Below are 53,568 nucleotides of genomic sequence, written 5' to 3' on the forward strand. Positions count from 1 at the left end.
AGACAGCAGAGGACTAGGACAGCCTCTGGGCCATCCAGCGTCCCCCCCTCCACCCCAAGTCACACGCGCCATGTCATCTACCTGCTTGCCATCCAAAGCAGAATTCCAGCAGCAGTTCTGGGCTGCAGTTCCTCACCATGACGCTGTCCATTAAAAGAGATGCTCTCCCTCCCCTCCTCTCCTCTCCCCCCACACCAGGGGGCCACAGAGCCTCTAACACTTCTAACACTACAGACACTCGAGAAGTGGGTGTTCATGGAGGAGTAACCGTGATGCTAGTGCCAGATTCTCTGCAAGCATATTCTCTTTTATTTATTTTTATTTTTTATTTTAAAAATTTTATTTATTTAGGACACCTGGGTGGCTCAGTGGTTAAGCCTCCGCCTTTGGCTCAGGGTATGATCCTGGGGTCCGGGGATTGAGTCCTGCATCGAGCTCCCCTACAGGGAACCTGCTTCTCTCTCTGCCTGTGTCTCTGCCTCTGTGTGTGTGTCTCTTGTGAATAAATACATAAATAAAATCTTAAGAAAAAAATATTTTATTTATTTATTCATGAAATGCATAAGGAGAGAGAGAGGCAGAGGCAGAGACACAGGCAGAGGGAGAAGCAGGCCCCTCCAGGAGCCTGATGCGGAATTCGATCAGGATCACGCCCCGAGTCAAAGGAAGAGGCTCAACTGTTGAGCCTCCCAGGCGTCCCACATATTCTCTTTGAACTCTTACAGCAACCCTAAAAAGCAGGAGCAGGTCCCACCCTGCAGATGAGGAAATTAAGGTTTTAGGGGCACTTAGCTGACTTGTCCACACTCACAAAGCTATTTCCCAGGGGAGCTAGGATTTGAATGGAATTGATCTGCCTCCATAGCAGTTCCTGTGGTATAAACCATTCTGTGGAGGGTGGGGGTGGGGGGGGATGAGTACATGGAGGTGGTTTGGAGGAGGCATGTTCAAGTAGCCTGTACCAGTCCTGAGGGCGTCCAGATCAGAGCGGGCAGCCTCGGATCTGTGCGGGGGTGGACCTGGGGAGGCAACTTCCCCTGGCAGGGAAGGGTTTGCAGAAGTTGCGAGGAGGAGTGAAAGAAAGGAAACAGGTCAGGGCGATAGGTGGGGCGACGGGCTGAGTGACGGGGGTATGCAGGGTGACAAGCTCAGCTGAGCCCCTGGGGTTTGGGCGATGAGGGCGGGGCCACATGCAGAGGTCAAGGCTGGGCCCAGCTCGGCCTGAGCAGTTGTTGCTGTGGTTGTTCTTAGCTGGACCAGCCAGACTTGCCCTAGCAGCTTCCTGGCTTCCGAAGGCCTTCCCTGCCTCATTCCTAACTCACTGGGCTAAGAAAATAAACCATGTCCACCTGGCCAGCTTCGCCGCTGGAGCCTCAAGAAATCCTAGCACACACACAAGTGAAAGAGGAGAAAGGAATAATCTGTTCATTAAGTCATCCAATCCTTATTGAGCACCTACTATATGCTAGGTGCCACCATCGGTACTTGAGATCCAGCAGCAAGCCAGAGAGACAGACACCTCTGCCCTTAGGGCGCTGCTCGTGGGGACTGGGGTGGCAGTACATAGTCACCATAAGAAATAAGTAACTTAGATCTTAAAGACTGTGAGATAAAGACAGAGCGATGCAGAAAAAGGGGGGCCAGTCGTGTATGTGTGACTGAGGCTATAATCTTACCATGCTGGTCGAGGGGAGGTGAAGGGGTGACCCGTGCAGCTTCAGAGGAAGGGCATTCCAGGCAGGGGAACAGCCAGGTCAAAGTGCTGAGGCAGGACGGCCCCGGCTTGTGTGTTGGAGCAGGAGCTGGAGGGGACAGGCCAGTGGCGGGAGTAGAAAGAGATGAGGATGGGCAGATGTGGGGCAGAGGATGGAGGCGAGCTCTGAGCAGAGACGGGCCATGGTCTGCCGTCTTTGTGTCAAGGACCCTCCATCAACGGGGCGGGAAGAAGGGAGAAAGAGAGACGGGCTGGAGCCTGGTGGGATCTCAAGGCAAGAGGTGGGGTGAGGGCGGCTTGGAGCAGGGGGGATGCAGTGGAGGTGGGGGAAGAGGTTGATTCTGGATATAAGTGGGGGAAGAACCAGGGGGTGGGGGCGTCCTCCGGCAGATTGGATTTGGGGAGGGAGAGAAAAAGAGGAAGCAAAGAAGGCCTGGGGGTATTTGATGGGAGCAGGGAGCAGTGGGTTCTGTGGGCTGAAGCAGGGGAGGATAGGGAGGAGCAGGCTCCAGAGAGGGCAGGGAAGTGCTGGAGGGCGGCCCCAGACCTACTACCATTGGGATGACGGTCACTCCGGCTGGACATCTCAGGTGGGCAGGGGGGCATGTGGATCAGAGGCAAGAGAAAGGTCTGGACTGGAACTATGTTTGAAGTGGTTAGACAGTGGCCATGAGCCCGAATGAGGTCACGAAGAGTGTGGGTGCAGACCGAGGCTGGGCCTTGGGGACTCCGGGGTTGAGAAGCCCAGGAGAAGAGAAGGAGCAAGCGGGAGGGTAGGAGGAGAGCCCAGAAGGGTGGTGTCCTTGGGGCCAAGTGAAGGGCTTCCAGGAGGAGAGGACACCAGCCATGTGGGGCGGCGCCGAATCCCTGCTTGGGGCCTTTGCTGGGCCCTGAGCTCCCGTTCTCCTCCCCTATAAAATAGGAGCTACGATATCCACTTTTGAGGGGTGCGGTGAGGAGGATTAAGTGAAATAATGTGCCGAAGGAAAGGGCATTTTGAAAGCTCTTACCCAATGGGAGTTTCTTTCTGGAGGAGAGTTTCACACACATAATAATGATAAGAAAAATAAGATTATGATGACCATAATGATGATGTTTCTGATGCATGTCTCAGGAAAAAAAGTGTCTAAGGAATGCCCTTGTCATTAGTAGTAGTTGGGGAGGACCCCGTGGAACGGCGGGCAGCCACCAGCACCTGCTGGGCACAGGCTGGAACATAGGGGCCCAAGGGCCAAGGAAGGGCTTCCCACAGTCGGGGACCTCACAGCGGGTGGCCACCCGGGCTGGGGCCATAAGGATGCGAAGGTTTGGGTGGGTGGGAGGGGAAAGACATCCACGGGAAGGAAAGGGTGTCTCGGAGGTACAGAGGAGGGACTAATGGGGACCTGCTTGATTAGAAGAGCTTGGATTGGGGTTTGTATGTGGGTGAGTGTGTGTGTGTGCGTGTGTGTGTGTGTTGGGGGAACAGGGACAGTGGGCAAGATATTGGCAAAGAAGTAGGGTGGCATCAGATTACACACACGGGTCATATTTTGTAAACCAACAACTAGGCCGTTGCCTAGGTTAGTGCCCAGCCCCCCAGCACCCCGACCTCTCCCCAGCACAGCCTCCGTCTTTCCGGGCTGCAATCGCCTGCTTAGTTCTCTGTCCCCCGGGGACTGCCAGCTCCGAGGAGGCGAGATGAGGCCCCATTGGAGGAAGGCACAGGTGAGGCACCTGGAGGCTGAGAGGAGGGTCCCCTCGGGCCATCTCATCAGTGAGACCCCAGCTCAACACCGCACCCAGCTCCCTCGGGTGCATGGTAACTGAGAATGGGGTATGTGACCCCAGTCCCGACTATTCTAAGACCTGCCTCAGTGGCTTCGGTGCCTGTCACCGGCTCTTGCAAGCCCCCAGTGGTGATGCCAGATGCCCGGAGACCCCACTGCGCTGACAGCCAGGATCCCAGCTCAGGAAGGCCAGGGAGTCCCTGAGGAGGGCCACCCAGGCCCGGACACCATCACAGGTGGCAGGTGCTTCATCCTCTTCACTGGGCGGGCACGTTGGAACCCTGCCAGCTCCTGCCCTGCTCTGGCCTCCCTTGGGCTCAGATAAGGAGCTATTTTTGCTCTGTACCCCTCCCCCATGTGGACCTCCTGTCCCCTAGGCCTGAGCGGGGCCCTTGGAAGGGGATTCCTGAAGGCCCTGCACTTCATGGGACAGGGAGGGGCCACCAGCTGTCAGGGCCAGGAGAGGCTAGTGCTGGTGACTCAGAGGAGCCATCGAGAGGGAGAGAGAGACAGGAAGGAGCAGGTGCAGGGAGTGGTGGGAGCGGGGGTGGGGAAGCAGAACGGGGCCTCCCATTGCTCAGAGTGGGGACCTGGGCAGAGCTGAGGAGAAAACAGGGGTGGGGGGGACTGAGGTGAGACCAGGAGGGAGGCGGGTGCAGGCCCCCAGCAGCACCCAGGCTGAGCCCGGAACTGAGAAATCTCTGCCGGAGCAGGTGGCTCAGGCTGGGACCCACAGGCGGCCCAGATGCCCGGAGCAGAGGGAGCCCTCAGCCCTGCCCCTGAGAGCGAGGCCCTCTGCTGCCCTCCCTCGGGGCCCCGGGCCCACAGGGGCAGCGAAGCCCCCAGAGGTGGCAGGGGGCGCAAGGAGCCTTTCTGTCCCTCCCCAGCAGAGCTGAGGGTGGGGCCTCCCTGGCTCTGAATCTTTGTGGGTGTTGCTGAGGTGCAGCAAGCAAGATGTTCTAGGGGAGGAGGGAGGAGAAAAGATGAAGGGGGCTAGAAGAAGGGGACGTACAGGGATTCTGAAGAAATGCAAATTTTTGAAAAAAAGTGAAAATAGAGACTTTTTAGACTTCAGTGTCTGCGACTAACTGGGGCTCCTGAGCACTTCGTACAGACTGTGCTTTGTGGGTTGGTCACATCGAAGCTGAACCGGGAGCTGCTGCCAGTGGAGGCAATCGGGAGGGCTGAGGGTGGGAGTGTGTAGGGGGGTGTGTATGTGAGTGTGAGTGTGTGATTGCGTGAGGGTGTGCGTGTGTGTGCACGTGACTCCTCACGCTGGCCGCAGCGGGGTCCCTTGCGGACCTCAGACAGGACTCGGCGTGCCTGGCTGGAGGGCTGCTGGCAGAAGCTGTGCTCCAAGTGCCTGCGGCCGCTGCGAGAAGGACTCCAAGAAGGAGGGGGGTGACCGAACTCCCCACGTTAGGGGGAGAAGTGACCTGCGGCCCATCAGGGGAGGGGACAGCCCAGCCTGACACTTTCTGAGCACCCTCAAAGATGCTGGCCCTCCCTGCCTTGAGCCCCCCGACACCCCAGCTCCGGGCAGTGGGCAGCAGTGGCTGAGTGGGTGGCACCCAGTGGGGGCGCAGTGGGGAGACAGAAACCCTGGTGGGGGCCTCTGGGGGTGGGCGCAGGCGATGGGGGTTGTGAAGGGCTGGCAGAGGCTTGAGGCCTTGTAAAAAGGAGGCCCAACAGAAATAGAAGCGGTGACACTGGCCTGTGGTCCGTGTGCACAGTGCGGGCAGAGACCGGGGGAGGCAGGTCCACACAACAGGAGCAACGAAAGACCCTGGAACCCTAAAATGACTACACGCCGGCCTGCCCGGGCCTTCAGAAATCCCACCGATGAGGAAGATGAACACTAAATGCCGTCCTGTGTCACTCTCCGGCAGCGACAGAGGTGATAAAAGCAGCAGCACCGTGAGTACCCGCACGTCCCGCACGGCCCAGGGCACGTCCCAGGCCCCGTGGGAAGCATTCTGCACGTACTCCGAGTTGGGGCTGCGCTGCGGATGAGGCCCGGGAGGCCTCAGAGAAGAGCCCTTCCTGCGGCCTGGGGCCCAAGGGCAGAAGTTCAGCGTCCTCACTCTTCACCTCAATCCTGAGAAGCTCCTGCAGAGGAGAGAATGGTATTTTCCGCAGGGTTCTAGAATAGGTCAAGGAGGGCACCTGAACTCCCAGCAGCGGTCACCCCCACCGCCACCTGGACCGGCTGCCCTCCCAGCCAGCATCTCTGACCTTCCGCGTTGGGGGCTTGGCTGGGTCAGACTTGTCTGGACCAGAACACCCACTACCCGATCTCTCCGACCCATCTCTTCCAGGGACACCCCCAGGGCCTCCTGGGGAAAGCAGACCTTGGGAGGCCTGGGGAGGTCACAGGCCGAGAGGGGTTGAGGGTGGGGACGGAGGGGGGGGCAATGTCCAAGGCTGGGAGGCTGGAGGCTCCCCTGGGGGAGAGAGGACAGGCTGGCTGGCTCCCCCTTGCCCCACTCAGAGCCGTCCTTTCGGGGAATGCAGGGCTGGCAGCTCAGACGTGGGCGGGGACAACAGAGATAAGTGGAGGCCCTGGTATTTACAGGGCTCAGTGTAGGAGAACAAATGTATTCCCAGACGGTGGCCCACCCACATTTTCTTCCCATTTCTGGTTCCATCCTGTATCATGGGGCGGGGTGGGGAGGGACACCCATGTCATCCCTGCCCATGTAGACACCCGCTCCAACATGTGGACACATCCCCCAAACAGCATCCCCTAGTCGCTCCTTGGGCCCAGGGAAGGGTTATAAGGTTTGGGACATACTTATCCTAAAACATTATTCCTTGTGTATCTGAAATTCAAATGCAACTAGGCTCCCCGTATTTTATCGGGTAGTCCTAATCAGGGGTGTCCCCCCACCAACCATAAGACCGGCCCTTGGTAGGCCCACGGTAGAAACCCTCCCAGGCCCTGCAAGCTGGCTTAGGGCCCGTTGGGCAGACACTGTCAAGGTCTCAGTACTAGAGCGTGGCTGGAGGACCTAGGCTCTAAGTGGGCACATCTTGGCCCCATAGACTTTCTGGCCATTGAAGAGTCGGATCTGGACACCCTAGAGTTCAAGAGCTAGAACAGGGCCCCCTTTGCCTCCTTACTGACTGTATGGGATGAGCCCCAGCCCACCTTTGAGTGAGAGCCCATCTCAAGCAAGTAGGGTGCCGGGACCTTTCCTGGCCTCCTTGGTACCTTTACCTCTGGTTTCTCCAGTGTCTGTGGGAGGCAGTTACCGCCGAGGTTGGGAGACATGTGGTGGAGTGGCTGAGAGCCAGGGCTGCCAGACAAAATACAGGGTGCCCAGTTACCTTTGAATTTCACATGAGCAATGGAATTAATAATAATTATTATTATTATTTTACTATAAATATGTCCCATGCAATATTTGGGATAGACTTATACTAAAAAACGATTTGTCAATTATTTGAAATTCAAATTTAATCCAGCATTCTGGTTCTGATTGGTCTTTGATTTTGGTGCACCTGACAGCCTTATTGACAGCGGGGCCGTGGGAGTCCCCCAGCTAGGTGCTGGCCCTGGCTTCTCCGCCTGTCGCCCTGTGAGGTTTCCGAGGTTCACTCTCCTTGTCTGCAACCCCCACCCCCACCAGGGCTGGTGGAAGAATGAAATGATCAAGTGCCTGGCATAAGGGATGGCTGTTATTGCTGTCCCTGGCTGAAGTCCCACAGCTAGAGGGCCGCGGGGCTGGGATTCACCCTTCAAACTCTAGCTCAGGCCTTCTGTCTTCTCCAGGACGCTCGCAGCCCACTGCACCCTCCTCGGCCTCCAGACCACCCAGCCTGCAAGCGTCCCGGCCAAGGGCGCCGAGGCCAGAGGCTTTGGGGTTGAGAAGGAAGCACGCTCTGGTCTGGATGTCTCGAATTCCCTGATGCCTGGAGAGGAGCCCTGAGAGATACAAGGGGGAAGGGAGGAGCTAACATTTATTCTGGGCCTAGTGTATGCCTGGCATTTTGTTTTCTAATTTAATCCTCACAGGCCTCTTGTTTCCCTTTTGCGACTGAAGATGCCTTCATGGCAACATAGGAGAAGACCCCTGATGCTACTCTGTATGGACCGCATCCGGCCCACTGTCAGGCTCACTCTCACCTCCTGAGGCCTGGGCTCCCCTTCCCCTTCCCAGTGAGCCGGTCGCTGACCACCCAGCTTACAATGGGAATCCTCCCCCATGGCTCAGAACATCCGGATTCCCCCTTTCTGCTGCCTTACCCCCACCCCCAAAGTGCCTTCATCAAATATATTAAAAGGCAGGCTTAGGGGCCCCTGGGTGGCTCAGTCGGTGAAGCGTCTGCCTTCAGCTGGGATCATGATCTCACGGTCTTGGGATCCAGCCCTACATCAGTCTCTCTGCTCAGTGGGGAGCCTGCTTCTCCCTCTACCTGCAGCTCCCCTTCTTGTGCTCTCTCTCTCTCTCTCTGTCAAATAAATAAATAAATAAATAAATAAATAAATAAATAAATAAATAAATAAATAAAGCACTGAACTCAGGAGCACTGGGTGTTACACTATATGCCGGCAAATTGAATTTAAATAAAATTTTTTAAAATCTTTAAAAAAATGATATAAAAAGCACGCTTATTTGGTTTGTCATCCTTCTCCCCTTCCAGAATGTAAGTTCCAAGAGAGCAGGTTTTTCCAGTCTGTTTTCTTTAACTGCAGGGTCCCTGTGTCTGAAACAGAGCCTCGTCCACACTGGTTGAATGAATTAAAGGTAATAAGGACAGTAACAGCTAACACTGAATTTGTACCTCCTTTGCCCCAGAAGGAAGTACTTTACATATGTTCATTTACGTATCCTCATCCTCCTAACACCTCTGAGAGACACAGAGCAGGCACAGAGACGCCAAGGAACTGGCCCAAGGTCACACAGCTGGTGGGCAGAGCTGCACTCTGGTTGGCCCGAGTTCCCGGTTGACAGTCTTTTACGCACCGCACAGGTGTCCCTGACCCTGGCCTCTGCTCTTGTGTGCATGGTGGCCCATCGGTGGCGCCCCTCCTGCTCCCCTGGCGTGCCCGATTATGAATGCCTGGGCCTGTTTACTGCTGACTTCGGCCCTTTGAGGGCAGGGACCTGTCTCCCGCGGCGTGCTGTGTGGTGGCCAGCCCCTTCCAGGCCTCCTCTCCACGTTCCTGGCTGGCTTGCACTACAGCCTTGGGAGGGGGAAGCAGGGGCATGATCACTCCACCACCCCCACTTTACTAGCAAAGAAACGGGCTCAGAGAAATGATTTGTTGCAGCAGGAAAGAACAGAGGGTGACCAGACCCTGGACCGTCGGAGTCAGCGCCTTCCGGGCCACAGCCCGCTGGTGGCGGGGGAGCCACACTATGTAGCCCCATGGGTTCTGGCTGCTGTCCACGCCTTTGTGGGCACCTGGGTGACCACGTGTCAGAACTGGGGTGGGCTGGGGGTGGGGTGGGCCAGGGGATCCAGCCAGGCTCTTTCACCAGGGGCCTGCAGGGGCTGCTTCTGGGAGCTGGAGCCGCTGACCGGGTGAGGGACGATTCCAGGTCTGTGGTGCGTGCTTGCCAGGTGTGCTTTCAAGCAAACAGGATGCAAAGCAGGGTATATTTAGCCGTGGCTGCTGCCCCGTCCCCGCTGCTGGGGAAAACCCTCGGGAAGCTTTCCTTCTGTTCTTCCGCATTGGGGGCCGGGGGCGTGTGTATGGTGGGCCAGGGGGTTGTGAGGTACAGAAACCTAAAGACTCGCGGCTCACCCCACAAAAGGCAACAAGCTCCCAGGGAGAAATATGCCTCACCTGGGGGTGTTCACTGGACAGATTCACGCTGAGACTAGGGAATGGTGGGGAGAGGCTATATTGATTCACTCACTCATTCATTCATTCATTCATTCACTCATTCATTCGTTGGACAAGGGTTTCTTGCACTTCTATTATGCACCAAGCACTGAGCTAAGGGCTGCGAATACACGAGGGAAAATAATGTACCTGTTCCCATCGAGCTTTCAATTTCAAAGGAAACGAACATTAAAGGAGTCTTGCTGGTACTTAGTCATGCTTAGCTGTCACTGCTCTGAGGGAGAATTTCTGGATGCCTTGAGAGGGTAAAAGAATGAATTTCAGTCTAGGAGTCAAAGAAGGCTTCCTGGAGGAAGAGATGTTTCAGCTGAACCCTGGAGGGGACCCAAGGGCTCATTTGGCCACTTGCTGAGGGTTGAGGGGTAGAGACGGGCAGAGTAGTGAGGATTCCAGGCCCTAGCAGTGAGTGGCACGTGCCCCTGGACTGGAGCTTGGCTTCTGCAGGCCACACCACAGTGGCTGGTGTCGGGATCCTCACCTGACCGGGAGACACAGCCCCTGCCCACAAGCGTCCCCTTGTCTGATGGGAAAACAAGGGAGTTCAACCGTGAGAACAGCTTTCCACTGGCAGCAGAGACGTGGAGGTCTGGAGCGGGGGTACTTGCCACGGAGGAACGAGTCAGTTTGGGATGCCTTGCTCAAGACGGCACGTCTCTGGTTTTGAAGGTGGGAAGTATCCGGGTTTGGCAGAGGGTGTAGGAGTTTGAAGAGCTGTGTGCAAGGCTGAGGAGTGGGAACAAGTAGACTTTAGGTTGGAGTAGGAGGCAGATGAACTATCCAATTTGGACGTGAATGTTCTTTCTCCCCAATTAATTTTAATAGCTATGGCGAATTTCCCAATCACCGTGTGCCACAAAAGCACTGATGGATCTCATTTCATCCATACAAATAGCCCTGGGAGGCAGATATGACGATCCTATTTACAGACGAGAAAAAAGAGGCTCAGAGGATTCAGCGATCTGCCCACAGTGACCCAGAGAGGAGGCGGTAGGACCAGGGATCAGATGAAACGTGTCTGCTCGGGGGCTCACGAACCTTTCATTGCTCTTGCCTCCCTAACGACCTGACATCTTAGAGACTGTCCCTGACTGCTCTGGGGAGTCGTTGGTACCTCAAATATTGGCTGAAACCATGGTTAGCCATTTGCAAGCTGTTGATTGGTGACATGACTGTGATACTCTGACCTGCTGGCACAGATCCCATCCCCTTTCCAGCCCACAGAGGAGCCGCTGGGGGTTCTTTGTTGGAAAAGGCAAACACCGGAGGAGGTAAGGCCTGCCCCAGATCCCAGAGCAAGCTGGAAAGAATCCGAAAATGATCTTTTCCTTCATCCTATTAATCCAGAAGTCTTGATCGGTGTCACAGAACTGAGACTTTTGTCTATTTTATTGCTATCTCCGCAGGCCCCAGAATAGAGGATGGCACATAGTAGGCACACAATAAATTTTGTCGAACTCAATCTCTGTGGGTGGTACAGTGTGAAGGGGAATGTGACACATACGATCCCTGCCCCCTGGGGATTCATCATCCTACTGAATATAATACAACCCACACACGTGTGCGCGCACACACACTCATCCGTGCACACACATGCACACACGCTCACAGGAAGCCATCTCGGACTTACTCTCTACCTGGCCAGGTGAATTAATATTCATTTATAACGAGGTGGACTTAAGTGAGACTTGTGCCAGCCAGAGGATTTTTCTCAGCGGTGAAATTAGTCAGAAACAAAGAACAAAACCAACCAATACAATGTCATCTAGTATTTTGGTTGCCTTCTTTTTGGAGGGTTTTTTTTTTTTTTTTTTTTTTTTTTTGAGGAGGGTAGGTGGTGGATGTAACTTATATACTAAAGTTTACAAGTCTTGAGTGTACAGCCAGATGAATTTTTACATATGTAATATACATATACACTTGTAAAACCTCAACTTGGATAAACATAGCATTTCCAGCACCCCGGAGCTTTCTCATGCACTCTCCCAGAAAACACTCTTCCCCCGGGGAAGAGGTTGCTGCTATATTTTACCTTGCCTGTTCTTGACCTTCACAGAAATGGAATCATGTGGTAAGTACTCTTTTGTGTCTGGCTTCTTTTGCTCAACAGAATGTCTGTGAGGTTCATGCTTGATGCTAAATGTAGCAGTTTACTCTTTTTAATTGCTGTACAGCATATGCAATGCCATATAGCAAATGTTTTTTATATATATATACACACACATATGTATATGTCATATATGTAACATAATATAAATAATATAAAACAAATATATAAAATTATATATATTAATTGTATATATACATAATCAGCTCACTTATCCATTTTCCTATTGATGCACATTTGGGTTATTTCCCGCTTGGATCTATTATGAATAGAACGACAATGAACATTTTCGTGCCTGCCCTGTGGTGAGCAGAAGCACTGATTTCTATTATTTATATACAAGAAGTGGCATTGCTAAGTAGACTTATGTTTACCTTTAGTAGATTTCTCAAAAAGTTTTACAGGTTGTACCAATTTTATACTTCCACCAGCAATATATGAGAGATTGGAGAATTTTTAAGGTCAAGAATATGATCCTTATACCCCTCTAATTTTCCTGCTATTTTCCACAAGGCTCGACTGAAATATTGGGTAGGATATTAGAGCCAGGATCTCCACGTTCTGGTGAAGCTCTCCAGGACCAAGGATTCCTTGTGGAGCCAGGGAGTCTGGGAGTGGAAGGCTGGGGATGGCCAGCGGGCTGGGTGTGAATCTGTTGGCTAGAGATCTCCAGAGTTGGCCCATGAGATAGTCCAGGTGCTCTGAGAGCTGCTCTCTGATACCCCCATGGATTGTGCTGCTGTCAGGGTGACATCTGTCAGTGGCGACATCTCCAATCTGCCTACAAATAAAAGGTAAATGGTATTACTTCATCTGGAATGAATTTATGGCTGGAGATACACCTACCACAGTAGAATACAGTCTCATTCCCTTTGCCCCAATTCTCCACTCAGCTCCCTACTTCCCCCCTTCTGTCAGAATGAATAGCTGCATCAAGGAGATGGTTCAAGCACTCTGGTCCCAAAGAGAAGGGAGAGGCGGGCAAGATAATTCCCTGACATCTGTTGCCCCACTGAAGAGGCCAAAGGACTAAAAAATCTTAGAGTCCTGTGATAAGAAGCAATAACCAGACAGGGAAGGGTTATGGAGAGGGTTGAACGGAGGAGGAGTTTGCCCCCAATGAACTTTAAGAGGTGTCTTTCAGGGACACTTACCTTATTGTTGCCACTGATGTGATGTGATGTTGCCCATAATGTGTCCACAGTCAAAAAAAAAATAAAGAAAGGTCAAGGGCGCCTGGTGGACCAGTGGGCTAAGGGTCTGCCTTTGGCTCCAGGTCATGATCTCTGGGTCCTGGGATCAAGTCCCACATTGGGCTCACTGCTCAGTGGGGAACCTGCTTCTCCTTCTCCCTCTGCCTCTCCCCACCACTTGTTCTCTCTCTTTCACTCTCTCTCTCTCTCTCTCAAATAAATAAATAAATAAATAAATAAAATCTCAAAAAGAAAAAGAAAGAGAAAAAAAAGGTCAGTGTAGTCCTCACTTGGTGGGCTTACTTTGGCCACTATGACATAGGAGCTCTTGGGATGATGGAGTCAAAGTTCCCTAAGGAGTCCCGTCAAACCTGGATTCCAGTTCTGGTTGTGTCCTTCACTGGCATCGAGGCCTTGAACAGGATACTGGGAGCTGTGTAGGCCTCTGTTTTCTTGTCTGTAACATGTGCCTTGTCTACTGACTGAACAGGGTAGGCACAGACATTAGCAAAGGGCACAGGGTGGGAGCTGGAGGCGGGGGGGAGCTGGCTCCTTCTCGGGGAGGGAAGGTGTGCAGGTGTGGGGAGGAAGCCAGGTTCCCTGGGAGCCCCTGTCTGGGTGGGTCCAGGAGGCCGCCCATGTGGCCCAGGGGGGAGACCACAGTGCCTGACTTTATCAAGATGCCTTTGAGCCCAGCGTGGTCTTTCCTGAGCACAAACAGATAAAGGGACTTGGCGGTCAGCCCAAAGGACCAGAGTTAGACGTCAGTTGGAGGGTGGGCACCAAGCTCCACTGCAGAGTCTCTGCTCATGAAGGGCTTTGCCAGGAAGAGAGAATTTCATTCCTGGCGTTTGTGGGTAGGGTTCTATTTGTTGCCAGAGGAACAACATTCCGAGGGGAGGATCACTTAGAGCCACTTGCCTCCCAGCCCTGGAAGCCAGTCCACGAAGTAGATGTGGCCGGTGTGGGAGCCACAGGTCATCCAGAGGTTCCAGATACAGGGTCCGATCTGGGTGCCTCTCACTGTCACCCTGGACTTGGTGGCCCAGCCATGCCAAGGGTCTGTGACCCTTTCCCCAAGCCTCCAGGCCTGGCATTCTTATTTATCCCACCGTCTGGAAGGCCTTGGCCTGCCCTGGGGACCCACTTCACGTGGCTTCCTTCCCTTGGCTACAGAGCCTTTGAACCTGGCTGAAGCATTTCCTGTCCCAGGCCGAGGCAGGCTAACGGGTGGCCAGGCTTCCTCCCTAGCCCGCTTGCTGTGTCAGGCCGGGTTTGAGCCTGGGCCAAGTTTGGGAAGGCGGTAGGTGTGGGGGCTTCCTTCCAGTTCAGGGACGGGGCTGGAGAGGAGGCAGGGCCTGGCTGAGCGAGTACAGCAGGGGTCAGGCTCGGAGCCGGTACCCCAGCCAGGCACTTTGAGAACGGGGTGCAGAGCTTCTTATCCTTCCCCCCTTGGGCAGCCCGAGATAGCTCCCTGTGGGCGCAGGACCCACGGCAGCTCGCTGAGGAACCAGTGTAGGTAGCTTCGAGCACTTGCTTTACATTTAACTCTCCAAATGCTAAGTGCTAAATTTAGCTATCAGCTCGAGGAGGCTGATACCCACTCTGCTGCCGCTTCCTGTTTTTTGGGTTTTGTTTGTTTTTTGGGTTTTTTTTTTGTTTTTTGTTTTTTGGTTTTTGTGGGGTTTGACAAATAAAAGTTGTAAATAGCCAAGGTGTCCAAGGTGACTTTTTGGTGTGTGTATCCACTGTGAAATGATGAGCACGATCTGTCTCCACTCCGCCTCTTTACCATGAATCCCACTCTCCGGGCTCCTGGGGCTCCTTCCTCAAGATAAAGTGATCATAATAATAGGGGTTCAGCCCGGTGACCCTCCCGAAGTCGAGACCCCCCCCTTGCCACTCCCTGTCTGGACAGTCTCTGGACTTTCTGGCAAAGTGCTGAGGATAAGTCTGAGGCTGAGGATGGATTCGCAGGGGAGGCATCCCCTCTCTCATCCTTCCCGCATCACTGTTTTAAGGTCGGAACCCACAGAAGAGGCCCCTCCTGTAGGGGCCGCAGCCAAAGTAGCAAACATCTTGTTTCTCAAACTACCAGATGTCAGGCAGTGCCCCGGTGGGGTCGGGGTTGGGGGTCGGGTAAGGATGAGGAAGGATGGGGTAAGAGGTGGGGGAGAAAAAGCAGAAGGAAGGTTGCCTGAGGCTGATAGGTGGGGAGGGTAAGCCAGCCTGCCCGGTTCACGGCCTAAAGGATCATGGGACCCTGGGGCGAAGGTGGAGGGACGGAGGATGAAAAGGTGGAAGATGTGCTGATTTGCATGCTATTTTTTGCACTGCATTTGCATGCTTTTCATGGACTGTCTAGAGTACAGACCCAGGGAGGGTCCCCCAGGCCCTCTTCTCTCCCTTCCCTCCTCCTCTGAGGTGCTGGGGTTTGCAAGCCCTGGGGGGGAAGAAGTGGCTGGGCTCCCCCTGTACCACAGGCCAGTCTGGGCAGGGGCTGCAGGGGTGGAAACCTTGTCAGGGGCCTCGAGTCTGAGCAGGTGATGAGGCCCCCATGGTAGGGAAGCCAGGGCTAGGACAGAGTGGGGCAGAGGGGGAGCACCCCGACTAGGAGGAGCAGGGTGGAGGGAAGCGGGGTGTCTGAGGTTGAGGAGCTTTTTTGGAGCTTTCTGACTCCAGGTTTTTTCCTAGACCAGGCCCCAAAGGAAGGAAGCCAGATGAGGCGTCTCCTCCTGAATTCCTGTGAAGTTTTATTTCTCGCAGCAAATCTGGCTTTGACATCAAACGCCTTTCTTTTCCAGGGGTCCTGCTCCGGCCGCAGCCCGAGACCCTCTCCATATCAACCCTGGGGGCGCCAGGCCAGAGGGAGGGACCATCAGCCACAGGGCCTGTGTCCCTCCCTTGTGCCCTCACTGGGGCTGGCCAGGCCCATTGTCGTGCAAGAACAGGGGTCCTGAGCAGGCTTTGGGGTGGGCATGGGGTGCCTGAGCCCTCACTGGCTTCTGACTGGTCAGGAGTAGCTAATCCCAGAGTGTCCTGGGGCAGGAGTCCGGGTAATCTGGGAGGAATTCATCCCCACCCCTGGTTGTGAGGATCCCACCTCTTTGCACTTTTCTTTCGGTCTCTCAGTTTTCTTCCTCACTCTCACCGTCTATGTGATTTTTAAATTGCAAACATAGAATTACGACCCTGTAGCCCCATTAGCCTTTGCAAGGCGCTTCCCTGCTGATAATCCCAGCGTCCCCATCTGCTGCTGACAGGCTCACTGCTCAGGGTGGGGACAGCCCTGTCTACCTTCCACCTTAGGCTCTTGCTCTTGGAAACAGGGCTCTACCACCTGAGCAGCAGCTGGGGGGGGTGGGGGGGTGGGCAGCTGGAGGGCAGCAGCAGAAAGCACTCTGCTTGGGGAAGGCTCGCCCCACTGGTGAGGCCTCCACAGGCCCCAGAAAGCAGGGATGGCCAGGCCAAGCCTGGGAAGAGCATCTCAAAGGCTGTTGACTCACCTCCTGGGGAACCGGCTTAGGGTTCATCTCTCCTGAGGGGAGACCAGCCTAGAAGAGGCAGGAGATAATTGATTCCACAAAGTAAACAACCCTACCGGCCTGGCACGCCTGCAGGTTTGGCAGACCCAGGAGCTCTTTGCACATGCACGGTCTGGACCCCTCACGGGCTGTGTGCACACTCACAGGAGCCTGGAGGCATGTATGGGATCTGTACACACTCACAGAGGCTCTGCAGGTGTCCACGGTTTAGAAAATACCCACAGACTCTCGCTAAGTTATGGTCCAGGGTTCTTTGTCTCAGGTTCCATCCTGTCCTAATTTGTGCAATTATGCCACCCCTACACGATCATGCACCTTGGATTTCACGTGGCCCATCCCCTCTTCCATCCTACACTTGACAAAAGCGAGACCAAGCAGGCTCAAGGGCTTTATCTAAGGCCACACAGCTGAGTTCTTTTGAGTTACAGAGTTTAGGATTTGGAGATGTCAGAGTTTTGGGGGCCGACTTGAAGCCGGGGAGCTTGCAGGAAAGAGAGGCAGGCTTGTGAGTCCTCAAGGCCTGCTCGGCCTCTTTCTGAATGTGTGTCCTTTGACAAGTTACTGAACCTCTCCGAGCTCCAGCTCCCTTTTCTTTAAAGCAGGAGTCATCAAACCTACTCCACAAGGTTGTTGCCAGGCTTGCGAACCACACGCATTCGAAGCCTGGCACACAGCAGGCACTCAGGAGGCGGTTCTGCAACTATTTGCTAAGGTGGTAAAGCAATCGACCACAATGCTATTGAGGATAGCCAGCTCGGGCCAGGCTCTCTCTATGCTTGTTGCCGGGGAGGCGAGGGCAGCTGGGGGTGTCTGGCTAGGAAGCACGTGGGGTAAAGACAAGAAGAACTGGTGTGTGCTGTGACCGGTGTCACAAAGAATACAGAAGAAAAGCACTGACTGCAGATGGTGCATGAGGGCGCAGGGGAGGGCACTGAAGTTTTCCTCGAATTTGAAGGATGAATAAATCTCACCCTTCAGGAGAAAGGCAAAGGAGATTCGATTCCATTGAGAGAACCATAAGGACAAAGACCCAGGGGCCAGGGTGAGAATTGTGACCTGGTGGATGCGCTGGACGGGCCCCAAGAGTCCAAGCGGAGGGAGTCGGTGTGGACGAGGGAGGGTGGCTTTGACCCCAAGGGCCGGCCAGTCTTTGGAAATAGCCACATGCAACACTTCACAGCAGAAAAGCAAATTTAGAAAATAATGAACTTTGCTTCAGTTTACTCTTTTCTTCTCAAAGTGTTGCTTCATTATTTGCTAAAAAACCTTTTGCCTTTAATAAAGGTCACTGGCAAATGAAAAGTGTTGGCACAGAGCTAGGCTCCTTGGGGTAAAAGGAAGAAATTCAAACATATCTGAGGAATGCAAGTACCTCCCCGCTTACTAACGGCTTAAGGAACTACTGCTTTGGCCTTTAACCTGGCGGGCACCCTGAGCCCCCAGCTGAGATCCACCCTCATCGGGTTGTCGGTGCCCTGGACACACCGCAGTTACTGGCTGCCAAAACTGTGCCTGAGGACAGCGAGTGGGGAAGGGGGTTCTCAAAGTGTTTCACTCATTCCAGGTGATTCAACAAATATTTGCCAGGCACTGTTCCAGGTGTTCGGGGATGAGGGCTGAAATAGGACAGGGCTCATGCACACCTGAGGCCTCATCGAATTAAACTGGCACTTTGTGGCTAATACCTGGTTCTCAGGTGAGAAACACTCAACCATCCCGACAAAGGGGGTGCAGCGGTGAGAATGTGGCATTTTCAAGTCAGACGACTTCTGGGCTCACATCCCGGTGACTGGCACTCGGGTGAGTGACTTCTTCCCTTTCAGGTCATCAAGAGTAAAGTGGGAGACACAGATTGTTGTTTTCCAGGATTAAATGGGATCAAGAAAGTGTAGTGCTCGACATCAAGGCTGATAGAGAAAAATCCCTCAGTAAATGATAATCACCGGTATCAGTGATCTTTGGGACAAACTCAAAAGCTAAGTGAAGTGAGCCAAAAAGAGGCTTTACTGCGGTGAGAGGCTGGTAATAAAATTTAGGGGAAAATAGTCCAGACCATACTTCAAAACCAATGAGAAGGAAGGTTCCTCTGGGGCCAGGATTGGGCTTTGCTCTTCTCATATCTCTGGCATCTAAGCACGTAACACACCTTGATAGTGAACTCTGAATGAACGCTTCTTAGCTCTCGGCCAGGACCCTGGAGAGAGAGGGGTGGGTGGCAGACAGTTCCAGGAAGACACCAGTCCACGGGTTACTTTGGCCAAGAAAGGTCGACAGAACCTGGGACATCATCAGGAACTGGGTCATTTGTGAAATTAGCAAACATAGCATGGAAACCCAGCAACACATTTCTGGAAAGAGTACAGAGAGCAGAAAGTTCAGGAGAGACCAGACTGAGGGCAAGGAAGCAGAGGAAACCCTTGGGGGACCGTGCCCCCGAGGGCCTGGAAATCTCCTTGTTCCACGGGTTCACGCTTTTGACCTTAACCTTCCTCAGAGGCTCCGTGTCGCTGTGTGCCAGCAGCTTAGGTAGTTCGCTCTTGCATTCCCAGGATGCTCGGGATGGTCTCTTCCCTCTGACCAGGGAAGGGACAGCCAAGGTCACAATGAGAACTTCCCAATGGCCAGTCTAAGAGAGCCAGGACACTTCTTTCCCCGGTTTTGTCGGGGGGAGGGGGCGGGGAGGGACGATTCAGGGAGGCTTGGGCAATGCTTCATCCTCATAGGCTCACAGATTCAGAGAACGTTACAGCTGGAGGGAGCTTTGGTCCCCCCCACACACCCCCCCCCCCCCCCCATCGAGAGAGAGTCCCAGGGCCAGGCAGTGATTTGATCAATGAAGCTGGGACTAGAACCCACACCAGCTGGTCGGTTCACAGATCGGTGCACACAATTTGCAAATGACTCACGCATATTATCTCCGAGCTCCTGACTGAGACATCCAACTGCCTACCTGACATCTCTTTTTTGAACATCTTAAAGGTTCCTCCAACTCAGTACGTCTAAGCCTGAACACTTAAGCTCCACCCGCCCAGCTGAGCAAGCCCAAGCCCGGGACAAACCCACACACATTCTCTTTCTCGCACTCCTCGCGTCCCATTGGTTACTGAGTTCTGCTGATTTTATCTCCTAAATGCTTCTTTAATACCCGCCCCCCGCCCACTTCCTACATCTTTATCCTGATGCAAGGTACCCCGACCTTTCACATCCCAACTAGTGCAATAGCCACCTACCTGCTCTGGGCACCTGAGCCCATTTTGGCTCATTCCTCACAACGCAGCCACGTGACCTTTGCAGAGCACAGACCTAGTCGTATCACACACACACACACCAGCTTGGGGAAACTTCAGTGGCTTCCCTTCACCCTCAGGATCAAGCCAGAACTCATTAGCGTGGCTCCCAAAGCCCGAGGTCACCTGCCCTCATGTCCCGTGACACACGCTCTTCCTGCCTGCACAGCAGCCACAGCGACTTCATCCAATCCCACGCCACAGCCAGCCACTCCAGCTGTTCCCCTGTAACGAAGTGCGCCCTTTCCTCCCTTGGCCTGGGGAACACCTTTCCATCCTTTAGATTCCAGCCCAAACTCCATTTTCTCAGAGTGGGTCAAATCGTCCTATGTCACATCCTTGTAGCACCTGTCACAGCTCACGTTCTAACATTTGTTTGGGGAGTATCTGGCGAATGACGTTTCCTCGCTGTCCTGTGAGCTCCATGAGAGGAGAGACCATGTCTAGTCAGGCCCAAAGCGCATCGTTCAATGCCTGGCACGTTCGAGGCACCCAAACATTTGCTCACTGGGCGAGGGAATGAAGGAATGCTCCGCTTCTCAGATTCTCTCCAAGGATGACACGATGAAGAAAAATCACCACGCGTGTCCACAGATGGGCTCCTGTGCCTCTTTCTGAAACAAGATGGGAGGTTAGACAGTGAGATGCATGTGGGTTCGGTTGTGTCACAAAACTTACGCCCTAATCATTTCCTTTATACGTTCCTAAAAAAGATCACCATGTTCTGCTAAGTGGGAGGAAAAGTGGACCAAAGAGCTGTATATCCTATGACTCTACTCCCATTTTTAAGCATACTGAAGACAAATAGAAGCCAATAGTGATATAGGAGTGACCTTCCTTCCTTTTTTCCTCTTTTTTTTTTTTTTTGTAAACTCCCCATTATGTATTACTTGACAGAGAAATAAAAAGTATAAGAGCATTTCTGAATGATTCACACACACACTCAATGGTTTAGGAAATGGAAGGCCATGTGTTCAGATACCCAAGAATGGAAACCATATTTCCCCTCAGCCTGGGGCCTTTCTGAAAGTAGAAACCATTTCACTTCCCCTCTTTATTTCTCCCTGCACCATCCTCTTTCCACTTCAGCCAGCACTCTTAGGTCCAAGCGACAGAAAACCAACTCAAATTAATTTAGGCAAAAAGGAAATGTTGGTGCTTCCATAGCTGGACAGTTGCAGGCATGGACGCTCTCAGAGCTCAAGGGATCTTGAGGCCTCGGCTCGCCTCCCACACCAGCAGATTCCTATGTGGTACGAGCAGAGAGTTTTCTCTCCTCCCACCACAACAAAAGTCCTGACACTGATCCCTGCACCAGCGGCTGTGGCCGGGTTGGGGTGGGAGTGAAACCTCTTACTGGCCAGGCCTGGGCCAGGTGCTAACTTCTGGCGATGGGACTTACAGGAATCGGACCACAGGTGGGTGATTCAGAACTGGAATGCTTTTTGCCAGAATAAGGGGAAAGGGGCGATGGGCAGGCAAAACAAAAGACGACCAGCACCCACTGAGCCCCCGGCTCTGCCCACAGGATGTGCTCAGCCCACATCACTGACTGGCTGACCTCCAGCTGGAACCATCTGGGCAGGGAGGCAAGTGGAGAGTCGGGCAGCAGGACCTCACTAGGTCCCACATCAGCTGCTGAACCTCCATCTACTTCCATCTGTGCCAACAGTCTCAGCTGAACATCCAGAGGGAGGGATTCTGAGTCTGTGCACGTCCCAGAAAGTGATGAGGAGGTGGAGAACGATGTTTGCCAAGTCGCATGGAAAATTGCCCTTGAGCTTCTCCAAACACTGTATGCCCAGGAGGCCCAGCTCACTAACCGGTAGAACTGGGGCCCAGACTGGCCAAGCAGGCCACTCAGGATGGCGGGGAGGACCTGGTGCCCTGCCTCCCTCCCAGCAGGCTGGGCCCATGGGCTGGCCGGTGCCCAGTAAGCGCAGATCAAGCTCTCAGGGATAAACCTCTTATGCAACCCTCTTATGGGGAGGGTGTCAGATGAAGAGGAAACATGATTTATGGGTTTGGGACATTCCCAGCCCGACGAGAGAAAAGTAACAAGACAGGATCGAGTCTGTATTTTGGGGCATCAGGCTCGATGCACCCGTCTCTGTCAGAGAGACAGCATGCTAGCCACCTCCGGGCCAGGATTAGGTTTGCTCCACACCGTCTTTGCTTGCCTTGTCCACTCTATTATTTCTGGTCCTGTGGTTCCAGCCCATTCTGACCGCATAGGCTGGTCCCCTACCCACCCCACCCAGGAGCCCTGGCACAGCGCCCGCCCCTGGTTAGAGAACCCTGCCCTCTCACTGGAGCCCAGCCCCTCATCTGCCTGGAAGGTACCATCAGGCAAGGCTGCTACAGGCTCTCTTGGTGGAATCCCTGCTGGAGGGAAAGGCTCCAGGGAAGCCTGAGCCCAAAATGGGGAGATTGTTTCCTCTGGGGGCCTTCTTGGAGGGTTTTCTGCAGCCTTCACCATTCCCAAATACTCATCACTGGGACTGGGAAAAGGCTGGTACAGGAGAAAGTGATGGAGAGCCGGGGGTGAGAAAGTGATGGAGAGCCGGGGGTGAGGAAGTGAGAGCAGATGGAGGCAAGAATCTGAAAAGACGGTGCCGAGCAGCCCTGAGCCAGCCGGGCAGATGTGGGCTACTGAGTCACCCCCTGCTTGACCATGCCCTGGCAGCTTCCGGGAGAAACCGGGTCTGGCACTGTCTGAACCATCAGCCCACCACTGAGCTCCTGGGGCCTGAGGAGGCCAGCCGTGAGCCAGCCTCCTCCTCTTTGCCCCTCTTCCTCTGTCCCCCACTTGGCAGTACACTCCTCCCTGCCCCCTCCTGTGTCCCCCCTTTTTCCTCCTCCTCCTCCTCCTCCTCCTCCTCCCCTGAGCTGGCCTCCTCTCCCACAGGTTAGGAGAGGCTGGTGCCAAGCCTGTCTGTGCAATTTATTGCCAGTGTTTGGTGTCTAAGATGGGCAGGCACTCCCGTGGGGGTCCTTCTTGATCTTTTTGCTGCCACTGAGAAAGCGGATTGTCCCGTTCCAGGCAAGTTCTTAATAAACATTTAATGAATGAATGGATTAATGAATGAGCATCTGTTATCTGATTCGAACCCCACAGCAACCTTTTAAGGCAGCCGAGACAGTTACCATGAAGTGCCATGTACAGCTGGGGGAAACTGAGACACAGAGACATGTGCTCTACACAAGGTATGCAGTGGCCAACTGGGGTCAGAACCCTGTTCTCCCAGCATCCACGACTGCACTATCCCAGACCCACTGCCTGTCCCTTTCACCCTCCTGTACCCTGTCAGCCACTCCTTGGGGTTTAGAGAGCCAGACCAGGGCAGTGGGGTGGGGTAGGAGGCACAGGGATCCTTTGGGCCATTTGCACCTTGCTGGCTCTGGGCTGTGGGGACAGTCAGTGTGGGAGGCTCCCTCTGCTTGCTGTGTTGGCCTCCTCCTTGGGTCCACAGCATTCTGCAGCATTCCCTCCACACGGCTGATGCCGAGAGGGGTGGGGGGGGGGTACGGGGGGGGGGGGGGTCAGCCTGCCCAGCACAGTCACATCGAGCCCCACTGCAGTTAAAGTGAAACCTGGCAGGACTTGGCAGTGACCTTTGACCTGCTGGCAGGCAGGGGCCAGATTAAAGGTTAAGTGACCTCCCTGACTTTGGGACTGTGGGGGAATCAGAAAGAAGTAGGATTCCCTGGGATTTGGAGGTGGGAGACACTAGACTACTTTCCCATCCCCACTGGGGGGTCGGCCGTATGGTCCCCGCAGCAGGATTGGGGGAGATCTGGCTCCCTAGAAGACTTGAACCTCGGGAGGTGACTTCACAGAAGACCGCCTGGAGGTGCTGGGGAGCTTTCTGGCCCTCGGAAACCCACGAGGGATCCTGGGCACCAGTTCCTCTGCCATGAGGCCCTGAAGCTGGTGGAGGAGGGTTAAGCCGGTTGGTTACATGCTTCTCACTGTCAACTAATTTATCTGATCTTTTCCAGAACAATTGCGTGGAAGGGAGCTGATAAAGGAGTGATGGTCCCTGACTAAAGCTACTAGCCACACGCGGTAATTTGAACTCAAATTCGTAAAACGAAATGAAATTAAAAATCCCTCAGTTGCACATTTTGAACAGCTGGAGTGCTAGGGAGCTACTGGATTTGACAGCACCGATACGAGACATTTCCATAAACGCAGAAAGTTCCACTGGTCAGGGCTGGGCAAGGGGCTGACCTCGGCTCCCTGAATAACCTCGCAGGCCCCTTTTGGAAACGGGGCCTGTCGCGGGCAGGGGTGGGATGTTGGGGGATAGGTCATCGCGGCCGGGAGGGGTCAGGCTCTGTGCGGAGGCGCCACCTCCCCAGTCACCGTCACCCCGCTCCGGGCCCGTCCAGTCCAGGCGGGCGCCCCCTGCCGGCGGGGAGCCGCAGGGCGAGGGCGCGGGTGGGGGTGGGGTGGGGGCGGGGTGGGGGCGGGTGGGGGCGGGTGGGGGCCCAGCCCAGGATGTGGGCGGGGAGGCCCGGGCCGCGGAGGCCGAGCACAGCGCGGAGCCACGGGACCCCGCCGACGGCGGCCCGCGCCCCTCTTGCCCCCGGGTCACCCGCGCCCCAGCCGTCCCCGTTAACCCGGCGGTTAATTATTAATTTCTTCTCCCGGCTGGAAGCGAAAGTTCCACAGGATTCAGATGGGGAGGGAGCCTCGGAAGCGCACCCAGCCGCTCGCCTTGCGGCGGGAAGCAGAGTTCGCGGCAGGGCGAGGTCAAGGGCGCCGGGCCGCGGCCGTGGGGGAAGGGGATGCGACGGGGTGGGGGAGGGGATGCGATGGTGGCGGTGGGGGTGGAGGGAGGGGAGGCGGTGGGGGCGGGGAGGGGATACGATGGGGTGGGGGAAGGGGAGGCGATGGGGGTGGAGGGAGAGGAGGCGATGGGGGCGGGGGAGGGCATACGAAGGGGGGAGGGGAGGCGAAGGGGGTGCGGGGGACTGGAATGGTAGGGCTCTTTCCTCCCCCCCAGCCCTCCTCCCCGGCCACCCCGCCTGGGGCGCCACTCGCCGGCCCCCCCCCCACGACGGCCCGCCCAGTGCCCGCTCCCTGGGCCCGACTCCGCAGGGCGCTTCGGCCTAAACGGCTGATTTCGGCTCCCCTCGGCCGGGAGAACGAGCCCGCGGTGCTGCGGGGAGGGCCCGACGTGTCGCGGCTCACAGGCAGGGCGCGGAACCGAACCCGGGCCCTGCAGGCTCGCAGGCCCGGCGTCCCTCGCGTCCAGCCCCGGATGCGCGCGGCGTGGAGGCGCGAGGGGCGGCGCTGCCCGGGCCGGCCCCGCCCCCCCAGCCGCCCCCCAGCAGCTCCCGAGCTGCCGCTGCCGCCCCCCAGGCCCCCCCAGCCGCCCCCCCCAGCCGGCCCCCAGCCGCTCCCCCCAGCCGCCCCCAGCCGCTCCCCCCAGCCCCCCCCCCCGACGCCCCCCAGCCGCCCCTGCCGCCCCAGAACGTCCCGCCCACGCGGCAAGCGGCGCTGCCGAGGCTCCCTCGGGCCGAGAGCGGTGGCCCGGTGGGCACGCCCCGGGGAGCCCCCCCGCGACCCCGCGGCCATCCCACCGGCGGCCCAGGCTTCGAGGCGCTGGCTCTCGGGCCGACAGCCCAGGGAGGGAAGAGGAGGGTAAAAGTCACCCTGAAACGAGGCTGGCCGTCCCGGGGAGCAAGGTCACGTTCCCCAGGGAGGCCCCGGTGCAGGGGCAGGGACCCCGGGGCAGGGACCGCGGCAGGGACCCGGCCTCCTGGAGGCCGTCCGCGCCCCAGCACCGTGCGGGCCCCGCGGGGCCGAGGTTCGCAGGGAGCCCGGGGTCCGTCCCCCTCTCGCCACGAGATGTCGCTGCTGCTCACAGGTAGAGGGCCCCGGGCCGGCTCGACTCCGGATCCCGCTTCCTGGGCCGGGGCGGCCTTCGGTGTGTGACCGGGCCTGGGGCGGTTGGAGGAGCGCGGCCTCTGGTCGCCCTGCAGGCCCTGCTGCCCCTGAGCTGCTGCTCCTCGGCGGCTGGTCCCAGTCACTCAGCTGTCACCCACCTGCGGTTCCCACCCTGCTACCTAACTCGGGCAGGACCTGCATTCTCTGAGCTTCCAGAGCTTCTGTTTTCCCCCTTGCAAACTGGGGATAACAGTCCCCACCAGGCAGGGTTGTTAGGAGGCGAAAATGAGACAGTGTCTGGAAATGTGTTTGCAGAGGCAGAGCAGGATGTGTCACGGCTGCTGCTGTTTTAGTCCCTTCCGTCGGCTGCAGACTGTTGAGATGCAGCTGGTTCAGGGTTCCATCGTCTCTTTCTTCTCTGGACACCCGATTTCTCTCCCCGCCCAGAACCACCATTCAGAGACCCAGGGAGAGCCATGCCAATGCAGCATACAGCCCGATAATAAGCGTCCAGTTCTCATGCAGCACTCCCGGTGTCCTGGACCTTGATTTATGTATTATATTGAATCCTCACACAACCCTCTGAAGTAGGTGCTATGAGGGACAATGATAAGCACACTAAGGCACAGAGGGATTAAGTCATTTTCCCAAAAAGTTAGAGAGGGAGACAAACCATGAGAGCCTGCTAACTCTGGGAAACAAACAAAAGGGTTGCAGAAGGGGAGGCGAGTGGGGGGATGGGGCGACTGGGTGAAGAGCATTAAGGAGGGCACACACACAAAAAAGGAGGGCACGGGATGAGAGGAGCACTGGTGTTATACTATATTTTGGCAAATTGAATTTAAATGAAATTTTAAAAAAATAAAATCATGGGGATCCCTGGGAGGCTCAGCAGTTTAGCGACTGCCTTTGGCCTAGGGAGTGGTCCTGGGATCTTGGGGTGCCGAGATCGAGTCTCATATCAGGCCCCCTGCATGGAGCCTGCTTCTCCCTCTGCCCCTGTCTCTGTCTCTGTGTCTGTCATGAATAAATAAATAAAATCTTAAAAAAAAATCATTTTGCCAAAATCATGTAGCTAGCAAGTGGTAGAGGCTGGATTTGAACTCAGGCAGCCCAACGTTGACTCAACATGGCCTATCAGATCTGTAGGCTTTAGCAGTCTTCGAAGTCTTCGACGGTTTCCTTGTTTGCAATATAAGAAGTTCCAGGGGGGATCCTTAGGTGGCTCAGTGGTTTAGCGCTGCCTTCGGCCCAGGGTGTGATCCTGGAGTCCCTGGATCAAGTCCCACATTGGGCTTCCTGCATGGAGCCTGCTCCTCCCTCTGCCTGTGTCTCTGCCTTTCTCTCTCTGTGTGTCTCTCATAAATAAATAAATAAAATTTTTAAAAAATTAAAAAAAAAAAAGAAGTTCCAGGTCCATCTTACTCATCTCCTGCCAAAGTCTGGAATCAGCGTCTTCTCCAAGAAACCCTCATAGTTTCAGGGATAAATGGCATTTCAAGGCCACAGTCTGGGCCTTAGTATCCTTTTTTTTCTTTTTTTTTTTTCTACTTAATTTGATCAAGTATTAGTTGTATTTCAAAAAAATGTAAGTAAATTTAGTAACCGATGCACTGAATGCTTACTATGCATCAGGCAGTTTCTGGAAGAAAGGTGGATTATAAAGAAGCATAGTTTATTACTACCAAATTTCAGGACCCTACAAGAAGTGGAGGAAGCTCATTCTAGAGCATTTGGGCAATGAGGCCTCAGTAAATCCCTGGGGGCCGAGTGGCACCGCATGTGATGGGTAGGATAACCTGGTCTCCCAGCTGGAGCCCGAAGCTCGAATGTCTCAGTGTGTATTTGGCTGGTAAGGGAGACATGTCTGAGTTCAGCATGATGCCAGGTAATGAGGGCAGGTGACTCCTGTTGCCACGTTTACCAGCCTAGGTGGCCCTGGGGACTTAGGGCAGGCAGGAAGAACACAGTTGAGCTTTCTGAGCAACCTCTCCAAGGAGCCCCTCAGGTGTGGCGCCTGACTTCTGCATAAACAGGTAGATGTCTCGGGGACCAACAGAGAATTCTGAGCAGTGTCATTGGCCCTGCTCTACCCCCACCCATCAGACAAGGTTGCTGGGGGTGGTTGAGTTTGCCCCAGTGAACAAGGATTGAGGAAGAGGTATAGAAGAGGAGCCCTGGGGGCTGCCCACTGGGCAGTTTTGTGCACAACAGAGGTCCGGGTGCATGGGAGTGAGAGGTGTGTGCCTAGGGTTGGCTCCACTTCTCAAAGGCCACGGGAATAGGGCCCCAGCCACAGAGCCAGGCTCCATAAGAAATAGGCTCCTTTCCTGTTCCATCAGCCCAGGGGGCCCCCGACCCTGTGCAGCCAACCCCAGAACCACAAGTGACAGCTCTGGCCCCTGGAATGATGCAAAGGGCCTGGCCTTTAGGGTCTGCCCGTTTGAGCTCTGAAGCTTCCAGCAGTTACTGCCTGAGTGTCGGGTATCTCATTGCAAAGGGAGACACTCAGAACACCATCGTGGGGCACCTGTGGGAATTTCACGGGGGGATACGTCAGTGGCCTTGCAGAGGCTGCCTATGATAGACTCGGCCCTTTCTGGTCACGGCATTAGAGAAACCGAGAACCTGTATGACAGGCGTGGGTGTCTGCACAGGGCCTGGAAAGCCAAGGACCTCTGGGAGCCAGGCCAATCCCTTGCAGGTGTGAAGCAGCCACCATGAGAAGATAAGGAGGGAGCAAAGCCGAGGGCGAGCGCACAGCAGCAGCCGAGCTGTGACTGCCAGTCTCGCCTCACGTTGCCTTTACACTTGGGCTTGCACAAGCAAACAAGGGCAGATGTGATGGTCTCCCCAAGTTTCAAGAGAACGCTGAGGGTGAGTCTGAGCCCCCTCTGCCCTGAGTCTCACAGGGTACCCAGCTTGGGCCCTGGAAACAGCATCTGTCCAGCCAGGGAGCAAAATCTGTCTCCGGAGACACTGCCAGGAACCTTGGGGTTTGGTCTAGGAGTTCTGAGAGAGGTGATGATTCCTGCCAGGACAAGATGACACCCTGGCTGGACCCCTCTCCACAGCCAGAAGCCTGCCCCCTGGGACAGGTCTGTGTCGGCTCCAGTAGAGTCTGTAATAGGGAGGAATGAGAGAGCCAGTTCACCGCCTTGCTACCTCTCGCAGAGGTAAGGTCTGCAACACTAGGGTGTCTTTTGTTAGAGCTAAGGAGATTGGGGCCATGGGCTCTGCCCCCGAATGTGCCAGTGAGGTAACACAGAGACACTGACTCTGCGGGGTCTCCAAACCTGGGACCAGCTGCCGGCCATTGAGGGGGCTATTCTGAGCAGGGCACTCCCTGGATAAGCCATGTTACATAAGTACCTGCTCTAATCCCTGCAACTCTCCAAGGAAGGTATTATTGCCCCAAATTATAGCTGAGGCTCAGAGAAGATCCAACACAAAGCTGGGACTGCACAGCAAACAAGCTTTGGGTCCAGGTCTGAAACTAGAGAGACACGGGTCTTTGAAGAGCCCCACTGCTCATCCATAAGGCCTCCCCGCCTCAGTGCCGAGCTCCCGTGAGGACGAGAATGGTTCTGGGTAACTCTTCCCAGACACCAGAGAGCAAATGGTTTTTACTAAGCCTTTCTGGACTCAGGAGATGAGTGCGAGGACTCCCCACAGCCCCAGCACACAGGAATCTGTCCTGCGCTCCTCCTTGGGGTCTGGGGAAGGAGGACCCATATTTGTTAATAAAATGAAACAAAGGACATGGAAGTGTCTTGTAAATGGCCAGGTGGTAGGCAATGCCAGGGGGTCCCAACCTCCCCTCCCTCCCGGGATTAATGACTCTCCAGGGAACTATGAGGTTGGGCCTCTAGGGTTAATCCTTCCTTACTGAAGTCCTACAGCAGATTGATCAAGCCCCGCAATCACGGTCTCACACCACTTGTTTCCACCCACAGTGTGGACCAGATAGTTTAAAGCTACGCATCCCCCGAGAGATCGCTTCCAACTTTAGATCCAAGCAGACACTTTTGTTTTCACAGATTTAACTGCTCTGTGCATGTCATTTTTAGCCTGCACAGAAAACCAAGACGGGCAGGGAGTCTGACTCTGACGACCCTTTGAAGAAATGTGCAAGCTCAAGAGCTCTACAGTCTCTCTGAGCTTCATGTACAGCAAGAAAATAGTGAACCGAGTGCAAACGGAAAAGCCACTCTTTCCCTTCAAGGGTCCTTTTTTAATATTATACTCTGGTTTAAAAGGGCGGTGTAGCCCCAATTCGAATCCCAGCACACGTGCAGTCCTCTTCTTCGCCTCGGCCAATACGTTGATTCCAGCACAACACTGGACTTCTCTTGGCTGCATTTTCCGTCTCCTCGCCTTTCTCCACGTGTACACTCACCCTGGTGGGTCCAGCTGTTTCTACAGGATGGGAAGCTGGAAAGCGAATGTTGGCATAAATATTGTCTTACGCTGGGTGAAGTCTGGCCTGTTGACGTGGCTTATTTGTAAGTGGCCGCCCCGTTGGTGGACAGCTAGATTGCTTCCGGTATGTGTCAGGACAAGCTTTGGAATCCTAGTTTTTCAATTCCTGTTTCCAATTTCCTCCCCACAAGGTTTGCAGAGATTCCAGGCAGCTGGCAGCTCCCACCCAGAAGGGAAAGGGGCCTCTTGCCCCAGTGAGAAGCATGTTGGGGCCTCGACATTGCTTTGTAGCCCTCTGGGCCTTGATTCTCTGTGGCCGGTTGGACGATTGGACAGCTCTGCTCTTTTTCTTTCTTTTTTTTTTTTAATTTAATTTATTTATTCTTGAGAGACACAGATAGAGAGAGAGGCAGAGACACAGGCAGAGGGATGAGCAGGCTCCATGCAGGGAGCCTGATATGGGACTTGATCCCCCGTCTCCAGGACCACGACCTGGGCCGAAGGCGGTGCTAGATCCTGAGCCTCCTGGGCTGCCCTGCTCTTTTTCATTCCAGACAGATTGTTTGGCCAGAGGAGGTTAAAGTGCTTTTGTTTTCTCTTCTGAGGAAAGAACCAAGGGCACAGGTTGAAAGAACCCCTGGGGAGCCTTGCTGCCACCTTCTGGCAATTTCCAGCAGCCAACAGAGGGTCTTACACAGGCCAGTTGTTCAGCCTCAGCTGATATCCTGACTCTTTCACCAGCTCTGGACTTCAGATTCAATCCCTACCCCTCCTGCCCCTGGTGTCCCTCCTTAATCGGCCAAGTATATCTATTTATTTGGAAGACTGCTGAAATGCCTCCTCTTCCAAGCAGCCTTCCAGGATTATGCAAAGAGCAAGTAGTATGGAATTGCACCCAACACACACACACACACACACACACACACACACACACACACACACACGCCCCACCTCCTTATTGTCTCCAGATAAAGCACCTGTAACACAGAAAACGAGATGTGTTTGGTGCTCAGGACCAAGGCTGAGGGTCTGTGTGTCCCGGGGCCTCTGTCCGATTTGTGGATGCCTTTGAGGCAGCAGTGGGCAGCGGAGGTTTGGAAGAAATGGGCATAGGTTATTGTGCGGCTTTGTTACCCACCTGCTGTGCTGTGTAAGCAAGTCGCTTGCCCTTTGGGAGCTCAGTATCTCAGCGGGTGTTCAAGAGACTGGGTGTGTATGGTATGGGAGAGCGTGTGGGGGCTGGGAAGCCAGGGGCTGCCCTCCGGGGTGTCCCTGGATCTCTGCGGTGCTGTCAGTCCAGGGGCACACAGCCTAGCTCCCCCTCCTGTGGCTGGAAGCCCCCGGGGGCACCGATGGGCCTGCCTTCTCCACCTCCCCCCTTGGCACCAAGCCCGGGGCTGGTGCCACAAAGTCCCTGCTTAGTGACCCTTTGCTGGGGAGATGCATGGGGGCCTGGCGGTGCAGGGAGGTGGATGTGGTGAATGAACACAGAGCACTTGGAGTTCCCCCAGGGTTCGGGTACGTTCTGGCTACTTATGAGTCTATCATAAAGGACCTTGGGGGAAAGACTTCCAGAAAGAATTGTTCTTGGGCCTTTGCATGCGTCAGTAAGGCATCTGCTCTAACTTGTGGGGAAAGATTGCACTGGATCAGCCAGTCTGTTGTCCTTGGCCTGTGTTCTCTGTAAAAAGCCACTGTGGGAGAAGGCACCCTGCACGACATGGGATCCCCACGGAGGTCGGGGTCACTCAGACCCGAGGCCTCCCACCGTGGCTCACCTGGCAGTGTCATCGAATGAGCCAGCCTGGCCCTCGGGGAGGTGCTGTGGGAGAGGCGGCCCAGCTACGTGGAGGACGGCTGTTCAGGAGCCAGCAAGGCAGGGGGCCCAGGCGTCAGAGAGGGGGCCTGGCAGTGGCTGAGAGGAGTCGATGCACTTTGCAGTGCAGGGAGTGGCGAAAGCCACGCATTCTGTTTGTCCGCTAACCCTTCAGTACACTCTGGTTGAGGGAATAATTCTTCTGGGGACCGAGGCTGAGCCCAGGGTTAAGGGTGGCACAGAGCAAGAAGTGTCTGCATGCTGGGGTGGCTGCCCAGGGGGTACTGGTCCTGTCCCCGTGCTCCAATGGCAGGGTCCCCTGCGCCACCTCCCTGTTGCTAATGGCTCTTCCCAGGCATCACACTACTTGACCTCTTGGTGGTCGCACAGCACCCCTACATTTTGAGTTTTCCCTTCTGACTTTTCTAGAAGCAGAGCCCAGGACAAGGACGTGGGGGCAGATCCTGGGGCTTGGGGGGAGGCAGGAGTGAGGGCACAGGAGAGTGAGATGGGAAGGTGCTAACACATCAGCCTAGGGTGTGGTAGCAAGGCCACCGTCCCGGGGGCAGCAGGTGACCTTGCTTCCCGAGGGGGCCCCTGGGAATTGTGACATCACACCTCTGAGAACCGCTGACCTGATGCATGGGAGTCTGGAGCCTTTCTCTGCCAGTAGGGTGCCCTGCCTGTAGGGTGAAGCCTGTCCCCAGTGACACCAGCCGCCCCACGCTTGGGGACGGCACTTGCAGGTGGGCCCAGCAGGCTTCCGCAGCCTCCGGGGGTCGTGAGCTTGAGCTGGGAGTCTCTGGCTTGCAACAGAACTGCCCTTCAGAGCTGCGCTCGGAGCAGAGGCGGGCCACGGGGGTGTGATGGGGACACCAGGGGCCTCACACTGCCGTCCCCCAACCCTCCTTCCTGCAGTCTCTCTGAGGGTGCTGCCCGGGACCCGGGGCCCGTAAATACCTGCTGACTCTGCTTGACCTCCACTCCCTTTTCTAAACACTCACGTGTGATTTAATACAGCCCGGAGTTTTGCCAGGGCCCTGCGATGGTGTCAGAACACCGGGGAGACACAGCTGGCAGTGGGGGCTTACTTGGGTTCCCTGTGTTGCTCTGTTCGGGCCTGGGCGGCCAGCAGCCAGACCACGGGGCTCCCGGCTCCCTGGCACCCTCTGGGCCTGCTCCTCCCGGCCTGGGGCTCTGGCCTGGGCTCTCCTCTCTCTCGTGGTCCTCTATGATCTGGGTTTGCTCACCTGTGCCCCACGTTGCACCCTGCCCCTGACAACCCCCAGATCTGTACCTTTACCCAAACCCTTTCTTCCGCCCGTGGAGCTGGTCACTGGTCTCTCCCCTGGGAGTCACACAGCCACGTCCACGCAGCCAGAGCCGGACCCGGCTTCCCCATGGGTGTCACGTCTCACCACCATCCAGGCCAGAGTGCCGGAACAATCCTCCCTCTCCCTCCTCCTGGTAGGCAGACGGTGGACTAACCGCCGGCCTGCTGCCTTTCGTTGCTCTGGGCTCGCTGATGTTCGTCCTTGGGAACTGAGTTTGGACTCTATGAAGATCCTGGACGCCTGGGTGGCTCAGCGGTTGAGCGTCTGCCTTGGGTCCAGGGTGTGATCCCAGAGTTCCAGGATCGAGTGCCACGTCGGGCTCCCTGCATGGAGCCTGCTTCTCCCTCTGCCTGTGACTCTGCCTCTTTCTGTGTGTTTTTCGTGAATAAATAAATCAAATCTTCAAAAAAGAAAAATAGACGCTATGAAGATCCACCTGCGAGGTTCAGGTCCATGTGTGACAATCCTGCCACACGGTCACACCTTCTCCTACATCTTTCTTCCCAGGCCCCAGGGCATCCCCTCCATGGACTCTCGTCGGCACCCACCCAGAGGGCTCACAGCACCCCGGGCCACTTCAGGCCACTTCAACTTTATCTCGCTCAGTGCTACCTGCCAGGTGCCCTCCTCCCACAAGTAGATCCAGGTTGAACAGAAGGGGCTCCCCTGCTATCTTAGGCCTACCCTGCCTGCCCCCCGGTGTGGAATGCCCAGGCTCCCCAGCCACCCTCTGACGGCCCCCGGCTCCACCCGCTCCCCTCCCCTCCCCTGGCATCCACCATTCCTGCTTGGCTTACGTCTGTGGCTTGAGCAGGTCTTTGGAAAGTCATCTCCTGGGGCCCTTTCGGGTTCAGGAGAGCCCAGGGGCAGGTCTGGGACATTCACTTAGACACCAGGCTCAGGGTGCTCTCGCCATCATCTTTAAATTATGTGCAGGAGGGGATCCCTGGGTGGCTCAGAGGTTTTGCACCTGCCTTCGGCCCAGGGCGTGATCCTGGAGTCCCGGGATCGAGTCCCACATCAGGCTCCCTGCGTGGAGCCTGCTTCTCCCTCTGCTTGTGTCTCTGCCTCTCTCTCTGTGTGTGCCTGTCATGAATAAATAAATAAAATATTTTTAAAAAATAAATAAATTACGTGCAGGACAAACGTGCGTTCAGCATGGCTTGGGCTCCTGGCCCTTGAGGAGCTCTCCCGCTGCGGAGGTGCTGAACCAAGTGCTCAGGAACCAGAGTCCAGCCCAGCTGAACCTCATTATTTGAGGTAATGTTCTAAAAGCTGCTGCAAATGCTGCCTTAGCAAATACTGAACAATTGTTTCTGGGGGAACTACAGGGTTAGGTTCCTAAAAGTCTCTGGTCATGACATTTTTGCCAAGCAATCAATACATAACCTAGTTTTATGTGTATTTCTGGTTAAAGACACTTTATTCATATAGATTGTTGATTCGTGAACACCGAACTCAGGGCCAGCAGCGCTATAACTCATACCTGAACTAAGCTCGTATATTTTCTCCATAAGGCACGTTACAGCCTTCTTGTGCTTAGGAACCCGACACAGCACTGTGCTTGGGGCCATTTCAAACAGAAATCACCAACAAAAAGCCACCAAGTGTGAAAAGCGTGGCACTAACTAGACCGTGAAAAGGACACTTGTTTACTGTGTGAGAGCCAAGACAAGAAGGCAGAGGGTCGCTTTGTTCAACCTCAGCTGGGAATGTGTTTGCCAGGCGAGTCAAGTTTTTCAATGCTTTGTGAAGGTCCAGAATGACCACAAAAGTGCTGTGAGCATTGATTTGGGGAATAACAAATTTTAGCAAGTCGGAAAACTTGCAAATACGGAACCTGTGAGTAATGATGATCGACTCTATGTATAGAAGAAAGAATGAAACTTCAGGGAGTGGAGAGGAGGGAGCAGCTGGGAAGACAGGAAAACTTACTAGGGTTTCACGATTGAAGCTGAATTTCGGGGGATAAGTAAGACTTCCCCAGGCAGGGGAACTTGGGGGCAAAGGGGGCCTCATGCACAAAGGCAGAAGACAATGTGGAGTGGATAATTAATTTCTTTGGGATGAAGATGGGAAATTTGGGAAGAAGAGCTCTGATTTCTAGGGGACCAAGGGAGGGTAGAAAGGATCCACATCCATTCCCTCCCACCCCGCCTTTTTAAAAGATTTTATTTATTTCTTTGACAGAGAAAGAGCACAAGCAGGGGGAGTGGCAGAGGCAGAGGGAGAGGGAGAAGCAGACTCCCTACTGAGTGTAGGGAGCCCAATGTGGGGGGTCGATCCCAGGACCCCAGGATCATGACCTGAGCCAAAGGCAGATGCTCAACCAACCAAACCACCCAGGCGCCCCCATCCATCCCTTCTCACAGGGCTTTCCACTAGTTAGGGTCTGGCCAACCACAGCAGCAGAGAAACCCCAAATGGCTTGACCTAATACATTTCTTACATTTCATGGGTGATTGGCAGGTGGCCTTCCACATAATTTAGACCTTGGCTCCTTCCAAACTGCGGCTCCACCGTCCTCAGGGACCTGTGTCCTCGCTGCCCATCAGCAAGTGGGAAAATACAGAAGCTGACAAATCACACTGGAGGCTTTCATAAGCCAAGGCCTTGCAGTGGCACACACCCCTTCCACCCACATTCCGTCATCACATGGCATGCCAATGAGGCTGGGCAATGAGGCTGGGTAATGAAGTCCCTTTGTGAACAACTGCTTCCCAGGAACGTGTCTACACTCGGGAAGGGGGCATGAAGCTTTGGTGGACAGCTAACTTTTTCTGCCACGGGCCCTCGGGTCAGTCTGTCAAAACCCAGGACGGGATCTAAAAGAAGTCAGCAGTGAGTGAATTCCATGGAAATGGACCTTCTGTCTGGCACAGAGTAGGTGGTCAGTAAACACTCTGTGAGTGAATGAATGAATGAATGAATGAATAATGCATTATGCCTCTCTCCTTAGTTTCCTTTTGTTTAATGTATTTGAGACTGAACTAGGCTAGAGGGAGGAGGCATTGGGAAAAAAGGACAGAGAGAGGGAGAGCCGGGGTTTAAGCAAGCCAGCCGGGAGGAAGGGGGGTGCTCTCATGTTTCCTGTAGTCGGACACAGTGCTGCCTTGACCTGGAGAAGGAACTGGGGCCATAGGCATGGAGAGAGGGCTGCCTGCAGAGAAGGGGTGCAGTGAACCCAAGTGCGGTCTCTATCTATGTACATTATGTCAGCTTAATCCAATCTCATTCAGGATTTGAGCCACACAGACCTTCTGCAGGACTCTGAAAGCCCAGTGCACGATGGGGTGGTTAGAAATGGTTTGGAATGGTCCCAACAGCCTGGAAGGAAGCCAGGGAGGAGGGAGCATGAGGAGCACCCCCATAAGGACAGCCTGACATCTGGGGTCAGAGACTTTCTCCAATCTCCCCCTGGTTTTTAATCTAGTCTTGGGCCCAGCAGCTTCGTAATTCCACATCTCCAGTTTATTAATCGAGTGCCATCTGTGAGGCAATGTCATGGGCCCCACTGGTGTTTCTCTGAATGGCTGCTGAATATTTAACTACGCTTCAGCAACTTCCACGGATGTCAAATGAGAGAAGAAAACAACCACCACCTTCTCTCTCTAGAACAAACTCACACTCAGCATGGATAATCACAAAGCCTCCACAGGCTAACAAATCAAAATAAATTAGCAGTCAACACAAACGCCAAGCCCTCTCTGAGTTATGGTGTCAAGGCTGCAGGCAGGGGAGAGAAGGAGGGAGGGGATGACTGCCTCTCCTGGTCATAGGCTTCATTGAAAAGTGCAGGAAAGGAGCCAGCTGTGTCAGGAAGGATGACACACACACACACACACATACACACACACACACACACACAAAGAACCCTGTCATCTGTGTGCATGTTCCCCAGAGTCACAGGTCAGGAGACCAGAAGCTCACCCCTTGCTGCCATGAAATCTTCCTTTTGACCGCTGACAACATTGACCCATATGATCTCATTTACATTAATTGTGTGTGTGTGGGGGGGGTGTCTTTGAGGGGAGGTATTAAGACTAATGTATGGTTTTAGAAAAGGGATGAATTTTTTCATTCAAACAGAATTTTTTTTCATTCAAACAGAAATCTTTATCTCTGAACCCTAATACTATCCTAGATCCCCACCCTCCTGCAAGATGCATCTGTGTCGTGCCCCCTAATGTCTGGTGGGTGCAGACTGGGCCACACTGGGCTCCTAACCCAAATAGCCTGCAAGTGATAAAGTGTCCAGAGCATGAAGACAGACAGGAGGCCCACACGCAAGTGTGGGATCCCAGAGAACACCCACCAGAGGCTCCCACCAGCCCCACATGTTACCTCTCAACCTCAACATCATTCCCTCTTCTCCCTGGATTCTTTCCTCTGCCTTGTCCCCTCCTCCAGAAGGTCAGCAGAACTTCCTGCACTTGAGCTTGCCTTGAGGGAAAGAATCTTGTTCAGCAAAGAGGAAAACACAAGGATGTGGGGAGGGGGTGGAGGCAAAGGTGAGGACCTAGCTCTTCAGGCCCCAGCCCCCAGATGCCCCCTCTCCAGGAGGAGGAAGTAGGTGGGAAGAGGTGAGCAGCACCAAATGGAATCATCTGTCCCCAGTGGGTCTGCTCCTCTGCTGGGGCCCCCTGCACCCCAAGAGCACAGGGAGGAACGCCAGCGGGGACACAGGCGCTCTGGCACCACCTGGGTCTTCCCAGGCGTCAGTGTCAGGTCAGCCGGGCTCTCTGCAGATAATACAGCTCCAGGTGAAAGAGGCTTAGGTGGGTCTCCATGGCAACTGCAGATCAGGGGCTGGCCCGCTGCCTCTGAGGTTCAGGAGGAGCTGCTCCAGCCTCCCAGGAGGCGCGCACACACACACACACACACACACACACACTCCACAAACACCAGCCCAGGCTGGATCCCTCCGGTCAGGGTTGTTTTCTCTCAGCACAACTTCTGAGAGAGACAGAGAGGGAAGAGCATAAGCAGCAGCCAGCAGCAGAGGAGCAAGAAGAGGGAGAGGCTTAGCACATAGTCTTCCCTGCACCCCGCTCTCCCCCGAGGCTCTAATCTCCCTGGCTGGGAAGCAGAAGGCAGGCCCCCCGCTGGACCTTTCACCTCCGGAGAGGCTGACCTCAGCCAGGTAAGAGAGTGGTCTCCCCGGGAGACTGTGGCTTCACTACCCGAACCCTGGAAGCAGCAACCTGACCTGGAACCTTTTAGATGGTGGAGCAGAGGCTGGGCCAAGCCTGGAGCTGGGAGGGGCGGCTTCGGGGCTATGGCTGGTTGGGGACAGCCTACTGAGCAGTCTGAGTCCAGGGCCCAGATGGCCTCGGGGAGGCCTCATCCGTCCTCATCTGTCCCACATGGGCCAGTGGACTCCCCAATATCCTCGGGGCCGTGACCTATCCTGTGGGAAGCCATAGGCCCACCTGGTCTGGAACCAGCAAGCCCCAGCATTTTCTCTTCTGCTTTGATGGAGAGGCCCCGGGCAGGGGAAAGAGAAGTGAGACCCACCAGAGATTCTCTCATGGATTTGAGAATTGGGATTCAAGTACCTACTAAGTGCAAGGTGCAGAGTCAGGCTCTTGGGACAGGGTCATGACCAAGCCACAAGGGTGATATGGAGACCTCATTCTAGGAGTGCTGATGACACACCCGGGAGAGTGGCCTGGTTGGAGCAGTGTGCATGTGCTCCAGGGAGAGGATTGGGCTTGGGAAGAGATGTCTGAGCTGCAACCTTTGGATCAGTGTAGAGTTTCTTGGGGATCAGCTGTGCCCCTGTTCCCTGCCCCACGTGACCATGGTCAGTTGGGCCTGAGCACTTAAGCCCTCCTGGCTGTACCTCTGCCTTAGAATGGAAAGAAAAGAAAGAAAGGGAGAAAGAGAGAAGAAAGAAAGAAAGAAAGAAAGAAAGAAAGAAAGAAAGAAAGGAGAGAAAGAACAAGGAGTGTCATTCATTCATTCATTCATACATTCAGGAACCACTGATCAAGTGCCTATTACATGCTGGCAGATTCATCAAATATAGCTGTTGTCCTCACTGAGCTCATAGCTGACTGGGGGAGAGAAGGAAACAACCAAAAAAGTGAGAAATCTCTGTGTCACGGATGGTGGTAGGATAGGCCCTCCTGCCATGCACCAGCAGGCGCCCAGTTCTACCTCAGTGGGGGACGGGGGGGGGGGGGGGGCAGCAGGCTGCAGCCAGGAGCTGACCCCGCAGGTGAGCTTTAAAAGAGGAGCAGGCCTTTGGCAGGTGGCTGGAGGCCCACAGGTCAGCAGGTCAGGCTGAGTCACACCCGGCTTGGTGGATTACCGGTTCCTTTTCTAAGACGCCAAGAAGAAATAAGGTCAATTTGAAATACGTGAAGTTGGCCTTGGACCTTGGCAAAAACAGGGCTGGAAGGAAGGTCAAAGAGGGGAGCATTTATTCTCTGCACCTGTTTTGAGGCTTCTGCCCAGATAGAGGTTCTGGCTTCTGCAGAGCCACCCTCCCTGCTCTAGGACACCCTGGGCCATTTGGGACAGCCTGGTGGAGTGGCCGCGCCATGCCCATGGCCTGGGGGGGACACGTGAGGCAGCCCTTGCTCTGGCCAGCGGACACCCAGCGCAGCTCTTAGAGATCTGCTCTGGAGGTGGGGCCTGGGTGCGGCTCCCTTTGTACTGAGATGACAGCTTCCTGGCCAGGACTCCACCCTCCCTCCCTGTTGGCCATGGGGCCAGTGGCCTGGGACTCACCAGAGGCAGGTGAACCTCTCATGCCTGGTGCAGGGGTGTCGGAGCCTTGCTTCTACCTCTAAGGGCCCATCCCTGATTGTTCCCACCACTGGGACATGCCCACTCCCCTCTGACTGCTAACTGCCTGGAACCAGACTCCTCTTGCCCTTGAGCTTGGGGATGGTTTTTCTAGCGCATTTAACGAGCCACAGCTGGTGATAGTGTCTCCGAGGGAGCCATGGAAAAGGCACTATCCTCGGGGATGTTCAGAAATAGGCTGAAGGAAGAGCTGGGGGTGGGGTGGGGGGGGTGGGGGGGGTGGGAGGGTTAATGAAGAGGAAGGAAGGAGGAGAGGGAAGAGCAGTGAATGGACGAGCACTTAGCTGAGTGATGCCTAAAGGCAGAGAGAGCATGGGAGGGCTTTCCTGCTGGTGGGGGTAAACTGAGGCTCCCCACCCGACTCTCCCTTCACCCAAGGGGGCTCAGATCTCCCAATGCCATGACCAGAAGCCAGGGGTGGGGCAAGGCCAGGAAGAAGGGCGGAGACAAGTTTGCACCAAACCACGGGGTCCTTTATTTTTTATGCTACAGACCCCTTTGGAAGTCCCTACAGCCTCTGGACACTTTCTTAGCAAAATGTTTCTAAATGTGTAAGATTCGGTTCAGAGGGCTAGGAAAGAAACCAGCTGTACTGAAATGTAGCTATTTATACATTTAAAAAAAAAAATCAATGTGAGGTATAGTAATACATGTGCCCCTCCACCAACACGTGAAATAATGAAATCTAGTGGCAGGTTTACGGTAGTGATGAGCATAAAGCATATTTCAAACATAACAGCTTTCAAGCGTTATGAAAATACCTGTGATCTCCGCTGGAGGTGAACTCACAGGTGCCACCCCTACTTCTGTGGCCACGGCTGCGTTCACAACTGCTAGAAATTCAACATTTCAGTTGAAGTTCCTGAAAATAAAGATGGGATGGCTTGGGTTTTTGGTTTTTGTTTTGGCTTTATTTTTGGTTTTGTTGTTGTTGTTTTCCCCTTCTTGAGTTCATAAACTCAATGTCTTGGCTCATCTATAAAGCCCTCATGTGACATCCTTCTCTGATCTTCACAGTCCTGTGAAGTGGGTACCCTGACGACTCCATGTGACAGATAGGGGGACCGAGGCTTGGCCCAGTGAAGGTGGCTTGGCGGCGACTTCCTGGGAGCTGCCATCGGCGGAGGGCAGGGCGGCCGTGGCCATCGGGGCGCTGGGCTGGGATTACAGCAGTGGCCTTGGGGACAGTGGGTGGCACCCCCCCACCCCGCCACCCAGCCCGTCTCCCTGTCCTCCTGCCCCTCCTGACCGGGTGCTCCTTGAGGGCACCCATCTCTCCCACCTGTGTGTGGTGGGGCGGCAGGTGGGAAGGGCCGCAGCCCCCCCCCCATGCGCTCCCTCCACACCCACGCGCGGCAGTGGACAGATGCCACCCGCTTCAGGCAGGTGTGATGGAAACCGCAGGCAGAGGCCCTGGGGACACAAGTCCAGCGGGTAGAATGGGTTGGGAAGGCTTCCTGCAGAAAGTGAGCTTTGAGCCGGATTCCCACCCCCAACTTTTTATTTTTAAATTTTATTTATTCACGAGAGACACAGAGAGAGAGACAGAGACACAGGCAGAGGGAGTAGCAGGCTCCATGCAGGGAGCCCGATGCCCGGATCTGGGACTCAATCCTGGGACCCTTGGGATCACGCCCTGGGCCGAAGGCAGATGCTCAACCACCGAGTCACCCCAGGCGCCCTCCCCACAACTTTTAAATTGTGACCATGCTCCAAGATGCAGGGGAGTGGGAAGACTAGTGCAGGAAACACCCACAAAATCCAACCCCCAGAAAACAACCGTTAATAGGTTACTCTGTGTGTGTGTGTGTGTGTGTGCCTGCATATGTGACATTTTTCTGAACAACTTGAATGGCAGATACTGCAGATTTCGTGACACTTCAGCTACATTGATTGCCTCCTAAGTTGGGCTATTTGTCTACACTCCTCTACAACCGGACACACTACTTTTATACCTAAGAAGATCAACACTCAATCTCTAACCTTCAGTTCATATTCAAACGTCCCCCAATGTCCTAATTGTTTTATTTTTTTAAAGATTTTATTTATTTATCTATCTATCTACTTATTTACTTATTCATGAAAGACACAGAGAGAGAGGGAGGCAGAGACACAGGCAGAGGGAGAAGCAGGCTCCCCGCAGGGAGCATGACGTGGGACTCGATCCCAGTACCCCAGGATCACACCCTGAGCCAAAGGCAGACGCTCAAGCCCTGAGCCACCCACGCGTCCCATCCTAATCTTTTTTTTTTTTTTTTAAGATTTTATTTATTTTTTCATGAGAGACACACAGAGAGAGGTAGAGACACAGGCAGAGGGAGAAGCAGGCTCCATGCAGGGAGCCCAATATGGGACTCGATTCCGAGACTCCAGGATCACGCCCTGGGCTGAAGGCAGGCACCAAACCACTGAGCCACCCAGGGATCCCATCCTGATCATTTTAAACGAGGATTCGATCAAGGTTTGTGCAGACTGTAAGTCCTGTTGAGGAATGGGAAGCAGGCATTCATCATGGGAAGGTTCCAGAGTCACCAGGTGTTCCCAAGACCCTGCGGCGAGCTAGGCTTTGCCACAGAGGAAAGGGGCTTAATTCAGACTTGGCGGGTGGGGAGGAGTCGAATCCAAATTGTGCGAAGTGCCCAGAGAAGACCACACTTGCTGTTCTGATGAACCTTCTGGGTGTCTGTTGGACCACCTTGGCCATCACGTTCTTCCCCAGGCAGCCACAGCACAGACTCACGCAGGGTCAGGTCCTGGGGATGCCGTGGGCTCAGCCAGTGACCTCTGGCGTGTGTGGCCAGCCCATCTCTGTCCGGCTCTCCCTCCCTCTATGCCTCTTTCCCTCTCTTGCCCTTTTAAGAACTTAATCAGACCGCTGAAGAGCCTCCCAGGACAACAGCTGGCACCAGAGACAGAAATAGCTCCAGCAGAAACCTTGTCTCTGTCAAAGGCTCCAGCCCGGGGAGGGCAGGGAGGGGGTAGAGAGTGTGGGGAGAAAGGAGAACATTCAGCACCTGCCCCCTGCCCCCAGCCCCTGCCGTCTGCCGTGGGGTCTCCAGATGCCAGCTCTGGTCGGAGCACAGCCTTGCACCCAGGGGAGAAGGGCCCCTGCCCCAGGTTGCACTTTAGACCACCTTGGGCCTTCTTCTGGCCTCACTCCCCTGGGGCAAGGAGTCTGGGGGTTGGGAAGATGTGCACACCCTGAGGTCACTTCCCCTCTAGATCAGACCTTAGATTCTGAGATCCAGAACTCCCTGCCCAGACAGCCTCCCCCACCTTCCAGAACCTGAGCAAGCCTCCTCCGGGGCCCAGCCTCCTCAGGGTGGGCGACATCGCCACTGTGAACTAGCCCAGGACTCAGGGTGGCCAACAAGTGGTTGTTGGTAGGCATGTGGATGGGCCTTGGATGTGAAGGCTGGGGTGTCCCCACATTTTTGCAGGCCCCTCATGGTGTGAGAAGAGAAGGGGGACCGGCTGAGAGCCAGAGCTTGTTCAACCCATGCCTCCACGTTCTAGTAAAGAACTCTCTCCTGAGAGTCTAAGAATTCTGTTTGAATCTGAGCCTCCACGTTGTTAGGAAGGTACAGCTGACAAGGAAGAAAGCAAAACATATTTTATTTCATAGTTTGTTGACCTAATTTGTAACATATAAGCATTAGGCACCCGGAAGGCGACGTTCCATGGGCAGCACTGCCCTGGTGCCCTAGCAAACGTGCGGTGCCCTGACCATGCCTAGAGTGGTTTTGCTAACAATATTTGGAGACCAGTTTGATGTGGAGATAAAAGCTGTCTTCGGTGCCTCCCGTCCTCCCTTTCTTCTGTATTTCCTGCCACAGGAGGACCCTCTATGGCGAGCCGTTCTCTCGCTGCCTCCTTCCAGCTCAAATGCAAATCCAGACCAAGAAACAAAAAGACACTTTGAGGAGATCATGCTTGACCCAAGGATGGGTCCCTTAAAATGGATCTTAGGAAGAGTGAGAAGTTTTGGAGGGGGAAGGGACTCCCTAGGGAGAGTTCTAGCCCAGCTGTATACAGAGAGAGAGAGAAAGAGAGAGAGAGGCCTCCAGTGAGGCCTAAAGCACCACATGGTAACTCCGCTCATCACCCTGGGATTAATCCAACTCTATGTACTTACGGACATCCACTGCACACTCGCCATAGGTCAGACCCTCTGTTGGGTGCTCAGTCCTGGGTAGGATGATGCCCAGGACCTGGTTTCTCACTCAGTCTGGAGAGGGAGTTGGACACACAGGCAGTCACGGTTTGCTGGGGCTGTGCCAGGGTAGGGTAAGCACAGAGCAGCCTGGGAGCAGAGAGACGAGGCCCCAGAACCCAGTCGGGGAGGGTTTGGGAGTCTCCTAAAGGAAGCAGAGTATGAGCTAAGAGCTGAAGTAGGATTTTTTTTTCAGTAAAGTGCTGAAGGTGCTGTGCTCTATGGATAAAGAAAATGTGGTCTATTGCAACAACATGGATGGGTCTTGAGGGCATTATGCTGAGTGAAATAAATTCAACAGAGAAAGGCAAATACCATGTGATCTCACTTATATGTGGAATCTAAAACAAAACAAAACAAAAACATAAAAAAACTGAGGTCATAGATGAAGAGTAGGCTGGTGGTTGCCAGAGGCCGCAGGTGGGAAGGGGGGGATGAAATGGGTATGGGAGGGCCCAGAAGTACAAGCTTCCAGGTATTAAGTAAATGAGTCCTGGGGATGACTCTACACTTAATGATATTGTATTTTATGCTTGAAAGTTGGTAGGAGAGTAGATCTTAAAAATTCTCATCACAGGAAAAGTGGTTGTAAGCATGTATGGGGACAGATATTAACTAGACTTATTTGGGTGATCATTTCACAATAGATACAAATATCGAATCATTATGTTGTACACCTGAAACTACTATAACGTTATGTGTCAATTATACCTCAGTAAAAGAAAAAGAAAAAGAAAAAGAAAAAGGGGGCACCTGGGTGGCTCAAAGGTTGAGCATCTGCCTTTGGCTCCAGTCATGGTCCCGGGGTTCTAGGATCAAGTTCTGTGTTGGGCTGCCTGCAGGGAGCCTGCTTCTCCCTCTGCCTCTTTCTGTCTCTCATGAAAAAATACACAAAATCTTAAAAAAAAAAAAAAAAGAAAAGAAAAAGAAAGAATGTTCTAGATACGTGCAAAAATTTAAAAGCAAGAGAAAGCAGGGCACATTCTGTGTGTGTGTGTGTGTGTGTGTGTGTGTGTGTGTGTGTGTAGTAGTAGTAGTAGTAGTAGTAGTAGTAGTAGTAGTAGTAGGACTGGGGGAAAGGGGAAGTTTGATGAGACATGAATGAAGCTGAGGATATAAACAGGAGCCACAGGATAGAGGACCGAAGCCATATTAAGGACGTTGGGAATAACTGTAAGGCTTTAAACACCTCAGGGCTTAAACACAGGGCGATTTAAAGCCCTTCACAGGCCACAGACGTTTTTACTATTGGAGGCCCCACCCCACATCACATCGAACATCATCATAAAATGAATCCACATTACAATTATTTTTGACTAAAATTTTGACAGGAGTTTTGTGACTAATTTGGAATTATTAATTAATTTGTTTTAATTTTTCAAATTGCTATTGATATTTTGAAGCCAGTGAAGTTAGGTAGGGGGGAGATATGGGGGTGACAGGCTCACTGCTCACAGACCCCAAGCTCTATGTTATGGTTTCTAATAGTGACATGATCAGACTTAGGATTTAGAAGGATCACGCTCTCAGGGTGCCCGAGCAGCTCAGTTGGTTGAGCATCTGACTCTTGATCTCAGCTCAGGTTTTGATCTCAGGGTCATGAGTTCAAGCCCCACACTAGGCTCCAGGCTGGGCATGGAATTTACTTAAAAGAAGAAAAAAGGAAAAAAAGAAAAGAGAGAGAAGAGAAGAAGAGAAGAGAAGAGAAGAGAAGAGAAGAGAAGAGAAGAGAAGAGAAGAGAAGAGAAGGGAAGAGAAAGAAGAAGATCACGTTTTCTGAATCATTGAGTGGAAGCTGTTCAAGGGGTATGGGATCTCAGTTTTGCAAGATGAAAAAAGTGCCAGAGATCTGTTGCCTAACAACGTGCTTATAGTTAACACCACTGTACCATACACTGAAAAATGTTTCTGACAGTAAATTTTATGTTATTTACTTTTTAAAAACCACAATAAAAGGAAAATAGAGATTGGATCAGAAGGACCAGCCCTGAGTTGTCAGCTGGGAGGCAGCGCGGCAGCTATAATATACTTGACAGATGGTCAAGACCTAAACTAAAGGGGGAGACAGAGAACAAACAGATTTAGGAGAATTACAATACTTAAACTTGTAAGAATCAACAGGATTTGGATGCAAGATTTGACAGATGAGGCAAAGGGATGAGATGAGGGTGGTGCATCAGTCTGGGCGAGTAGATCATGCCCACTGCCACACTGGGGCCCCAGGAGAAGCAGCAGCCACGGGGGAGGGATGTGGGAGCTGTGGGTTAGGGTGCGACTGGAACATGCTAGGGGAAGGGTCCAGGAAGCATCTGGACACCACGACCTGGAGTTCTTGAGACAAATGGTTTCTGACGAAGTAGTTGGAGTGTGTGAAAGGTTGGAGCCTATTAAAATAAGACAGCCTCAGACAGAGGCCCAAGGGACAGCGACAACCCAAGGAAAGACAGGGGAGGGGAGCCCCTCTAGGGTCTGAGAGCAAGTCCAGAGAAATATCAAGGTACGAGTCAGACCAGGGCAGGACCCAGACCAACGATTGTGCTCTAATGGAAGCCAAGGAAAGGTTCTCTTCAGAGGAAAGCGTGGTCAGTGTGGTTGGGCTGGGAAGCCTCAGGGGAGTTGGGACATGTGGTATCGGTGAGGGTGTGGCGGGGAGTTGAGGGTGTTTGGGGCGGGGAGGATGCTTGAGGCAGGTTACATTCACTCAAGGGCATCACATCCCTCCACCCTGAGCCTCACCAGTCCCTTCCTCATTCATTCACCTTCCGGGCTGGTGCAGCTCAAGGGATGGGTGCCCAGCATTCAGGGGCAGGTGCACTATGGCCTGGTGATGGTGGGGGCATGCTGGGGTGGAGGGGTTGTGGGAGGTTTACCAAAGAAGTCTTCCTGGGGAAGGAGAGCCAGGGCCAAATGTGGAAACCTTATAAGGTGAGGCTCAGTTTTGCAGAGATGGGGGAACCATCCTGGCAGGGGGACCCCACATATCCTCATGACCCCACAGCTCAGCCAATCTCCCATCCTCAGGAGGGGTCTCTGAGTGATGGAAGAATGTGGAACTATGGCAGCCAGAGGAGACTGTCCTTCCCATGGCCGCTGACAAAAGCCCCCTCATTCAAGGGAGGTCAGATTGGTGGGGCTTGCTCTTTTTTCTTTTCTTTTCTTTTTTTTTTTTTTTAAGATTTTATTTATTTATTCATGAGAGACACAGAGACAGAGTCAGAGACACAGGCAGAGGGAGAAGCAGGCTCCCTGTGGGGAGCTGGATATGGGATTGATCCCTGGACCCGACCTGGGATCAGGCCCTGAGCCAAAGGCAGATGCTCAACCACTGAGGCACCCAGGCGCCCCTGGGCTTGCTCTTTCATCATCATGCATTCATTCATTCATTCTTCATTCATTCCTTTGTTCGTGCATTCACTCACTCATTCATTTGTTTGGTCTTTATTAAGCACCACTGCGGTGCTATCCAGCAGCAGGGATGGAAGCAGAATAGGGCATGGTCCTCGCCCACATATGACACACACAGTGGGGGAGTAGACGGTCACACTCCATAAAGCGTTCCTGGTGCTGTGAAAAATGTCTGTACAGAGTATAGGCAGGGTACGAAGTGGGGAGTGGTCACATCGGGAAAAGTGTGGCAGGAAACGCTTCCAGAGAGGAGCTGACCCTAGTGCCAAGTCCCAGGCAGGGGAGGGGGGGCACTGGAGAGAGCGTGGGGCTAGAGTGGCTGAGCACCGCCAGCAGCCCCTGCGGGACTGGCAACCCATCCATACTTGCAGGGCCCTAACGGGGTTGAATGAATACCTGAAATGACACCATTCACTCTTTTGCTGTTAAGCACCAACCCGACCCATGTACTTGTAAAAACACAAACACCTGCTACTATAGGAAACGTAGCACATCCAGTTGCAAGGCGTCCCACTGCCTGATTCAGTCAGATCCCTGGCCTCGGGAAGAGGCTCCTGGGGCTCGCGGCTCTCAGGACGGAGCACAGCCCACCTGCATCCCCCACTCCCCTCCCCCCCCACTGCCCAGCCTTATTATTCTGAACACATGAAGCAGTTAAGGGCGGAGAAGAAAAGGTCCTAACTGTCCCGACCCCAAGAACAGGGTCTGAGGGTCTGTGTCCTTCCCTTCCAACCTCTCAGGAAGGAGCCGGGGTGTAATCTGAGGCCCAACCAGTGATAGACTCAGGCTGAGTGGAGGATGAAAGTTTTACATTTTCTAAATATAATGGTTGCTAAGGGAATTGGTTATTCACAGGTAAAGAGGAGGTTTGATTGCTGCCACCACCACCCCCAGGCTATTGCTTCCCCATAATACATTTCCTATTTGTGCCCGATTCTCCAGCATTAACATTTCTCTGCAGGGTGGTGGGAGGCCGCCTACAACTGTGCGTATCTCCACGCCTCATGGCCATTGTTGAGACTGAGTTCACCGGCATCTGGGGGGTCTGGGCAGGAAGACCATTGGTGTACGGAACGGGGAGCTTCCTGGAGAGGGAAAGGCATAGATGGGGGAGCTGGGGCACCTCCAAGACCCACTTCAGATTTTGGTCCAGGAATGGTCCTCACCCTCACTGTCGTCAGAGGCACAAAACCGCTTCTGACAGGCATCCTGGGATGGCAGTTCATTTACCCATCTCTCCATCCATCCTTCCATCCATCCATCCATCTGTCCATCCATCCAGTCAGTCATTCACCAAACCTGTCTTGTGTAAGACCTCGTGGAACTATGATGAGCTCAGGTCCCTGCTCCTTGCACCTGATGCTCCTTGCACACGGCTCACCTTGTACCATCGCTGGGTCCTCCACCCGGGGCAGCTTCTCCAACGGTCCGTGTGCCTGAAGCCCGCACTCCCCCTTCAGCCCACTCTTGCTCACAAGCCCTCCTTGACCCCCCTCGTCACCTAGAGTCACTCCTTTCCCTCCCCATCAGTACTGACACTATGCTTCACCCACCACGTTACCTCTTCCCACTGACATCTGCGGGACAGCAGCAGCCCTGACGTGCTTTCGTGCTTGTGTTCCTCCGCAGATGTGGACGCAGCGCTTCATTAATGCTTCCGGATGAACGAATGAATGGTAGGTAAGTTGTGTCTTTGGCAGGATGACGTCAACCCCATCCAATTCCAAACTTCCTTCAGCAACAGGCAGGGGCATTAAGAAACGCAGGGTGTTCCCCAGTTAGGTTTCCCTAAGGTGTCATGGATTCTCTCCCCTTAAATTGCAAGGATAAGCCCGTGCTCAGCCGCACACAGTTTATTTCCTCCTTTGTTTGGAGTTAGCCGGGATTCAGGAGGCATCTTCCCTGGGCTCAGCCATCGGGGTGCACTAGGGGTCCATGAGACTCTCATACCCTTACGCGGTGCTTAGAGCACCCCAAGTTTGTTCACAACTGCTTCTCACGACAGCCCAATCTTGTCTTACAGAATTAGAAATGATGGCTCAGAGAGGCTAAGCCCCCATCCGGCCTTCCAGCTGTGAGCGCAGCAGGGCCTCTCTCTTGGGTCCCAGCTCTCCTCCCTCCCCCTCTCCTCCCCCCCAACTCAACTGACAGAGCGGCCCAAGAGAGACGCACTCCCGCCCTGTGTCAGCAGGGCCGAGGGGGGCCATGGCCCTCATCCCCTGGCTTCGCTGGAATGAAGCCCCCCCGCGGCTGTCCCCCCGGAGGCCGGCTGAGATGGTGCTGGAGACGCTCATGATGGAGCTGGCGGGGCAGATGCGGGAGGCCGAGAGGCAGCAATGGGAGCGCAGCAACGCGCTCAGGAAGGTCTGCACCGGCGTGGACTACAGCTGGCTGGCCAGCGCGCCGCGGCCCACCTACGACCTCAGCCCTGGTGAGCGGCTGCAGCTAGAGGACGTCTGTGCCAAGATCCACCCATCCTACTGCGGGCCCGCCATCCTCAGGTAACCCCCACACCCCTCCCGGGCCAGGCCTTGCACCACAGGCTGCAGGGGTGTGGCTGCAGGGGCAGGGGCCGAGGTCCCCAGGACGGGAGCCAGGGCCCCTGGATGACCCAGGGATCTGTAAAAGGAGCAGCACCGCAGGCTGCAGGGGTGTGGCGGCAGGGGCAGGGGCCTGAGGCCCCCAGGACAGCAGCCAGGGCCCCTGGATGACCCAGGGATCTGTAAAAGGAACAGGGCAGAAGCAAGACTCTGCAAGAGCCCATAGAACACCAGGCCAGAGCAGGGAGGCAGAGGGAGGCTGCAGGCAGGAGACACATGACTTTTGATGGGTGAGGACCCCAGGCCTTTGAGCTTTCTGTTCTCCCTGGGTTATCATTGCCCCGGATTTTAACACAGCGGGCTCTTTCTCCTTCATCGGTTCATCTTCCATATTCCCTTCTTAGAAAGGCTTTCCAGATAGTCTTCCCAGAGTTCAGTTTTCAGTATCCTATTTCACACTAGCATTCATATTAGTTTGCCTCAAGGGACTGTGCGTGTATGTGTCCGCACATGTGCATAAGCGTGTGTGTGTGTGTGGGGGGGGTGTTCAGAGCCCCGGGGCACTGAGCATTTAGAGATTTAGAGCTTAGGTACAACAATGTCCCTGAATATAAACGTGACCTTAATAAAGCTCTGACCCACATGCCCCAGTCTTGGTTGGATTCGTGTTAAAGTCAGAGAAGTGTAGTCCGACAACCAACAGTAATTTCAAAAGCTATTCGAGGTCTTCATCTGCACCTCTCAAACACTAGTAAAGGGATGCAGACCCACAGTAAAACACCTGAACATGCCTCCGATCGTCAACCACCTACCTCTTTAACCAATGTAAGCATCTACTGTACCCCTTTCTTTCTTGGAAAATCTCCTTAAAACTCCTTCTCCAGTCCTATCCACGCCCCTTTGGATCTTGTAGTCTTTTGCACCCCCTGCCCCCTTTCTTCCTCCAGGCTGAGACTCTTACCCAGTTTCTCTTGTTCGGTCCTATGCAATCCCCCCCCCCCCAAATGTACCTACTTCCAGAAGCACCTGGGGACAGGGGTGGGGTGAGTCCTGGGGGTGGTGCTGATGAGAGAATCCGGGCTGGTAAACCAAGCCTCAAACATGAGGGGGAGGCCAGGGACACTCATAGGGTCATGATGGTCCCCTCACATTTCCCGTGTCCCGATTCTCCATATGGTGGAGGAAACCAGGTGCTCAACGGACTTGCTCACCAGCCTCCTTCGTGTGGAGCCCCAGGCAGGCACGGTTGAGGCCCAGGAAATCCTCGCCCAGCGGGTGGCCGGGGCTCTGGAGGGAGTGTGGCAGGTGGCAGGGCGGTCATTGCACAGACACACATTTGCAAGAGACCACTAGGGCCTGCGGGGGGGGGGGGGCGGGGAGGGGCCCCCGGGAAGCCTCACTGGGGAGGCCCAGGCTCCCCTGACTACCCCGGCGCCGTCTCACCTGAGATCAGCTCAGCGTCTTTGCACCGGTGGCTCCCGAAACCCCAGGGAGGGCCGCTAGGACCCCAGCTTCCAGGTGAGGAAGCTGCGGCCCGGGGGGGGGGGGGGGGGGGGGGGGGCCGCAGGGGGGCTCCCGGCAGGGAGGGCGCGGGACCCCCGCCCAGGCGCCCCTCGTCCCGCGCAGGTTCCGGCAGCTGCTGGCCGAGCGCGAGCCCGAGGTGCACGAGGTGTCGCGGCTCTTCCGCTCGGTGCTGCAGGAGGTCCTGGAGCGCGCGCAGCGCGACGCCGCCGCCCGGCCCCGCCCCCGCCCCTGGGGCCTGCGCCCCCGCCGCGCCCCCGCGCTGGACCCCCGCGGGCCCCGCGCGCGCGTCTCGCCCCTCGGCGGCCACATCCGCACCGTCTCCGAGGACGTGGAGCGCGACGCGCCGCCGCTGCGCACCTGGAGCCTGCCCGAGTTCCGGGCGCCGCAGGGGGGCGGCCCCGCCAGCTGAGCACCCCCCAACCCATCCCTACCCTACTCACCCCCCTCACCCCCACCCCTCCCACCCCCATCCCTACCCCCCTCACCTCCATCTCTACCTCCACCCCTCCCACCCCCATCCCTACCCCCCTCACCCCCACCCCTCCCACCCCCATCCCTACCCCCACCCCCATCCCTACCCCCCTCACCCCACCCCTTCCCTACTCCCCTCACCCCACCCCATCCCTACCCCCCTCACCCCACCCCATCCCTACCCCCCTCACCCCCACCCCTCCCACCCCCATCTCTACCCCCTCACCCCACCCCATCCCTACCCCCCTCACCCCACCCCATCCCTACCCTCCTCACCCCCCACCCCTCCCACCCCCATCCCTACCCCTCTCACCCCTCCCACCCCCATCCCTACCCCCCTCACCCCCACCCCTCCCACCCCCATCTCTACCCCCACCCCACTCACCCCCCACCCCTACCCTCTTCACCCCCTATCCCCCACCCCCTACCCCCTCTCACCCCTCCACCCCTCCCACCCCCATCTCTACCCCCACCCCATCCCTACACCCTCACCCCCCACCCCTCCCACCGCCATCCCTACCCCCCTCACCCCTCACCCCCATCCCCACCCCCTTTACCCCCACCCCTATCCCTACCCCCTTCACCCCCACCCCTATCCCTACCCCACTCACCCCCCACCTCTATCCCCCTCACCCCCTATCCCTCCACCCCTCCCACCCCCATCTCTACCCCTACCCCCCACCCCTCCCCCTTCCCCCCCACCCTTTCCACCCCCATCCCTACCCCTCTCACCCCCACCCCCATTCCTACCCCCCTCACCCCTCACCCCTATCCCTACTCCCCTCATCCCGCCTACCCCCTCCCCCCACCCCTACCCCCTCTCACCACCCCTACCCCCCTCACCTCACCTCATCTTACCCCCACTCCTCTCCCCCCTTCCCCTGACCCCTCCCCCTTCCCCTTTCTTCCTCCCCCCTCCCAGCAAGTCAACAGGAGCTTCCCCTGCCCCACCCTGGAGAGACTCTGGGTCTTGGCAGATAGGCCTGGGCCCCAGCCCCTTTTCTGCTTCTGGGCCCCAGCCCCTTTTCTGCTTCTGTGTCCAAAGGGGAAGACTAGCCCCGACTTTTTGCCAAGACCTGGGTTCTCACCCCTCACCCTGAGTGATGAGGGATTTGTTGGGTGGTGTCCATCCTCTGCTGGTGACTGGCTGGTCTCACCACACCACGGAGGTCACAGCCTGTGGACAGGTAGAGCTGAAAGGGACCCCAGAAGCCAAGAGGTCCGCTCTCCTCAGCTGGTGAAATGAAGGAACTGAGGCACAGACAGGACCAGATTCTTAGACCTTAAGTTGCAGCCAGATCCCCGCGGTAGTGAGATTGTTCCTGGAGGCATAGTCTCTGCCCCTGAGTCCTTGAGTCCGGGCTGTGACGGGACAGGTCCAAGGGCTATGTCTCCACCTGCTGTGGTCTGACACATCTCTTACCTTGGAATCGGCGTGGAGGTCTACAGCAGCCGGGATCAGAGGTTGGATCCCTTACCCTACCCCAGGGCACCCTCAGGTGGGATGTGGCCAATACCTGACAGCCCCTTCCAGAGGTGAAGCTCCAAGGCCCTCCTACGCAGGTCTCTAATTCCAGGGTCTCTTCTGTAACTGGTCACACCTGCTCTTTGGCTTTCCTCAAGGAAAGTGATACCAAAATTCCTAACTGGCCTCAAAGA

General features: G+C 54.9%; 1 protein-coding gene and 1 long non-coding RNA gene across 3 annotated transcripts; both read left to right on the forward strand.

The window, feature by feature from the left end:
* Positions 1–17,804: 17,804 nt before the first annotated feature.
* On the forward strand, positions 17,805–23,645 carry LOC112907155 (uncharacterized). Its single transcript, XR_003232723.2, has 3 exons — positions 17,805–17,982; positions 22,588–22,676; positions 23,472–23,645. It is a non-coding gene; the product is annotated as an uncharacterized lncRNA (long non-coding RNA).
* Positions 23,646–37,755: 14,110 nt separating this feature from the next.
* Positions 37,756–51,898, forward strand: RD3 (RD3 regulator of GUCY2D). Of its 2 annotated transcripts, none has more exons than XM_072733334.1 (4): positions 37,756–38,083; positions 49,004–49,054; positions 49,398–49,875; positions 51,541–51,898. In XM_072733334.1, the coding sequence occupies exons 3-4, from the start codon at positions 49,580–49,582 to the stop codon at positions 51,845–51,847; spliced, it is 603 nt and encodes a 200-aa protein (XP_072589435.1). In that variant the 5' UTR covers positions 37,756–38,083; positions 49,004–49,054; positions 49,398–49,579; the 3' UTR covers positions 51,848–51,898. The 2 variants fall into 2 exon arrangements, with proteins under 2 accessions (XP_072589435.1, XP_072589434.1); XM_072733333.1 differs by having other exon boundaries at positions 49,004–49,050.
* The last annotated feature ends 1,670 nt before the right edge of the window (positions 51,899–53,568 follow it).

The sequence above is a fragment of the Vulpes vulpes genome, chromosome 13 (assembly GCF_048418805.1).
Source record: "Vulpes vulpes isolate BD-2025 chromosome 13, VulVul3, whole genome shotgun sequence".
In the NCBI taxonomy this organism is placed as follows: Eukaryota; Metazoa; Chordata; class Mammalia; order Carnivora; family Canidae; genus Vulpes; species Vulpes vulpes.

Excerpts from the sequence above, each read along its gene's own strand:
- RD3 (XM_072733334.1), top strand. The coding sequence starts at position 49,580 with ATGGCCCTCATCCCCTGGCTTCGCTGGAATGAAGCCCCCCCGCGGCTG. Across the intron at positions 49,876-51,540 it reads TGCGGGCCCGCCATCCTCAG|GTTCCGGCAGCTGCTGGCCG; the intron begins GTAACCCCCACA and ends CGTCCCGCGCAG.